The 60,948-nt window shown below is 35.0% G+C and overlaps 1 protein-coding gene across 1 annotated transcript; it reads right to left on the bottom strand.

The window, feature by feature from the left end:
• Nucleotides 1–28,411: 28,411 nt before the first annotated feature.
• On the bottom strand, nt 28,412–56,262 carry LOC141590939 (oleoyl-acyl carrier protein thioesterase, chloroplastic-like). The gene is made up of 7 exons (XM_074411445.1): nt 55,909–56,262; nt 36,090–36,227; nt 35,903–36,015; nt 34,631–34,726; nt 29,718–29,805; nt 29,526–29,594; nt 28,412–28,722 (listed from the first exon to the last, which is right to left on the bottom strand). Exons 1-7 carry the CDS (start codon nt 56,212–56,214, stop codon nt 28,441–28,443), a joined length of 1,092 nt encoding a protein of 363 aa, XP_074267546.1. The 5' UTR covers nt 56,215–56,262; the 3' UTR covers nt 28,412–28,440.
• Nucleotides 56,263–60,948: the final 4,686 nt, after the last annotated feature.

Raw genomic sequence — 60,948 nt, forward strand, 5'->3', positions numbered from 1 at the left:
AGCCGTCTCCCTCCCGTCAATCATCACCAGCGCCGGGATCTTTCCCGCAAAGTAGTCTCGAACGTAGGAGCTGGGCACCAAACCCGGCACTGTAACAGCCTTCGGCGACAAGTTCCAGCCGATCAATCTCCTCGCCTCGGCCGAGTCCACCCTCATGGCAGTCTCTGGCCACTCCACCTCCTTGGTCCCACACGGCAGACCATAAATCATGCCGTAGTCCTCCAGAGTGACTCCCACCTCACCGAAAGGCATGTGAAACGTGGAAGTCGTATCCCAGAATCGGTCCAAGAAAGCGCGGACCAGGCTAAGGTTAGCCCGCAGCTTCCTCTTCGCGATATCCCTCCAGGGCTTCACCAAAGGACCGAACGCTCCACGCTCGATCAAGGCCCGCTCCTCCGCCGACAGCCGCTCGTAGTGCTCCATCGCTGTCGTGTAACCCGAGAACGACCTGATGTTCCCGGCCTCCTATTATGATTGGAAACAAAGCTATCTTTAGTTTTGAATGAAAATCGAAAGAGATTTGAACGAATAAATGAAAGAGGATGAGTAATGAGTAGTGAATTCCTATTTACCAAGCTCTTCACCATCCTGTAGGACAGGTGACCTTCTGCAGCCCACAGCAGGTGCCTACTCTCCCAAGTCTCAGCCCACGCAGAAGCTCCTCTCAGCTGACGACCTCCTCGTCCAATGTTGGCCCGTCTCGGGGCCTCCTCCTCCTCAACAGCCTCCTCCTCATGGACCTCGTCCCCAGCAGCCATCACCGCGGCGGTGAAAGCCTGCTCTAAAGCCTCCTCGACAGTAGCAACGTCTATCTCCATGGGAGCTCTCCCAGAAGTAGAAGCCACATCACCTGCAACATTAAAGCAAATTTAGGCCGCGTCACGTGACGACAAGCCTTGGTTAAGGGATTTTCGAGCCTTCGAAGCCCTGAAATCGCTCTTTTCTCGCCATCCTTGGCCATGTTCTCACCAACCCGATCACTCATGTGGTAACTTGGGTCAAGTCAAGCCTAATTTGAAGCCTAGTTCCGGGTTCGAGTCGAAATTTCGGCAGCATTTCATTATAACAGCGATTATGCCCTAGGAAAGTGTCCTGAAAAAGCTGTCACAAACCAAAATTTCAAGATGGTAGAAAGTTTACCCATCATTCAAGGGTCCCAAATATAAAGTTTCATGGCAAATGGGCAATTCTAAGGCTATTTTCGAAGCAATTTACGGTTTAGCTGTGAAACCGTCTCAAATTTCACACAAAGGCTCAAAACTCAACGAAAATTCGAGACAAATACATGGTTATGTTCCTTATATCACCAATCATCCATTTCTAAAGTCAATTTCATAAGGCAAATGCATTTGGGGGAAAAGCCCCAAATTTTCGATCAATTGGGTCATAAACCCTAATTTTTCGATCCAAAATTCGACAAATATAGACGATTAATGCAAGAATGAGACACATACCTCGATTAGTCATGATTAATGCAAGCTTTTGGATCAAAACTTGGCGGAAATGATTGGTTTTTGAGAGAGAAATTGGAAGATTTGTATTTCGAAATAATGAAATGAACTTCTGATTATCGTGTTTTTTACGCAGAAGAAACACTTTGGGGAATAGACGCAGCAGGCGCTACGCCTCTTCCAAAAGACGCAGCTCTTGCTGCGCCTCTTCCTTGTGTTCCCTCCATACGAATTTTCAAAAATTCGGTATGAGTTCGTTATTTGTGGGCCCATCTTTGGTGCGCCTCTTCCCCGATGCTATTTTATCCTTTTGGTCCGTTTGACGATTTTCTTTCATTCCGGCCCGCATTTCCAAGCCAGCAGCAGACTGTTGCATATTATTTATTTCTTTCAAGACCTTTGCTTGTCGCAACGAGCATTTATTCCTTCACAGAATTCGACACGCCTTCATTATAACGAGAGTAAGCGGATACACTTTCCCTCTCATGACATGAAGAATAATTCCCAATCATGTCTCCAGCGAGAGTAAGCGGACGTACTGTCCCTCTCAAGACATGAAGATTAATATCTACCTAAGCGATTTCTCCTCGCAGTTCCCTTTGTGTCCTGTTACTCGCAATTATTTCTCGAAGACTACCCAGCGACCTTCTTTTTGCAGTTCCACTTTGTGTCCTGCTACTCACCTTATTTAGTCCTTACGCCTGATCTTCGCTCAATAGCTCCCATGTACCTCCGGAAGCATCTCGAGAAGAAGTCTCAGGTATGGTCTCTTCTTATGGTTGGCGAGCCTCCTTACGTAGTCTAACGGATTTTAAACGACCCTCCCCGATAGTCGACAGACTCTAAAATGTTCCCGACGACAGGTCCTTGGTTTAGACCCCTTGAGCCGCCTCGCGTCGCCATAGTCGTCAGGTTGTAATCTTCGATTGACCTGATGGCTATACTTTGACTTTCGCGTTGTCCAAGCCTCAGTCAAAGTGGGGGCTCTGTAGATACCTCATTTCTGCACCTCTCGCAAACCACCCGGTGATGATTGGGCCGCATGTTTGCTACGCGGAACGATTTGTGACAATTCGTAAGTTTATCGTCAAGTGATTGCTCAAATATTAATGTCTACCTCTTAGTTGTCATCTACGTGCCGATACGGTCGTTTTTGTGATAATTAGAGTACATTTGGAGTCGGGCCTAAAACCGTCTTCATTTTTTCGATAGCAGTTAAATCTCGAGTCAGAACGTTCTGGAATGTTCCGGATGTTTCTATTCCATATTTCACAATCTTTATCTTTTGGTAAACAATTTCCCGAAATATTCACATAAGATATTAAGGAAAACCAAATTATTTCCGTCCTACCATAACTTAAACACGGAAATCTTTCTTCCGCAGAAGGAAACCACTTGGGAACGACGCGCAGCAGTCTGCGCCTCTTCCAAGAGACGCAGTTGATGCTCTGCTGCGCCTCTTCCCAAGTCCTTTTCTGCGTATTTTTCGTATCTTTTTCATATCTTTCCGAGATTCACTTCCAAAGAGTCTCCGAAACCCTAATTCCTTCACGTGATTAGTATAAATAGGAGCCTTCGCTCCTCATATTTCTCACGCGAGTGTCCGCCCTTCTCTTCTCCCTTTGCATTCTAGACCTTTGTTCTTACTTTTTGGCGTCTACGTGCTTGAACATTCGACCACGTAAGCTCGGATCCTTCTGAGTACAAGCCTTGTTTGCATGACCGACCAATTTGACCAACTCCACAATCAATCAACTTAATTAATCTAATCGTTTTCCTCTTACGAGGGCACTTTCTTTGCATTCGCGTCGAGCATCACTAATCGATATCTTAGTCCTTCTCGTTTCGTCAACATGTAAGTCTGAGGGTGTATAATCCTTATTTACTTATTGTATTTTAATTATTGTATCATCAATTGTAAGGTTTATGTCGAAAATACCTCTTAAATCCGATTTCTAAAACCGTCTTTAAAACCTCTTTTTACGGATTTCCAGTAGATAACCGTCGAGAAAGGACGCAGCAACTGCTGCGCCTCTTCGAAGGAGCGCAGTACCTGCTGCGCCTCTTCGTGAGGCTGCCGCAGTTCCTGCTTCCTTTCTTCTTCGTTCGTCCTCTGTAATTCGTCAAATTCTTATTTGTTTTCGTTTGTTTGTTAATTCTTCGACACAATAGCATAATAATTCACATGTATATCATTAATCAGTATCATTAACATGTTTAATTCGCCATTAAAATCCGACTTAAATCCCTTATAATCCAATATTCGCGGGTTTTCATCATTAAATTCAATCCGGGTTGTAGAAACTCGATTTGTCCATATTGAGTTTCTGTAATTCACTTCTTTGATATATTTTCACCTGTTCATTGTCATATTCGCATATTTGTCATTAATTCGTCATGTTTAGTTTATCTCATTCACCCTTGTCACTAATTAATCGTTCATTAATTCGTTTAATTCTGTCTCATCCATGTTTTATTGTTTTATGACCCCTTAATCACATGTAAATAACCTATTAATCACTTTCATCCGAGTGAATAATTTAATCAATCATTAAATTTACCGACGAGTATTAACAACATGCAATTCCGGCTTCACAGCCAGAGTTCAGGTCAGGAACAGACGCAGCGTCTGCTGCGCCTGTTCCGGGTTGAATTCTGTCCCTGAACTCCATTTTTGCCTTGACTTAGTTTAATTAGCTTACGTATAATTAACTACTAATCGTATTGTCACCTTCTGTTTTATTCGTTAATTATTCATTCTTTTATTCTTTTTCTTAAATTGTCCGTTTTAAAGGTATTTTCGACTGGCTATATTCGCTTCTTCAGCCATATCTGGAGATGTGACGGTCTCAGCTGAAGAAGTGGAAACAGGAGATGAAGGTGGATCCTCCTCAAATAATGCGTTCTCGTAGTAACTGGACAGAGTTCTCAGCTCTTCCTCTGTCGGCAATACCCTAGATGATCGTCTCAACTCGCGCAAAGTCTTCTCAATCTCAGGATTGAACGGTAGTAATTCACCACCCTGTGACCTGCGCATAAGAAGAAACTACAAGTAGAATATGAGAATAGTTTAAGGAACAGATGTCCCTTAAACTAAGAAAAAGACTAAAATAAAAACAACTAATAATTTTAAACAATTGCCTCCCCGGCAACGGCGCCAAAATTTGATACCCGTCGTAAGGTGTCAAAAATAATATTTATAATTCTAACTACAACTATAGCTAGTGGCAGTCAGGGTCGAACCACAGAGAGGCGATGCAATTGTTAGTCGTATGATTTTAGTCTAAAGTCACAAATGAGTGGGGGTTTGTTTTGAGTTGTTCTATACTAACGGTAAAGAAATTAAAAGAAAACTAAAGAAATGTATAAAATCAAATATTAAAAGGGTGCTAAGATGGTCGGTTCACTGTAGTTTCGGCGGCAGCATACTAAGTAAGTCTAAAACAATCACGTGAGATGGGAAAATAAGAAGTCATCTCGGTCCATTATTCTTAACAGGTAGCATCTTTCGATCTAGCTACGGGTCCCTAATATCACTAATGCTGACTTTCGTCCTGAAAAGTGGTTTAAAAGTCTAAATTAAGTCATCTTTCGATCTCATTAATCTAGTCGTCTTAATTAGGTAGTCTATCTCCCTCCCCTATCTTTCGATCTTATCGGGTCGGTCAATTCCTAAGCATTCAACTAGTCGCGTGCACTCGATTCCTCAAATATAGAAATTAAATTAATTAAAACGAAGCACATCTCACGTGGCCAGTCGATCGACCAGGTAGGCCGGTCGATCGACCATGGCGCGATCTAGGTCCTCCTAATTCTAATGCCACCTAACCTACAGATCCCCTACATCCTAGCACAGGGTATTCAGCTACTCATGCTTACGATAAAAACAACAACAAGATTAACGAATAAAGATACTGAATTCATGGTTAAAATTACTAAATGAACAATTAACATAAAACGATAATTGGCTTTGGGAAACTACTCTAGCAATTCTAAACTATGAATGAAATAAAGCAATAAAACTGAATATTGGAACAGAGAATACCGTAAAAGGAATTGCAGAGTAAGGATCAAAACCGTATGCAAAAGTAAACTTTATTGATGAAAGAATAATCTAAACTAATGATTATTGAATTGTATGTAAAGAACTAGATGATAGAACTGGATTAAAGCTTGATTATTATTCTGAAAACCTAGGTTACGTTATATAGAATATATCGTAACACTTATTCCTAAACCTAATATATAATGGGCTTCTAACTTCTCATCCTTTTAATTTGCGTCAGAATTAACGGCTTGGTCGATCGACCATATAAGGCAGTCGATCGACTGGTCTGCGCTGAACAGTAGCTTCTGTAACTCGTGCTCTAGTCGATCGACCATAGGCATCAGTCGATCGACCACTATAGCTGGTAGTCCGCTTCTAATTCTTCATAAAGTTGTCTTTCAGGCCTCGAAATGCGCACCAAGTTCGTTTCTTGAGTCAATACTTCATGTCAAATGCAATGCCTTGTACTCGGGGATGGATTTAGCTTGATATCTACTCATTTCCGCATAAATCTGCAATACTACATAAAAATACGAAAGTAGACGAAATGGGGCAAATAGTAGCATAAACTACATAAATGAGCTCTGAAATGCGTGTAAAATAGGGTGTAAAACATCATATTTAAGACACGCATCAGTGACGACTTGTCGCATAAATTTTCAAAATTCATTTCAAAATTCAAATTTCAAATTTTAACTTCAAGTCATCTTGGTTAATTTTTGTTTTTCAATCAAATGCTTTTACGTGTTTGCGTTTATGTATATGTGCTACATGTTGCCTGTTTTCTACACTAACGATGCAGGAACTAGTGCGAAGCAAAAGGAGAATTGACAGCCGACATCGCTCCTCCGAAACACAACACAAAAAAGCCAAAAATCACAAAAGGAACCACAATCCAAAAACACATATATACAAACCGCCTCACGCAAAATACATCAACACACGTTTGATACGGACAACTGACCGTACAAACAGGATCCAGTACAGACATCTATCATACAGACACTGACCTAAAACAACCATCTATCATACAGACACTGGCCTAAGACGACGAACTGGGGGTTATCTGCCACCTACTGAGCTAAGCACTCTCTATCCTCTCAAACAGAAAAGAAAGGGAGCAACACAGGAAACAGAGGAGCAACAACGGAAGCAGAGGTGGTTACCATGATGGTAATACCTCGTTCCTGCTCCACGACAAAAAAGAAGACAGTGTCTGGCAGACTTTGGATGATAAGAAGGCCAAGAACCATGATGCGGCGCACCACCCCGGTGTTGACCTCCAATCATCAGCTGTCCTGTCTATGAGCCACAACGAAAAGGACAAGCCGGCTGCAACAGCCGCCTCCCCTCCTCCACGGAAGCATCCTCTACCACCACCTCAGCTCCAGCGGCCTACTCGGTCGCCTCTCCTCCTCCTGGATCATCCTCCTCTTCCAAGACCTCAACAACGGGTCCCATAGGTCCCAAATGGTCCCCTGCGATCAAGGATAAAAGAAAAATGTCAGCCGAAATTTTGGCATTATGACGGCGTAAATCGGACAAACCCAGAATAAACAAGCAACCTGCAAAGCAAAGCAAGGGCAACCACGCCCAAATCCAACCAAACAAAACAAAAACAATTCATAGAAAACGCACAAAAAAAAACGACTCGCCCTTCTTTTCAAGCAAAAGACGAGTCAAAACAACCACAACAAAAAAACGGCACCCCAAGACCCACACGAGGTCCGCCAACGAACCAAAATGCATTCCCAATGCAATGGGAAATTTTTCTACGGCTCAAAAAGGCAATTTATACGCCAATGTAAGCGCAAATCGGTCAAAAATCCAAAAACGACCGCAAAAAGGCAAACGTGATTTTATCACGGCTCAAGGTGACCTAAACTACCAATAAGGTCCATTTCAAGGCAAACTGACTCAATTTAAGCCCAAACAGGCACTTATTTGGTCAGACATAAGACCGTCACAAAAGACAAAAATTCCAATTTTGCCCACAATACCCAACAAAGGTCCACAACGGCAAATACGGTCTTTCCCGACTACAATACAACCTAATGGGACCCACTACCCAAACAAATAAACTTGGCATTACGAGATGAGACGGTTTCTCACCTCACTCACGTTTTTCGAGCATAGGGAGCGGGAACGGGGACCAAAATGCAAAATAAAAGCACCCATATACTCCTAAACGGGTTTCTAACCTAATGCAATCATTAATTTCACTCGAGACGGGCTCAATCAAAAACGCCCAAATCTATTTTCTAGGGTGAAATTTTCTCCCTAATTCAATTTAGCCAAAAGACCAACAAATTTAAATGGATTCAAGAGGAAATGCATACCTTGAGATGACATTGTTGATATTGGAACGAATGGAAGTGAGCAAAGGTCCTTCAATGGCGGATTTTTGTATCGAAGGTTGAAAATGACGAATGAATGACGAGCAGCCAAGCCTCGCGTCTTTTACAGAAAAATAGGGAAACCCCCTTGGTTGGCCAGGATGCTCGCGCCTAAACTAGGCCTCCTTGCTCTATTCAGCCCGAATTTTGGGCTTTGGCCCAATTTCCGTAATAAACTTCAAGTTTTCAATGACGGTATTAAGGACCGTCATTTTCTCAAATACAGAAAAAAAACAAATAGTGAAAATATAAATTCACTATTTTCCTTCAAAAATTTCAAACGAACGACGATCAAAACCGGCATTTTCCCTTCAAAAAAAAAACAACAAAATAATAGTGAAGATTCAAAATTCACTATTTCCTCAAAATTCAAACGACGGCAATCAAAACCGTCAATTTCAAAAATAATAGTGAAATCAAAATTCACTATTTTCCTTCAAAAAAAATTTCAAACATAATAGCGAAAATTCAAATCCGCTATTTCTCCAAATTTTAAACGACGGCACATAAACCGTCACTTCAAACATAATAGTGAAGATTCCAAATTCACTATTTCCTACACATGTCAACGGCGGCACATAAACCGTCACTTCAAACATAATAGTGAAGATTCCAAATTCACTATTTCCTTCAAATGTCAACGGCGGCACATAAACCGTCACTCCAAACGTGATAGCAAAATTCAAAATTTGTTATTTCCTTCAAAATTCGAACAGACTGCAATCAAAACCGCCACTTCAAATTCAAAAAAACAATGAATAGTGAAGATTCAAATTCACTATTCCTTCAAATGTCAACAGGGGGCTTCCTCGCGGAACCCGCTTATTTCGAAAACAGTAATAGTGAAAATTCAAAATTCACTATTTCCACGGCGGCATCACGAGTTCGCTACTTTCAAAACAAGCCCACTTGACGCGGCTATTCTCACGGTCGATCAACTGACCGGACCATGGCTGGCGAGCCTTACTACGCATCGCGGCTGGCGAGCCCTCCTCATATACGCCCCATGGCTGGCGAGCCTTACTACGCATCGCGGCTGGCGAGCCCTCCTTAGATATGCCCCTCCTCAGATACGCCCCATGGCTGGCGAGCCTTACTACGCATCGCGGCTGGCGAGCCCTCCTCAGATACGCGCCATGGCTGGCGAGCCTTACTACGCATCGCGGCTGGCAAGCCCTCCTCAAATACGCCCCATGGCTGGCGAGCCTTACAACGCATCGCGGCTGGCGAGCCCTCTTCAGATACGCCTCATGGCTGGCGAGCCTTACTACGCATCGCGGCTGGCGAGCCCTCCTCAGATACGCCCCATGGTTGGCGAGCCTTACAACGCATCGCGGCTGGCGAGCCCTCCTCAGATACGCCCCATGGTTGGCGAGCCTTACTACGCATCGCGGCTGGTGAGCCCTCCTCAGATACGCCCCATGGCTGGCGAGCCTTTCTACGCAGCGCGGCTGGCGAGCCCTCCTCAAGTACGCGCCATGGATGGCGAGCCTTACCACGCGTCGCGGCTGGAGAGCCCTCCTCACATACGCACCACAGCTGGCGAGCCTTTGTCCGCATACGCGCAAGGACATATCCGAAGATGCCGCAGGTATGACTCCTTCTTATGGCTGGCGAGCTTTTATACGTAGTCTAACGGACTTTAAACGACCCGCACGGATAGTCGACAGACTCTAAACTGTTCCCGACGACAGGTCCTTGGCTCGTACCCTCGAGTCGCCTTGGCGTCGCCCTTCCCGACGGCAGGTCCTTTGCCCGAATCCTTTCGAGCCGCCTCGACGTCGCGCGGGTCTCCAGGTTGTAATCTTCGATTGCCCTGGGGGATCTACTTTGACTTTTGCCCTGTCCAAGCCTCAGTCAAAGTGGGGGCTCTGTAGATACCCAGTATCTGCGGAGACTCTAACAAATACCCGATGATTATCGGACTATAACATTCTTTGGAATCGCGGCGTTTGATCGACAGTTTGTGTACAACTTTACGTCGGAAAAATTAAAACGATTTCGAAAATAAAACATTTCAAAACATTTCAAAAATACCTGGAGTGTTTAATGCACGACGACGGGGTCGTAATGACACTAACTAGTGTCAAAACCGACTCCGGACCAAAAACCGACTCGAAAATTCAAATCCCGACTCCAACAACGAGTCTAACCGAGTCAACCACAAAAAACAAACCATTTCAAACCTTCTATGCTAAGATTTCCCGGATTTATGAATGGTCAAGTACCAAACATATGACTACAAATCCTAGGATAGAACAAATCATGATTGCACTTGTGTGAAAGCATGCATAACATGAACCAAAACATGTTTTTATTTGTTTCATCATGTTTTATCATGTTTTTATTTGTTTCACGACTACAACATGCTAAAACATGCATAACATGAACCAAAACATGGAATGAACGAGCAAAAGCGATATTTGGCACGAGATGAAGCCCCTTGGTTCACGGCTTGCTTGCCCGCGCCTCAATGGGTTGTCCAGGTCAGAACTCAACCGTGTTTGTTCTCGTCATTTCCCTTTAATTCATTTTCGTATTTGCAATCGGTTTTTACTATTTCAAATATTTTCGAACCTTTTATTTCATTTTATTTGTTTTAACCATAAAACATTTTTCACCCTTGGTTCCTCATACCATGACGGTTAAATCCGTGTTTCGGTGATAGTATTTGGTTCATAACATTTAAAAGGTATTTTAAAGCCTTTTATCTCATTTTCGGGAGGTATTTTAAAGCCTTTCATCATTTCTTTACATTTTCAAAACAAGCATATTAGTCACCAACACAAAGTCATCCTTGATTCTACATACCATGCCGGATTTTAACCCGGGTACGATGATGAGTATCGACTAATTACATTCAAATGAACTTAAAACAATTAGTTCATAGTTATTTTCAAAATTATTCATGTCAAGTTTACCAAAGTCGAACCCGACACCGAATATCATCAAAATAATGATGATTATTCGAGTCTCGTTCCTCAAATCAACGAATGCGGTCTAAACGACTCTTTCAAACCAAATCGGGTCAAATACCCATTTTTCAATACGTTTTATAAACGTTTCTCAAAAGGTCAGAACATGGCATACAACCGTAGGTTGACCCGCGCCTAAAACAGGCCTTTCAATTCTCATTTTCAAAACCAGGGGAGGCCCTTTACATCGCCGGCTGGCTCGCGCCTCATGTAGCCGTCTGGTATAGGGCCTGTTCCCTTTCCAGCATTAGTTTAGGACGATCCCGACTCCGGTTTGCCCGGATATAGGACGGATCAGATGACTATTTGCTTATTCAAAATCATATTTGGAAAATGGTTTACTAAGACAAATGGATCACGTTATGCACCATAAACCTAATACAGTAAATGGATGTTTAATTCCCGTCTTGCATGCAAATCAACCATAAATCCAACTCGACATCTTATACTTGATACTTGGATTAAATCAACCGACTTAGAAAGCTCTCACATGTTAGGTTTAAATTATTAGATACGCATTCATGCATTTAAACCGTTTTATCAACTTTTGCATTCAACCAACCAAGATCGATCAGTAGAGGCCGCTACCGCGGGTGGGATTGGGTGTCTGATTAAATGGCTTCCCAATACGTACCTTCACCTCTTACTCAGAAACTTTGGATAGTGGACGACCTTATCCAGGGCGTACGAGAGTCAATCTAGAGATAGGATGCTAAAGAGGTACGATTTCCTTATCTTTAGTACCTATGTCAAACGCTGCTTTGTGCTTCGATTTGACCGAGGTATAAAGTTGATTTCGAACGGGTTCCAAGCATCCCACAAATGCTTGGTGGCGACTCCGAACATCTCTAATCGTTTCGAGACCCTTACCGAGACGAAACCGACCGATCTAAAACGATCTGATCGAAAGCATTTTTATGCCGCCGAGCGTGGCTTTCAAAAGACCGTTGTATGTCCACAGATCGGCTGGGCCTGCAGGTGGCTACGTCCACAGGGGGGATTGAAGGTATCACTGAAAGGACATTGATTTTGAATGGTGTGTTAGAGTTTGTTGATTCTGGTTATGCTTTGATTCTTGTTACAACACAGTTATTGTCTTAAAACTGTTGTTCAATGGTCTTCCTAATTTGTTATTGTGTCCACAAGTACTCATGGTGTCCAAGGTTTAACCGCCTGCTCACCTGTGGTGGATTCGAACCCTTAGCTGTCTGTGTTGGGCCGTCACTGATTGTGATCCTTTAGTTTGTTCGACTTTTTTTGTATGCGATCCTTTTGTTTGCTCTCCTATTACCATTGCCTCAACTTCCTCGGTGTACGTTTACATCTGGTTACTATTGCAGTACCAGCGCGGGTTCCGGATTACCCGTTTTGTATTTGTCACTCGGCTAGGATTGCCAACCTGCCAATCGTGCTGGCTGTTGCAAAACCCAGGTACCGCTTCTGTTCATTTCTTACTCTTCTCTTTCCGTTTTATTGTCTACTACATGTCTCTAAGCTTCCTTAGATTCCTTTTACAGCTAATTTCTTACTCTGATACGTGAGTTGCCTATTGTACTCTGATTATAAAAGTTGATATTGAGTAGCGGATTCCTTTGAAGGAAAAATCTCCATAGCATCATTACTCGTTTCTTCTGTCATTTTAAATATATACCGTCTTTAACAGCTTAATCACACTGCTTTTAGTTCATTATCAGGTGTTTTCTCTCATCGTTGAGAAGTACAACTATGAATACCAGCAGAAGTTGTTGATCAGGGTCTTGTGTATGCTTCCCCTTGGGCTGTTATAGTGTGTGGTTACTTGGTTTTCATCTCGCTTCCCCAAGGATAAGTTGAACTCTATTATCAATGGCATTGATCAATGTAGCATCCTTGATAGACCCTTTGCCTCACTTTTACACGGATGGGTTCGTTGTGGTTATTTCGGCAAAAGCAGTACCGAAAATCTGCAAGAGATGTTCAATAGAACAATACCAATCATAGCTGAGCTCAGAAGAGAAGAGAGAGAGAGAGATCCCTGTGAAAACCTAAAGCAGGCTAACCTTAGTATTGTTGGTATCTCTAGGATGTTTCCTTCACGGGCGACAAATCCGCTTGGTTCAATTTCCAGTTATCCAACTGAAGCTGTTTCTAATAATTTCCAGGAGCCAAGGCCAATGGACCACATTTATTAATTTCACAAAGCCATAATCACAAGGCCAACTGAGACTCGAAGAGTAAAAGGAAGAAATAAGGTTGGTTTACATTTTTTTTCTTTAAGTTCCCTTCTTTTCATTTCTTCTCTTCCTGGAATTGCTCAAAACCTGGGATAAACCATAAGGACCTCCTATTGCAGCACGAAATCTGTAATCATCGTTAATTTGATACTTAGTATAATAGTATAGAATTATAGATGACCATTCAACCTCTTAATCAGTCTCGTAATCACTAGGTTTTGGCTAGAAAGGCCTATTTGGTTGGGTGAATTTTGTATAGCATCTGGTCATCAGAAAACATTCTCATTTTCCTAAAAGGCTCAGTTGGTCTCATTTTGGATCCGTTTCTTACAATTAAGAGAATCCTCTCCCTTAAATGGTCTCGAAGGGAAAAATCTTGTTAATCAATATAATCTAGACTAAATTTACCCACAAGGAAAAAGTAAAAAACAAAACAAAACAAAAATAAAGACACTTACAAATATTAATCCGGTTTCACAAAACGATGTCTTGGGTATACCGTAACTCAGTACCGGTGCTGAATACTCGTTATTTTGCAACATAATAAGCATTGTTGCCTTAATTTTATTGCATTATATTTAGACGGGTTAACTTTGTTGTGATTGCAGTTTTCGTGAAATACGGTTCTCAGGGTATAAAGTGACGACAGCCCTTACTCGGAATTCCTCCGGCAATTTCTGGTCTGTGGTAGGGTACGGCCATGGGGGCGTTTTGGGATGTGTGTGTGATGTACTTTACGACTCGGAATTTGTTCACTCAGGTACCGTTTGCTAGCATCTGTCTTCTTTACTCTGCTTTGTAATTCATTTTGTCGCACATTCTGTGCTCTTTATTTAACTAGAGCAAGTGTTTAAATACGAGTGACTGGTAGCTCGTCCTTTGGTAGAATAGAACCATGTTTCATTTGTTTGCAACTTCACTTCGGGAGTATAGCGATTTGCTATCTCATTAAATATGAACGTGGTAAAGTTGTAGGCCCCTTATTTGAGTAATATGGCAGGCAAACTATTGGTGTCCTGAGCCTTGTCGTTAAAACAAAGTGCACTCCTTTCTCAATTATTTGTATATCTTTTTTTTATTATTTGTGAAAGGTATTTTAGTCAAAGCTAAACAAATGATTGGGATGAAGGGAGACTCTCCATAGTTAATAGACATGTTTAGACAAATCGTTACTTGCCCTAAGCTTTTTGGGGATGTTTTCAAAGCTTTCTAGGTAGCTTAGATATTCTTTGACTTCTTTGTAGATAGCTCTATTGGACTTTGCTTTTCATTGTCGTTGCATTCCCTTTTCTCCGTTTGTATTATATTAGTATTCTATAATTTTGCTCTTGTTACCTGATTTTGTATATATTACACCATTCCGTATAATCACATATGGGTTGGTGATTACTTTTAAATTCCAATTTGTATTCTGCGATTTTAAATTTTTTTGATTCATCCTCGTTTGATTCGAAGAGTCACCTATTTAACATTGCCCTTGTGTGCGATTGGTTATGAAATAGTGCCTCCAGGCCCTTCACTAATATGTCCCTGGCCACCATGTGTTTCCAATTTCACTCTATTTTATATTTACTTCTATCTACTCCGTATATCGTTGACGATCACTACTCGCTTGTGAAGCTTTCATTTCCTGCTTTTCTCTCGTGATGGTTGGTTCTCTTCCACTTTTTTACCTTTACTATATTTTTGGTCGGGTGCCCTGTCAATTGTTGTGTTGGTCGATTCAATTTATCGATTGGTCAATTCAATCATCGATTCCCCATACATGTTGGTTGAAATGTGGGTAAGTGAGAAGTGCCTTAAGAACTGTTCATAAATGAGCATAAAGATGTGCCTACTTATCCTATTTGCTTTACTACCAATTTTTCCTAACCCAAACTTTCATGTTCCAAGTTTTCACTTTTCACACAAAAATTCATTAGTCTTGTACCTTGTTCTCATCTTGTACCTTGTTCTCATTAGATGGGTGCCCGGTTGATTCTTGGTCATTCATGGGAACCTTTGCAAGACTGAGCTGACGGGCGATGGAAACTGCGTGACGACGGTGACAGTGGTGGATGAGGATAGGTAATGGCTAAAAGTGGTAAGCAACAACTGAAAATTGTGTTTTTTTAGTCAGTTTGATTGAAATTTGTCTTCTTTTATATTGAAGTTGGTGGTTGTTTTCTGCAGATTTAGCTTGCTTGATTCCCTTGTTTTCTTTATTAACTTCATTTCTGGCATACGTGTCAATAAATATATTCCAGTAATAAAGCAATTTCACTCGCCAAATTACAATATATCATTTGTACCCTGATCGGTTAAAAGTTCTGGTAGGTGTGTAAGACAATGATTCATTCTCTTTAGAAGTTCCAATGGATCGGTTTGTTTTAGCTCATGGGAATTCAATATCGATTGATTATTCTGGTTGTATATAAGGGAAGATGCGGTGTCCTATCTTTTGTACTAAATTTAACATGATGATCATTGATCTTTCATTGGTTAATTGGTCGATTTGTTATGTTCTTTTATCTACTTTTTTATTTGATTGCTTATCTTACTTCGTTCTAAATCTCTCAAATTGATATGTGATAAGTTAAAATGAATGAAGAATATGTTTTTATCAGTTGTCACATAATATTTTTCAAGAAAGAGAAAGCGACAATTGAAGTCTCAACCAGGTTGTTACAACTATAATTGTAATAAACGGCACAAGTTAGAGAGAAATGACCATTTTGACTTGAATAATGTATGAATACAAAACCCAAACTCTGTCCTTTTAAATTATCTGTCACTTTCTTTAATACCATTCCTTTTGATCTATGTTTTGAAAATGAACTTGATGCTCATTATTTATTATGGGTAGTTTATATGGTTTGTGGCGATTGTAATAGTTAGAATTCTGAAACGGTCTGTGCTTGTTTGGATGTGGTAGTTCATTTTATTAATGAAAGTTCTGTATTTGTGCTTATATTTAAGGGATTTATCTTTTGCAGGGTGTTCATGGCCACAGCTAAATTTGGTTGACTATTTATTAGGTTTTTAGACAGATTAACTGTATGCTGATAGTATTGTGTCTTTAAGTTTGTATATTTTAGTCGAATCTTCACTTATTAAGCTCGCGCAACGACTTTCAAGAAGATTGTAGCCAGCGTCCATATTATAGAACGGGATAGTTGTGTGGCATTACTTGGTCGGGGTCTGCCTCATTGGTACTGAATGTTGAGCATTGTCCTTGCGTGAGATCTGTTTTCATTCAAGTTGTCATTTTTTTTAAGTATTTCCAATCTTTTTCCCCCTTATTGATTATTATTTTGGTCTTTGATTTCTGGCTTTGTTGTTTCCTGGAGCTAGAGTTGTGATCATGATTAATTCTGCAAAAAAAGGTGAGCGTTTTAGCGGCCCGTTTATCGCTATTTTCCAGGGTTTGATGTTTGTTGATTATAGGTTGATTTTTTCTCGTTATTTTATTTGTGTTTGTTGTTGTTGTTGTTGTTGTTGTTGTTGTTGTTGTTGTTGTTGTTGTTGTTGTTGTTGTTGTTGTTGTTGTTGTTGTTGTTGTTGTTGTTGTTGTTGTTGTTGCTATTATTATTCTGAGGTTTTCTTGGATTGGATTTGTACTTATTTTGTGTGAGTGGCTATTTTTCTTCAGTTGGTGTTTGTTTCAGTGGGAGTGGGGTTTACTAGAATTTTCTGTTTAGTTTATGCTTCTATTGCTTGCTAAATATATAGTTGTCCGTCTTTTAGGCAGCAGCATGGGAGATAGTTTGGGTGTTTCAGGAAAACTACAGCGTTTTCAATATAGAACGGAGTAGTTGTTTGCCAATAATAATATAATTGGTCGGAGTCTGCCTCCTTGGTAATGAGTGTTAGCCTTATTATATCCTTATAGTGCGAGCCAACAATTTCTTGGTAATGAGTTGTTTGCCAAACATTAATGATTTATTCTCTTAGTTTCTCAACATTTGCTTTGGTAGATATCAGCCAACAATTTCTTTATGCAATTCATTGTAAATCTTACTTAGCTTTGTCGTTTTATTAGTAGTTTATATACCCAGAAACAAATGTCCTACTCCATCGCGCAATTTCCACGTTCCATTTCAGGTTTGTTATGACTCTTTGATCTTTTCATTTTCTTAGTGTATGAGGAGTGATCTCCCCCGCAAATTTCACTTGACCAGTTTCTATTTCCTCATACTCATTCCCCATTTCAGTTGCAATAAACTTCATCAATTCATTCACCTGTCTCAAAATTTTAAATTTCATTTTAGTCTTCGGTTGCTTTTTACTATTGTTCAAGCTTTCTACTAATACGATCGCTACTTATGTTTCGATTCCGGTTTTGAAGGCGACTGCAACCGGTCCCTGTGATGTCGGAAACAGTCATAGACAGACGAAGATGCTTGGAGTGCATTGATAGACATTCGTAATTTCTGCGAGGTATATACCAAAGCATTTACCTTTGTTTACTTCCTGCTTCTCCGCCTTGTTCTCGTTCTTTCATCTACAATTTCATCTTCTCCACAAACAAATAACTTTTCATCTTGTCAACTATTTTTCGTTTTCCCCATATTTTGAACCCCTCTTTACAATCTTTCTATTTCAGTTCCATCCTGCTCTCATTTCCTTCCCCTTTTTCATTGTATTTATTCATAATTTGTTCCTTCGATTATAGCTTTTATTTATTGTTTATTTATTTATTCATTCGAGATTGCTTTTAGTGATTTATTAGTTTATCTTGTGTGATTCTTTCAATTGTTTTGGGACTTTTTGGTTGTGATTAGGTTTTTTGTTGTTGAAGGTTACGGAAATCTGATAGAAGGTTAGGCTCTACATTTACCTTTCAATTTCATTTTCAACCTCAAATTACCATCTCAATTACTCCTTTATAATTAATTTTATTTTTTCTGGTTTCATTTCCGTGATTAGCTCTTATTTGGTTAATTTATGAATTTAACTTTAATAATTATTATTTAGTTTAAAATGTGTGCTTGCGTACTTTTTCTGGGTAGCATTTCACTAGATTTAGTTTGCGTGGGCTTGAGATTTGTTAATTTGACGCTAAAGTTTGACCGTGTTTTGTTGATGGCTCAAACATATTTTTTGACTATTGTTGATGCATTATTTCATGTTGCAAACTCTGTAGAGGCAACTTACCTTATGGGATAGAAGAGCTACCTATATGGAGCCTTACTTCTGGGTTTTGATGTGTCAACTTTCAAATTTGAAACTAAAACTTCCATATATATATTTTATCATTTTCCAGATTTTATTGTTCTTCATTTTCTTTACGCTACTTTGGAAACAATGTTAGTCATTCTCTAAATATTTTGGAAACAATGTCTTGTTCTTTTAGGAAAATGAGTTTGTGCCGAGGGCTTGGCACCGCCGTGCTCACCTGGAAATTTACTGATTTATTATTAGTGGTAGAATAGCAATACTGACATGCCGGAAAGACCGGTGTCTACTGAGAGTGTAACAGTTTCCTGACACTCCCAAGGTCCCAAGGGAGCAAAGAGTGGAGATATCAACTTGGAATTTGATATTAGTTAGATTTATTCATTTTGTGTTGTTCATCATGAACTTTCAGAATTTGCAACATTTATGCATTTCCAATATATGTATATTATCATCTGAGCCTCACTATAAATACATTTGACTTATATGTAGGAACGAGTGGGATACCTTGACTACATCGAGAACAAATTAAGGACTACTAAGTTGTACGTTCAGGTCATGCCAATCATGCCTATCACTGCTCTTTCACGAACTCAAGAGCTAAAGTGGGTGTTCAAACAATTATCTCTATTCTAAACACAAAATAGTCATGGGCTATCTTGTCAAATTTTGGTACACTTCTATAACCGGTGCACACTTTCAACCCAAAGTATAAGAAGGAAATGTTTCAGAGTTAGGTAGCCCAGAAACAGTTGTACGGAAAGCTGGATTGGAAGTAAAACAAGCAGCTATCTTCTGGATGTAGCGGATAGTTAGTAACATATGACTACTAGACAAACCTTACATTTTGTGTATAAGTAGCTATCTTTTCTACAACTTATAGGCATTCCTCACTTTGTCCCATCTTAATCATAGCTAGCCTGTATCATTGTGCCTTTATTATGACTTTTCGGCTACGCTCAAAATTCGTGACAGTTGTATAACTGTGCGTTCTAACCCCTAAGACGTCCTATATTAATTTGACCACCCACAATAGTGGAGTAAAGCTGCCAATATGTCTGTTAAATGGTTGAGACCAAATTAGCGAAGTATTAACATTCTATTCTATACGCCAATGCTTGGTACCTCAACAAGATTCATGTTGGTCTTCTATAAACAATAAACCAAATTGGGGCTCCGCGCCCGGGAGGGAGGGCAACAACAACTAGTATATATATATATATATATATATATATATATATATATATATATATATATATATATATATATATATATATATATATATATATATATATATATATATATAGAATCAGGATCTCGTGCGAACTAAATTACGGTACGAATCGTACGAACTCCCCTCACTATTAGTCTATTAGATGAAATAAGATCAAAAGCTCATAATAGAGCCCGTATTACTCCTATATCTTATCTCCCTCCAAAGTCCAAAACCCAAACTGCACTTACCTCCCTCATCCTTATGCACCACCACCAGGTTAACGCCGGAGCTCCGACAACAACCTCTCCGGCGAGCCACCACCCGAACTGTATGTAAGCCCACCTCTTGTCCTTGAACCTGAAAATATATTAAACCATAAGAACCTTCGGAAAACTCACTTCCCAGCTCATGATGTTTTGCAAAGAGCAACAATAAACATTAACATATCAAACATTTGAGAACCCAGATTGTCAATGATACAACTCCTGCAATTAAGGGTTGGCTAGCACGGATTGTCAATGGTAAAATGCTCTATCAACTTTGAAAAAAAGTCTTTATTAAATCAAAATATCCAACACTTGTAACCACACTCCAACCACCCATCCTCTCTGACGCCTCAACACTACTCTCTCTCTGACGGCAACCCCACCACTACCCTCGGTGCCGGCTGGTGCACTATCAAAATATGCCAAAACAAGAAAACAAAAAAGCAAACCCACTTGATCAATCTGTTTCGTCGCAGGCGACGACATACCCTCGATAGCCTTAAATCAAATCCTCATAATAACTCTTAGGCACAATAGATTTTTTTTCTTTGCAGCACCCGACAACTCAAACCAAATCTTAGGCCTTAAAATAGGAGAAATTCCCTTCCGAATTAATCTCTTCAAAGCAATAGCATTTGTTAATGCTGATAATTTCAGACCTTTTTTTAACAGAAAGACGCAATCTTTTTTATTATTACCTAGATACACATATTACTTACTCCAGATACATATATTATACATTCAGAAACACTTGTCGATTTGTGTATCTTATAGTAGTATTATGTGTACCTGGAGCATAATTGTGTGTATCCACCCATCACCGCCTAACCCACCACCATAGTGGTAGGCAACTTCCCTTGTAACCACCGACAATATCAACGCCCACCTCAGACGGGTTCACTCTATCTTCTTTACCATTATGATGAATTGGTGGAGTTAGTTATAAGCAATATAATGTTTTTTAGATACATACCTCTAGCTTGCTAGATACATTCCTTTAAGTTGCTAGATACATACTTCTGACTAGTAATGAGTAAGGAGTATGTTGGCCATTGTTCACAGGTTAAACCTCATTTTCTCTTCATACAACTTATACGTATTTAAGAGTTCAGAAAATATGCTAATAAGAAACCTCATTTCCTTATAACTTCGGTTAAATGCGTGTTAAAAGTTTTTACGCAGTGCCAAAATAGTTATAACAAGCTACCAAGCACTAACAAACGATTAAAATGACGGCATAAGAAGATGGAGGGGGATGAGACTAGTAGCTAATTACATTAGTCATACAGATGAATTATTTTTCACTATAAACACTTTTATCATCCATGATAACCTTTCGCTTGCATTGCTGAACATTCAACTTCAGAGATAAATGGTTTTACTAAATACAGAGTATATGCAAAAAGAAGTATAGGACTTCCCAATATATGGACGAGAATTTTGAAAAATAAGCACCCGAACAGATGAAGAGAGTAAATGGGGCGTGGCGTGTAGGGCGTTTTATGGTGATGGCCATCAAATATGATGGTTGGCAAATAGAAAACAACGAAGTAAAAGAAGTGGGGGTGGTGATTGGCTGGGTTTAGGATGATGGTTTGTCTGTTGGGGGTAAACTGATATTTTTTGTTAATGGAGGAACATTTGGGATTTTGAACTTTGAAGGCCTTGTTTTGATGGGATAAGAGGGAAAGGGAAGGCGAGGGATTTGGTTTGGTGGGATTTATTTTTTTCCCTTCAAAACGAATCAAAATCACTCCAACAATGTAGTAAAGATTTAAGAGTTCAGAAAATATGCTAATACGAAACCTCATTTCCTTTTAGCTTCAGTTAAACAACAAAGCTCTTCAATTACGCCATCATTCACGTATCCACCCACTACGAACTAACCATACCTACCACTGCCCAACCCATCATCACCCTCATAACCACCACGTTAAGGCCACTGTCGCCGGCAAATACTCCGGTGACCAGAGACGAAATGCTAATCATTTTTGTCACTTTCACGTTGTTTACGCCTCTCGCCACTTTTTCGACCAGCATCGACATACATCCGTCACCAATCACTACTGTTTTTCAATTAACAAGCATTTAAAACTTCAAATAAGAAATTCTAATTAGTAAGCGGCGCCGATCAATCGATTTCATCCTTTAGAAACCTTTATCGAACGATGTCAACCGATGCTTCATCCTTCAGAAACCTTAATCACCTTCTCTTTCCACCGTTGAATCGATCGGACCGCCTCAACAAAACCACCAACATCTTCACCTTTGACTATCTCGATACGGGCGATGATGAGGAATATGCTGGAAGGAAAAAGGAGGGATGAATAAGAAGGGCGTCGGCGATGATTGCCTCGGAGCTACGCCGGCGAGATCTATGTCGGTGCTCCGATGGTAACGGTGGTAGAGGTTGTTGTACGGAGTTTGGTGTAGAAGGAGAGATTTGAAAGTTTAGTGCGTGGGGTAATAATGGTGTGTATGGCTAGGATCTGAAAGAACAACATAATAGTAATCTGACGGCGTATAGAGTACTTCGTACGGTTCGTACCGTAAATCAGTTTGTACCTGAACCCGCCCCTATATATATAGAGAGAGAGAGTAAAGTTCATATAAGTCCCTCATATATTTTGAGTCTCTAAGTCCTCACTACATCTCTTGGATGTTCCAATATTGATGGTTGAGATTAAAAGCAAAAAACACACTTAACACTAATTAGTTTCTTATACACTAATTAATTCTACTTTCTCTCTCTAGCTTTAATTATACATTCACTAATTGATTATTCTACCCAAATAACACTATCTTTTGTCTCTTATATTTTCAAGTTTTTACAAAAAAAAAATTGAGAGAGAGTTTATACAAATTTTATGACACTTTTACTGTTTCAAAAGTGTAATTCTAACAAAAAAAGTGTAATTTTAACAAAAAGAAAGCGGTTTTGGCGGATATTATTTTGATATTTCAAATTTTGAAGAAAGTTTACGACAAATTTTGCGTTTTACGACAAATTTGAAATTTTGAAGCAATTTTACGTCAATTTTTGAGATATTATTTTTTTTTTCAAATTTTAACACAACTCATTGTAAATTGAGTGATTTATAAGTGTAACTTTAGTCTTTTAGAAGTGTAACTTTAGTCCATTTAAGTGTAATTTTAGTCCAGAAGTGTAACTTTAGTCCATTAAATTGTAATTTTAGTCAACTAAAGTGTAATTTTAGTCCATTAAATTATAATTTTAGTCCATTGAGAGTATATCTCTAGTCCATATTCAATGTATAATTTTAATCCATTGAGAGTGTAACTTTAGTCCTTTGATAGTGTAACTTTAGTCCATTGAGAGTATAACTTTAGTCCTTGAGTTAGTACCCTTAATAGAGATAAGTGTAACTTTTAAAGAAAAAAGTGTAATTTTAATAGGTAAAAGTGTAATTTTAATGGAGAAAAGTGTAACTTTAATAATAGAGAAAAATGTAATTTTAACAGAAAAAAGTGTAATTTTAATAGAAAAAGTGTAATTTTAATAGATAAAAGTGTAATTTTAATGGAGAAAAGTGTAACTTTAATAATAGAGACAAATGTAACTTTGACAGAAAAAAAGTGTAATTTTAGTAGAAAAAAGTGTAATTTTAATGGAAAAAAGTATAATTTTTAATAGAAAAAGAGTAATTTTAGTGCAGAAAAGTGTAACTTTAATAATATAGAAAAATGTAACTTTAACAGAAAAAATATAACCGTAATAGAAAAAAATGTAACTTTAATAGGAAAAAGTGTAACTTTAATGGAAAAAAGTGTAACTTTAATACCACCACGAACAACTATAAGAAACCGAAAAAAATAAATGTGACTAAAATAATATAAGATCTAAAATTTAGAAAATAATGAAAAAAACACCAACAATCAGATCTAAAATATCCAAAATTTTATAAAATAAAAATAATTAAATCTGAAATTAAAGAAAAAACCCAAAACACAACAAAATAGATTTGAATTTTTTTTAAAACACCCCACAAAAACCATTAATCTTCGGATCTCTTTAAAAAAAAACAACATATCAGATCCATCAACCGACATCACCTCCCTAATTAAACACCCAAAAAATCAAAAAAAATTTAAAAAGTAACAACATATGAGGCAGATCTGAGAGAAAACGATAAAAGAACAATGAAAACAATCGAAAGGTTGGTGTTTGAGGCAAGAGAAAAGGAATAGGCGACGTTGGTTGTGCGGGGGTGGATGACGGGTTAGGGATGACGGTGATGGGGTAGGGGTGGTCAGAAAGTGACGGCAATGGTGGAGGGAGGTTTTTGTGGTCGGTGGCAGATCTGGGGAGTTGTTGTAGTGGTGGGAGAGGTGGCAGATCGGGTTGTGTGTTGTCGGGTTGTGCCGCGTGTTGTTGTTGTCGGGTTGTGCAGGGTTGTTGTAGGTGACGGGTTAGGGTGGTTTTATTTTTCCTAGGGTGGGTGACGGGTTAGGATGGTGGCGGTTGTGGGTGGTTGGCTGTTGTAATGGTGATGGCGGGTGGGGTGGTGAGTGAGGAGATTTGAAATTTTTATAGATTGGGATTTTTGATTTTATTGGATTTTAGAGGGAGGGAGTGAATGATATTATGTGAGATGGGAGAGAAACAAATGAGAGAAAAATGATATATAGTAAATTATGATGGATTAGTGATTAATTAGCAAGGGTAGAGAAAGAGTGATTAAATTAGTTTATTAACCCCTTTTTTTCTTCTTCTAATCTCAGCCTTTCATTTTCCTCATCCGATGAGGACTTATGGACTCACCCTTAGATGGTGGACTCATATGATCTTAATACTATATATATATATATATATATATATATATATATATATATATATATATATATATATATATATATATATATATATATATATATATATATATATATATATAGAGAGAGAGAGAGAGAGAGAGAGAGAGAGTGAGCATCCCATGAGTCTATCATCTTAGATGAGTCTAGCATATCAATAAGAACCATTGGATCAACAAGATCCAACAGCCCTCATTCTTCCACGTCACCCTCTATCAATCTGCAAAATTATAAAACTAAACACTTCCTCTTTCACGTCTCATTATTGTCATAAATTTTATCTCTCTACAAGTATTATCTCCCTCTCTCTCTCTCTAAATACCATAGTCATCAATTATTCAACAAAAAAACAGACGATCTAATTCCTTCAACCGCCTCTTTTTCCAAAAAACATTAAAAATCAAACGAAATTTTTATTAAAATCAAGCGAAGATCTTCAAAAAAGTTTAGTTAAGATTATATTAGATCGGTTTATCGCATAAAGATGAGGTATAAATCGCTCTCAATTTTCGTTATATTTTTACAAAAATTTCGTTGTGATTTATGTTATTTCAGGTTGTTGTTATTGTTGTTGTTGTTGTTGATTGTTATTGTTGTTGTGGTTGTTGTTGATTTTATTGATGATATGAAGAAATTATTAATTGATTTAGGGTTAATGTTTTGCTCAAACTGATTAATTGATTTTTCGCCAAAAAATTAGGTTTAATTTGCATGTTGCTTTTGTTGATCTTGAATTATATAAATAAACTGTCAATTGATTGTATATATATTCACTTTTTCGAACATAGAAATTGAGAAATTAATTCTAGTTTTTGTTTTCTTAGTTATTAAATTCTGTGATACTTCATGTTCTAATTTTCGCCTAAAAATTAGGGTTAACGATTTATAAAAAGCGAGTAATTAATGTACGCTTTTGTGTTTGCGTGGTATTGATTCTTTGTAATAGCGTTCTATCGTAATATTACTCTTGCATGAGCTAATCGTAACGATTTCATAAAATCCTCAACTCTTATTCTTTGTAATAGCGTTCAGTAACATTACTCTTGCATGATTAAACCGAACTTGAAATACTGTTACAACATTGTATATTTGATGTTATTGGTTTTTTCTCATTAAATTTGATGGTATAACAATTGTCATAAACTCACAAATAATGTTACTGTAATATTGTTACTGTAAAATTATGAATAATGATGGACCACAAGCTTCGCATAAGTTTTAGTTATTAATAATCGAATATTTTGCTTTTAATGTCAGAATATTTGAAGAAGAAAGTTTGAGAAATCAACCAATACAAAAAAGGCGCGCAAAGAGAAGATATATACAAAATGGAGTAAGACTCTGGCTAATCGGTCATGAAGATAGGTGTGAAGAAGGCAACGTTAATGAAGTTGAAATCCTAGTTGAGGCTGTTAACATTATTGTCATATTTTGATGTGTGATTATGATGTATACTTCTTGTAAACTTTTCACATTAATACGATGTGATATTGCAAATCATTTTAGCGGATCAACTGGGCTAGTCTGTTTTCACTTGATTTTTTATTATTGAAGTAATTAAAGTTTGGTCTTTTAACACTGTATACGTATTATTTTTATGAATGAATGATGTTACAGTAACACAATTACTGTATCAATATTACAGTAACATTGTCACTTTTAAAATACGAAACATACAACTTTTTCATTACATTTTAGAACTACTTTATACACCGTTTGATATAATACACAAACTAAATAATAATTATTGTAACATTGTTGTCATGTTAGTTTAATGAATTAATGTTTTTTTCTGATAACATTGTTACAGTAATATTGATATACCATTGAAAAATTAAATATAACGAAGATGTTACAGTAACACTGTAACTTTGATTAATGACCGATGTTACTGTAACACTATTGTTGTGACGTGGCAGAATAAGGATTGGTTGTATTGGAATTAGGAGGAACGTACAAAGTTATCTAATAAACTAATAAAGCAATAAAGTGGTGTTGACCATACAACAAATAACACAACAATGGTAAAAGTGTCCACTATCATTCCAACTTCAATAACATTGCTTTCTTCATGCCTATCTCCATGATTGATTATTCAACGTCTTACTTTTTTTTGTATATATTGTATCCTTGTGCGCTTTTTTTTGTGTTGGTTGATTTCTCAAACCTTCTTCTTTCTTCAATTCATCTGACAACCAAAACAAAACATTCGACAATTACTAAAACCATATGCGAAAGTCGGTGGTCCATTATTAACGATAATTTCACAGTAACAATATTACAGTAACATCATTACAGTAACATCATTACAGTAACATCATTGCGAGTTTATGACAATGTTAAACCATCATATTTAATTGAAAAAAATCACATAACATCAAATATACAATGTTGTAAGGATATTTTAAGTTCAATTTACATCATGCGATTTTAATGTTCTTTATGTAACGCTATTACGAGAATGAGTTTCGTTGATTATTTTACGAAAACTAATTGAATCCTCACATTTACCGCAATTTCACGAAAACAAATCCAGGTATGAATTTAATAATGTGAAAACCTTAATTTTTTTTACAAACACTTATAACACAAATAATAAACGGTAAATAATATAAAATGATGTTATACCACAAAATAATCCATAAAATCGCAAATTAACACATAAATCAATTACAACAAAGCATGAGAAAATGAAAGATTGTTAGTTTCACCATGACATAGCCCTAACGTTTCAGAAATAGTTTGAATACAACATATAATCGACATTAATAGTATGAACAATCAACAATAACAATTTTTAAATTAACTAGAAAGCGTAGAACTAACCTGGAAATCGATTGAAGGTAATCGAACGAAAAATGCGATTTCAGCTGAAAGATCTAAATCGGAGTTTGATTAAGTTGTTTAAATCGATTGAATAGATTCAATCCCGAATTGCTAGAATCATGAATTAACTGAATTGATTAAACTAATAAAATTGCTTATTGCTTGAGTTTCTAAAATTGATGAGATTAATTAAACATGAATTGTTGAAAATTGGAAACCTAGAATTTGGGGATCTGTAGAAGAAGACGATTTAGAGAGAGATGGGAGGAAGAGAGATAAAGTGATATTGGGTTATGATCTTTGTTAGGTTAGATTTTTAAGTTTATATAGTATGAGCTAGGATTAATCTCAGCCATTCATTTGTTTAAAATCGAATGGTGGAGAATCGTGAGACGGACTCACCTAAGATACCTAGACTCACTCGATCTAGTTTTATATATATATATATATATATATATATATATATATATATATATATATATATATATATATATATATATATATATATATATATATCGCTCAAATGAGGCTTTTCATGCCTTTTTATAATATTATTATATAGACGTGACGCTCAAATTAGGATTTTCATGCATTTTTATGTTATTATATAGATATAGATATAGATTATATAGAGAATCTGCACTCTTATATATTTTTTTTGTTCTTTTTAATGAATGAAATTGAGAAAACTTCTCTAAGAGCTCTTGGGGAGAAAAACAAAGGAGAGCTAAGTCTCTAATTGAAAAGGGCTATAAAATGTGAGGATGTAAGAGAGAATTTGTTGTTTCAAATTTTTTATGTAAGTGTAAACAAAAAAAGTGAGCCAAAAAGTTAAAATGTAGAAAATATTTATTATTGTTAACGTAAAATTACTTTGTACTCTTCATTAAGAGAGCCTAAATGGAGAACAAAGTAGGTCATATACATCTTTATTTAATTATCGTACATGATCTAACATATACGTACTACATTTAATCATTGCACAGCCATGAAAACTATATAAATATGAAATTATTATCAGTTACGTAAGTATATCAAGCAAGAAGACAATCCATCTCTCCACTATTTCTGAGGTTTCCTTCTCCATTCAGAGCACCCTCGGTTAGTTTCACACCCATTAGAAGACAATTTTAATAAATGCAAAAACTGAACACCATAATCATCATCGTTTCTTGTTGTTGAATATGCTCCGTTTTTTCCTTTAAGAGGTGGGATTGATAGACTTTTATCAGTTGTTTCTGCGCTTGTCAGAGAATCTACAACATCATCTTGTTGACACTCTTGCCTATAATCCAAGGTTATGCTTTGTAACTCGTAGTTGTCAATTATTTCTTGAGGCACACTCTGGTGAAACAAAAATCATGTAATCAATAATCAATTAGCTTCATTGATGCATTAGCTCGAATCCTTTTTAGATAAAGCATACATGTAAAGGAAATTTTCGTGCGCTTGCATGATTCTGAGTTTGATCGGCCTATCATAAAATTGAGTTGAACGCTCACCTATGTATCACAACTTCAGATACATTGGAGTACAAATGAGTATAATTTAAAATGGCAATTGCATTATCATAATATATTTAACTTTTTTTGGGTTTCAGTGTGTCATGAATATAATAAAACATGTTACTAAAATTTTTTATTAGACAGAGAAGTGATAATGGTTGACACAATTACCATAGGTGTGACTTTCACTACTATTGGTCATCTGAAAATACCTCATTCATCCCATAATAATCTTTTTAATTTGACTTACACAGCCCCCAATACACCATTTTAACTCGGTTTTCTTAAATCGTATTAATTCATTTTCATACAAAAATATATTTACGAAAGAACTTTTTACAATGAATGTAAATATGTTATTATAATGTTTTAGGTTTTAGGTTTTATAATTTTAACTTTTTAATGGTCAAAGTTATTAACATTTGACCTCAAAAGTCAATTAAGAAGATAATAACGAAATGGAGAGAGTAAAATTTTTGAATTAGGGTAAGTTTTTAGAGTATACTAAGTTGTATGCCCTTCTTATATATCGTGACGTCTCATCTCAAATAGCGTAACTATACTACATATCTTGTTAACATGTCTAATGTACTCTTACAAGTGACAATTATGTAAGAGGAAAAGAAATAACTAAGTACTTACCTCTAAAACCCATCTTAAATAGGTGACATTATTTACATGTCGGTTCATATCTATGTCGTCTCTTCTGGGCTGTTATATACATTTGGAAGCAAAATGAGGGTCGCGTCAATAATAATGAAACTTACTAGAGTAAGAAAAGCAAAATAGAAAACAAACGTACTAATAGCATAAGAATGTTAAAAAAAACCTTACCATTAGCCCCGATTTTGAATGGTGACCAGGACCTGCCAACTTCGGGATCTTTCTCATGATTTTGTTGTTTTCTTCGGGAGAAGATAATCTACACAAATTCTCACATAAAGCAGATGATGGTTCTTTATCATCAAATCAAAACAGTAACAAGCTAAATTGTAATGCTTTTGGATTTTGGAATGGTTTACATGGAAGAAAGCGGAGAGAATATTTTGTGATGGACATGTTTGATTTTAACTGATTTAGAATGCCCAGAATTACATGGTATTTATAGGTTATAAATTGACAATTCATTAATTTTCATACATTTCTCATCATTGTACTTTGATTTGAGGAAAAAAATAAAACAACAAATTAATCAAGAGATTTAAGTAACTACATAAATTGTGTATCTTAATGAAAATATTTTTTTACACAAAATTAATGATATTGTTTTATGATTTTTTTAATAACATGTCTTTTAGATACGACTTATTTTACAAAGAATGATTTTTTTATCACAAAAACCTAAAGAAAAGTCTTAAATAAGGGTATGTAAAAAATGGAAAGTAGGTAGGAGATTATATCAAAAATAGAGGATGTGTTTTAGGTGGGAAAATTTGGAGTTTTTCTTATTCTTTTAGTATATATAGAGGATTGATCGTTCTAGAACTTACCTTAAATAAGTTCATGAACATGAATTTATTACTTAATTGTGGAAAAGTCTAAATATCTCAAAAACAGTAAATCGAAAATCTTTCTTCGATCTTGATAGCCCAAGTTCCCGTATAAGCCAAAGTTTTTATGAGCTAGAAATATGACTGATGTCTAAGACTCCGAGTTCTGGAAGGTGTTTTGTTGTGTTATTTCCTACCTAGAGTGTGAATGTTGTGAGTTAGTCTAAGGCTCTGAGTTTAGATCATATATCCCACTTTTGTGTCTCATCTTGGGTTCACTACCTTAATATCTTGACACATCACACCGCCAATAATAAAAATGGTAATGATTATATATACCAAAGTGATTATATGTCATTAGAAAAAGTAATGGGATATAAGATGAGACACAAAACGGGACAGAGAATTTGTACCGGTAAGATTCTTCCTATACAGGAAAATGTAGTGCATCCAAATGAATAGAGGAAATACTATTTTTCTAGTACAAATTCTCATTTGTGCCGGCACTATTCCGTCACAAGCTTGTCACCTTTCACACGGAGCAAGTGCAAGGGGGGGAGGGGGGGGGGGTGTTGTGAGAGGTCACAACTTTGTGACCGTCACAAGCAAGACCGTCTGTTTTTATAGTGTGTGTTTTTTTTTGTTATAGTGTTTGTTTTGCAAAGTGATAGTCGGTTGATGCAATTATTGGCGCAATTTTTGTTACGATTTATCAACGAATATCTTTATGTTTTTCCAACACAAGGCTATGTACATCTGAATGGCCCAAGATTATTGGGTTGTAACTTGTACCAATCAAACTTTGTAGATAAAAGAACTAAAAAAGGTTCCATATCAATCAAATTAATTATTCTATATAAATATAATCATAACAAAAAAGCTAAAACAATGCAACTTGATATTTAGTTAGTCTCCCTTAAGACGAAAGTATCCGTTTTATAGTTAAAACAGGTTAAGGATAAGACTATTTATATAGACGAGACACTTTTATTATTTCCTAGATATTTGTTTTTTTCTCTCATGTACGAAATTCAGTAATACTTGACTCGTTTGATCTATTACCCGGATACCTCTGTTTTAAACAAGAATTTATGCTTGATCTTAAAAGTATTGTGTAGTAAATTAAGATGGTTCATCCACTTATATCCACGTCTAATGTTCAAAAATAGAAGTAAAAAAATGAAATTCTTATGTGATTTTTATTATAGACTCCTTAGAAAAAACTTCTATCTTTTATGATTCATGGCGTACATCCGACCCCCTTTCTAACACCACGAGCAAAAGCCTTTGAGGTTGTTGTTATTACAATATGTATTTAGTCTCTTACTTCTGATAAGTATTATTTTGATATCAGTTTAATTCCTATTTATATCTTTATTTGACTTTGATTTGGTGTGCCTAAATCGTCAAATAGCTCATTTATTAGTTTAATTACTTGTTAGTAGTTTAATTATAATTATTATGAATAATTTTATATTAAATACTGCTTTTGTTACTTTAATTTCTGTAGGCATCGGTTCAAAAAATATGGATTTAACAAGATGCAATAACAAACTGTGTGCATGAAACTTACTTCATGATGAAGTACAAAGACAAGGGCTAATTTTTCTAGAACAAAATGGGTCGTGTGTCACGCTTTAAATTGGGTCATTTTGTCATTCCTACAAGTTTAGCTTGCATTTGGGCCAACTTTTCAAAGAAAAAAGGACCTCAATCTCATAGACATCAACTTAGTCAATAATGGGCCATTTTATCATACATAATGCATGGCCCATAAAGCTAATTAGATGAGAATTTTAGTCTAGCTTTTAATTAGTTGGAAATCTCAATCGTTATTCGGCATCGGCAAAGTACTTCGAATCGTCGACAAATTCAATGAATTTCTAAATTACCTCTCCGGCCCTCCTACCTAAATATTTCAATTAAACTATCGACAAATAATTTAATCGACAATCGAAACTAATAAGTTCAAATAACTAACAACTTAATCGAATCAACAAGTTACTAATCAAAACTACGTTAAACTTATCGAATTAGGATAAATAAATAAAAAAAACGACAATCAGCTAACAACTTCCGATTAGTTCTGGCTCCAATCAAATAGCAAAAACAAACAATCAAATAATTAATGCCAACTAATAGAAACAACTACGTTATTCTTGAATCGAGCACAAATGACGGACATCACCAAACCAGGAAACTATGTCTTGATTGAAGCAGGAGAATGCCCCAAACCCAGGCCTCACCTCCGAAGCTAGACATGAATGTGGAACCACTACGTCTCGGCCTAGGCTAGGACGAGGGTGATCAACGTCTGAACCTAGGTGGGGGAGCGGTGACTCCACGTCTGTGCCTAGGATTGGACGTGGTGACTCCACGCCTGGCCCTAGGTGGGGACATGGTGGTTCCACGTCCGTCGACGACCTCCTCCGAAAATTATTGATGCTTCAAATGAAGGTTTGTAATTTGGCCGAAAAATGAAGCGATTTTCGAAGTGCACGTGTGTTCGATTTGGTTGCTAATGATGGCAAGAAATTTATCAAACTTTAGGTGATGAGCGATGTATCTCCGCTACTAAGAGGGCTGATTTTCTGCAAATTTGGTGGCTTGTTTAGTGATTTTGTGCTCTTACAATTTTCGTTAATCTTCGTTTGGCTCAACTACAGGATGATTTCAAATAAGGTTTGCTTGTTTGGATTGAATTTTTCTTTGCCGCCATTTACATTCCAATTTAGTTAATTATTTTGGGAAATTTTTTAAAGTGTAACTGGAAATCGATTTTAGTAGTTGAATTTGTTATTTCAATATTTTAAGTTTGTTGTCAGGATGAAAATCGATTTTTGAAAGTTTTAAGTTAATTTTATACTCCGTAAAAGAAAGAGGTTAGAGAGATGTTGAGTGATAATTATGCGAGAGGAAAACTTGTCCATTTAGTTAATTTTGTCAACGATTTGAAGTAATGTGCCGAGGATATTTGGCAGAACCTATAAATTGATAGAAAGGGCAGTATGTCTTCGTTTTATACGAGATCAGTAGAAGAGAACAAGATGCCTTATTTTTTTTACGGGGAATACACAGCAGTAGACAATATACAGTAGTGAGTAACAGTAGTTTTAGAAGACAAAACCCATTTTTCTCTCCTTTTTATTTTCTCGTCTTTTTATTTTCTCGTCTTTTATTAGCTTAGGTTTAGATTTTAATTAATTATTTAAATCTCAAGATCTAATATTTATGTATTCCACTTTTTTCACTACTTGAATCTAATCATTCGGTTTAAGTATGGTATAGTTTTCCCACTTTTCTTTTTATTTTCGTTTTTTTTCTTGTTCTATTATTTAGATAGTTTTAATGCTTTGTTTATTTTAAGATCAAGTCTTTATTACTTTAATTATGTTTAGTACATTGTTTAATGTAATAGATAACTTAGTGTTAATTTGTTCAAGTGTGAGTAGTTAACTTGTTAGGGGTTGGGGTATTGCATATAAAGATTGAGACTTTGTTATATGAATTGGTTTATTCACTTGTGTTTTAAGTCAATTTCATGCTAAATTATTAAAATGGTCTCTTAATAATAGCTTGAAAGAGTGTTATTTAACTAGACCTTAATTTGCATTTTGTTACCTAACTTAGTGAGTCAACGTTTATTCTTTATCAAAGTTTGTGTCTTTGAATTGGGATTTGGTCTTAATTCTATAATTGCAAACCCTGTGTGGTCTTCGATTGCTAGGTCACTCTAATGACGATTAAGTCGTTTTATTCTTCTTTGTCTTATATCCAACATTAGAAATCCGCGGCTTTGACTCGTTTCACATAGGTTGGATTAGTATCTAATAACGCGAAAAGCGTATTAGTGACTAATTGGGACTTGTACTAATTACTTGCGAGAGCATTAATGTTTTTTGCCATCCCTTATTTACGTGATTCACTTGTCTTAATTTTCTTACCTTTTACCTTGACTTTTGACCCGAGACTTTATTGCATGCCCTCCGTAAATCCCCTAACTCCTCTAGTTTATTAATATTTGTTCCTATTTCTCTACTTAGTTATTTGACAAAAACTAGAATTAAAACGAGACTTATAGCCTAACCTCACCGTCCTTGTGATTCTACCTCCAATACCCTATAACATAGTTGAGTTACAAATATAGTTTGATAGGCTTACACGACAAAGACCTTACCAACTTCGTATAATATAAGGGCGTAATACTTATGTACAACGAAAAGAGAAAAAATACAAAAAGATGATGAAAGGACTAACCGAAGTTCTTTTGGATAAAGTATTACTAATTCGTCGGTGATCTGAGGACCGACTCGCGCAAGTTTTCTGGTGTCCGTGTTTAACATCACAAATTTGCTGCAATGAGATATGACATGTATAAGTTTAAGTACTAAAGGTCAGCAATGTTGTAAATTTTGAGGCTAAAGAATCATTGCAGAAAGTATGAAAGCTGCATTTATTTTGCACCTCTAATATTATTTTATTTTTCTTAAAAAAAAGTAGAAATGTATGTAAACCTACATGATATCTAGTTAAAGCAAATATTCCATTATATTCACAGGAATTAAACTACTTGAAGTGAAGATGCAACTCTGGAGTCAAAAGTCAGGAGTCCTCGATAGACTATCGAGTGATATAATGAAGTACTTCTACTATATTCCTGTTTGTACAACCATGAACTAATAGGACTACCATGACTAGTCAAATGTTTCTCTATAAACCAAAATACGGGGAGTGGAGTTTAAAGTGAAGTAAGTTCAGCATTTAAATCATAACCAACAGGGGAAAAAGGTATGTGAACTTGACATGTTTAAGCAATAAGGATGAATTCATGTTTGGGTCGTGGAAATGAAGGATGGAAGGTGAATTTGATACAAGTAAATAAGCAATAATGGATTCAAAATATTTTGTTTATGAAATCTCGGTGAAAATTTTTAAGCGATCAAATATGAATTTTAGGTACAAAGTATTTATCACAATGTTTGTGATCAAAATTTCATTTCTAATGTCGCGAGGCCGCAAGTGGTTGATCATGAATTTACCAGTGTATCAGAGTATGTAAGGCGCCATTATAATCCAGATCACCGATATTTTTCATGATTTTTCTACACAAATAGGATTATACATCCAATTTTACCATAAGCATTGTACAACCAAGGTATAAGAATCTGAGCTTATATGTATTTTTTCTGAGCTAAATCACAATTCATGTTTTTAATGTGTAAATGGATGAGTTCAATACTTTCTAATAAAACTCATATTATTTAACATAAAGCTCGAATACTTGATCACAAAGCTCGATTTTACGCTGCAACATATACTTTGGTTGTATAATGCATGAATTGATTTTTCTACGATGGACTTGAAATGAATGACATTAGATGATATCGCGGAACTCGAGCATTAAAATATTGAACCCATCAATTTTAAAAGAATGTTATAGCAAAATTACTGACTATATTAGAAATTCTTAATAATGTAGCGGCTGTCGAACGACAAATAATTTAGATGTGGAAGTGGGATGAAGGCTACCTAGTAGCTTTTCCAATCACTTCACCATTAGCACAGTCTTTGATAATGTAATCACGTCTTGTCTTTATTTTACCTTCTGGTTGGATCCATGTTTCTATCTCAATCACATCGGACTGCTTCAAATACCGGTTATTTTGTAGACACGAAAAACAAACAAAAAATAGATACTTTTGAAGAGAAACAAAACAAACCAATTAGGATATCTATACATCTCAATATGCACTCGTGTAACCACCCAAATGAGGCGAAGTTTTCTCATGGCCGGAGTTGTTGCAAAACCCTCCTTGGAGAATCCAAGGGCTTGAGCATGGTTGCATTTAATTTCCTACACAGAAAAAGATCACTCACTTGTGTTATTAGTTACCTCTATAATATTTTCTTGGGTGAAAATGTATGTATATATATCATAAAAAAAGTTACAATATTTAAAAGTATTTCTCAGCCACCAATTGACTACATATTGCCTCTTTCACCAAATAGATCATCGCCATCTAACTTCTTTGAAGGTAAGACCGTCGAAAGTTAGGACTTTAATGGTCTATAAGACATTATTTAGTTGGAGGTATTCAGAGAGAAAAGAAAATGACAAATTACATTTGTTTGAAAAGCTAAGGTTGGAGCCCTTGGAGGGAAATGAAGGTTGTGTTGGTGGTGGTGTCATTCTCTCTCTCTCTCTCTCATGAAATGAGGACAGGGATTTTGTGTTTTATATCAGTAAGGAGGATTGGCGACTAATCCCTTGCGGTCGCCAAATTGCGCGACAGTTTTCGGTCGCATTTGCTTAATTTTAGTCGCCCGATTTAATTTTCATACGAAAAGTTGCAGTCTCCAAATTGGAGACTGATTTCATTCGCCCGTTTATTTATATCAGTCATCACGGTGAAGATCGGTCTAGGCGATAGCCATTTATAGTCGCCCGATATCAGAATTCTTGTGGTGATTTTCATTTTTATAAGCCAAATTCACCTAAGTAGTAAAAAAAATGGAATATTATACATGGTACCCTTATGTTTTTCTAAATTCTATGTTATACCCCTCTTTTTAAGCTAAAAATCTTTGGCCATCTCTAATTCTTAGCTACGAACTCCAAAGACAACAATTTTTTCTTTCAAATTAAAGATCTCGTAAAGACGATCAATTTGGGAAAAAATCGATACGTTACGAACTCGTAACCATGAGATATATTCTTGCTTGTGTACTATTGTTGATTGGCTGTGATTGAATTAGGATTTAATTATGCTGATCAGATTATCGCGAATTGTGATTGATATGAACCGTAGACGAACGTGCGCCGTATGACTTGGTTATACTTGAAATTGGGAGTCAATGCGGGTCGTAATTGGCTCTGACGCCGTTGATCGCGTTTGCCTCTATAACAACCAGACTCGCCACCTTCGTAACACAACCCCAATAAGATAGGATGCGCACCTTTGGGCCATTATTTTGTCCTCACTTAAGCCCAAAAGTACAAGGGCTTGTTACTGAATGGTGAGTGGAATCATTTATAAACATATTACAAGTGTCTTATTTTTCCAATGTGGGATAACTTAATCTAAAAACCACATGACGTGCTACAAACTCCTCCACTAACAGAACACAACGTTCTCGTTGTGCCATAAGGTTGACCGCAGCTAAGCCCAAAATCCTTCCCCGCTAGGTGGGTGACCCGGGTACTCCTGACCACAGGCTCACCACTCGGTCACAGGGTTGCTCTGAAACCATTTCTAACTACCTGACCCACCACCATCGTAACACAACCCTAATAAGATGAGATGTGCACCTTTGGGCCATTATTTTGTCTTCACTTAACCTCAAAAGTACAAGGCCTTGTTACTAAGTGGTGGGTAGAATCATTTATAAACATATCAGAAGCCTCTTTTTTTTCCGATGTGGGACAACTTAATCCCATATCCTCTTGGGGTGTTACAACCGCCCCAGTGTAGGGATGTGCACATTTTATGTTCCGAGGGAGAGGCAATGTGATCGTAGCACGCATGATGTCGTGTGATTATAGCACGCATGAGACATACCATGTGATTTTAGCACGTATGATATACCGTGTGACTGTAGCACGTATGATGTGTCCTGTGATAGTAGCACGCACGAGATGTCTTGTGGGTGAAGCACGCATATAGATTGATATCGCGACTAACACGCTTGTCGAGTGATGTGATTGTGGTTGTGTTGGTGTAATACCCCGTAATTTGATAAGTATTTATAGGAATAATTTATGTAATTTGAATAATTAATTAAAAACATTTATATTAATAATTGCAAATAGACGGTAATTAAGAATAAAATAATGGATGAGTTGGGAAGATGAATTGGGCCGAGTAATAGGCATGTTATATGGTAATATATATATATATATATATATATATATATATATATATATATATATATATATATATATTAATAATTAAAAGATTATCCACTTTATTTTTACATCAAAAATTATTATTTATGATACTTTTCTAAATTAATTTTTGATAATGTGGACGCTCTCAAATTGCTCGAAAAAAACTCTCTTATATATATCATAAATAATAATTTTTGATGTAAAAATAAAGTGGATAATTTTTTAATTATTATAATATATATATATATATTTCCTAAATTATATTCAAGTGATATTTCCAATTTTTATATGAAACTTTTATATTTCACTCGGAAAAAAAGTATCGTTAAAAAAATTATTAAAATAATATAATTAGCTTCGTGGTAAAAATTATTAAAATAATATTATTTGTACATATTAAAACTTCTTTGTATGTAAAATTGTGTAATTTTTAGCATGTTTTGTCCCACATTGGAAAATAACGTAGGTGTGGTGAATATACTACATATATAAATAGTAGAATTGTCCCACATCGAAAAATTAGTATAAGGTGATGTGATCCTATGATTATAAATAGGAGGCATATTTGGAACTTATGTATCCACCCAAAATTTTTTGAGTCTCATAAATATTGTTTTAAAGAGCTCTTAAGATTTTCTATCATTTTCTACGATATGATATAAAAAATAAAGTGGAAATCGTTGGGAACTACCCGGGAAAGAGTTAAGAACATGAACAAGAAAATAAAAAAAAGACAAAACTAAAGGTTTTACTAATGGTAGTCTCCTGACACAGTACAAAACTAAAGATTTTACTAATGGTTGTCTTATGAAAGTAGTAATAGAGCGTTAATGAGTCGTTATATGTACGATGTAGAGATCCTTATCTAATGATCGAGACTAAGTGGTTTTACATTCAAAGAAATATAATATGTATACAATAGTGGTTTTTTTTAAGAAGAGACATGTACTTCTTGGTATGTTATATATTTCACATTGAAATATAATGTAGGTATGATGAACATACTACGTCTAAATAACTAAATTATGTATCTCACATCGAAAGAATAGTATACGGTAGGGTGATTCTATAAATATAAATAAGAGGCATCCTTAAAACTTAGATATTAAAACCCAAAATTTTTTGATATAAAAGATATGTACTTTTTAGTATGTTATATGTCCCACATTGAAAAATAATGTAAGTGTGGTGAGTATATTATGTATAAATAATAGAACTGTCTAATATATATACATTTTCTATATTATATTAAAGTGATGTTTATAATTTTGATATAAAACTTTATATTTCATTTGACAAAAAAGTATCGTATGAAAATTATATAATTAGATTGTGACAAAAAAAAAATGCTATCATTAGAGTGTAGATTGTATTGTATTTTCTCATTATTAAATCGGTTTGATGTCAAAGTAGGTGCGAAAAAAATGGTGTACGTATTATGTTATTTGTCCTTTATTGAAAAGTAATGTAGGTTTGTCCTATATTGAAAAAGGTAATTGTAGAATTATCCCACATTGAAAAGTAATGTAAGTGTGGTAAATATACCATGTATAAATATTAGAATTGTCTCATATCGGAAGATTATCATAAGGCATGGTGATCTTATAATTATAAATAGAAGTCATAACCCAAAATCTTTTGATTCTCTTAAGTATTGTCAAAGAGAGCTCTTAAAAGAGTTTGTATTACAATAATGATTTATAACCTAAGTTAATCTTTGGAAAATCTTTTAGTTATTATAATATATATTCTGTATTTCTTATTTTATATTCAAGTGTTGTTTCTAATTTTTATATAAAAACTTTTACATTTCATTTGGCAAAATAATGTCGTTAAAAAAATTATGAAAATAATATTATTAGATTCATGGTAAGAAATGTTATCATTAGAGTATATATAGATTTCATATAATTTGCACATATTAAAGATGGTGTATTTCATAGTATGTTATATGTCCCACATTGAAAAATAATATAGGTGTAACAAATATGCTACATATAAAAAATAGAATTTTCCCACATCGAAATATAGCATAAGGTGGGTGATTCTATGATTATAAATAGGGGCATCTTTGGAACTTAGGCATCAACCCAAAATCTTTTGAGTCTCTTAAGTATTGTCTTGGAGAGCTCTTAAAAGTTTATATCATTATATTTTCTACCTATAGATTTTATATGTCCCACATTGAAAAATAATATAGGTGTGTAAATATACTACGTTTAAATAATATAATTTGAATTGTGTTAAAAAAAGGGTTATTTAATAAAAATACTCTAAACTATAGAGGCCCTTCTCAAAATACTCCAAATTGTGTTTAAACCATCATTATACCCAACTATTTCATCTATTGTCTTGTACTAGAATTGCCCATTTATTAACCTATACTAGCAGGTAAACTCAAGTGTGAGTCCCACTTCTTCTTCCCCAAGCCACCATTGTTCTTCCTCCCAAATCCGAATATCCCCAAATCCACCCATTACTTCTAAAAGCGCCAGCCACCCTCCATCATCTTCCCCTAATTTACCAATCGCCATTAAAACACCACAATTCTTCTTACCAAATTAAGGTATTGAATCAAAATAACCAAATTAAAATTCTGACCATACTCAAGATCTACGAAATCATTTAATCATCAAAATTAAGGAATTAAGTACATAAACTCAAATGTACAAAAATACGGAGAAACTTTGTCGCATTAAATTCTCATCACCACCGCTACATCACCTATCAAAACAGCACCACCACCACTTCTCTACATTCTCAAGCATAACAGCCACATCCAATTCTTAGCTCGCTGGTAAAATCTGGGCAATTCCTTTGATGGTAAAATCTGGACAAAATCATTTGAGAAGAACAAGCAAATCTTGCATTTTTTATGTTCAAATCTGGGTAAAGTTTTAAACCCAAAGATTTCAACACTTTATTTGGGTTTTGTTAGACCGAAGGAATATTATGGAAACTTTGTTGGATTTTTTCGAATTTCTAAATGAAGAAATAAGGGATCTGAAAAAATAAAACAGATGTGGGGGGTTATCGGTGAGATGAAGGTTAATCTGGGCTTTCAATTTGGGAATGAAAAATAAAATAAGGAATTGGGATTTAAGGGGGCCATGCTGATGTCGTTAACATGGTCATTCGCAAATTGTCCGTAGTTTAGATAAAGCATTGGTGACTGAGGGTATGGTGGATGGTAGCAGTGGTTGTAGGGGGTGATGATTTGAGACTAATTGAGAGGGCAACGGGTAAGTTTGCAAGGAGAGGATGGGAGTGACCTGCTAAAGAGGTAGTCGGTCACCTGAGTGTATTATGATATAATGGGTCAATAGTATGGTTTATTGTGAGTTAAATTGAAGCTTAGAGTATTTTGAGAAGGACTCCAATAGTATAGAGTATTATTATTAAATAACCCTTAAAAAACTTATATCATTAAAGTATATGTTCATATCATTTGCACATATTTTAATTATGATAAAAATAAAAAGAAAACAAACGTATGAATATTAATAGATAATATAGTATTTGCTTATTATTAAATCGTGTTGGATGTCGAATTAGGTTCAAAAAATATGGTGTACTTTTAAATATGTTATTCGTCTCACATTGAAAAATAATGTAAGTGTGATAAATATATACTAAGTATAAATAGTTGAATTGTCCCACATCAGAAGATTATCATAAGGTAGGGTGATCCCATGATTATAAATAGGATTTATCCTTGGAACTTAGGTATCACTCCAAATATATTGAACCTCTCAAAGTATACTTATTATATAAGAGACTTTAAACATAATCTTGAATTAAATGTTAAATTTTTAAAGTTGTACTATTTTTTTAGGTGGGAGAAAGAGCGATAAAATGGTCAATATTATAACGGAATTTTTTCATGGTGCCCTCGAATTTTGGTAGATTACACATAATACCCCTAATTTTAAGTTTCTACATATAATACCCTTGTGTTTACTTTTTTCATAACGTCGTTACTCCTATGAGTAACTAGATGAGTAATTGAGCATGTCATGCTATTTGTGTTTTGTTATTTAGGTATTAAATGTTAGTTTATTAAATAAAATATTGATTTAGGAATTAGATGATGAAGTGTTTGTGTAATAGATAACAAAATAAAAAGGCGTCACAAGTCATAGGAGTAATGACGTTATGACGGAAGTTGTCAAATGGTATTCTGGGAAAGAAAAAGGTGAACAGGGTACTATTTACATAAACTTAAAATTAGGGATACCATGTGTAATCTATCAAAGTTCAAGGTTACCATGAGAAATTTCCAATATTATAATGATATAGTTAATTAAATTTTCATTTAAAAGAGAGAGATATCTGTACCAATAAAACATTAAACGGGGTATTATTTTTTAATTGTTATTTTATTGTCACGCCATCAAACTTAACGTCCATTTAACAGCCTTTACATTAGGGGGTACCATGGGCAAAAAAAATGGAATCTCAAGGGTACCATAGACAGATTCTTAAAAGTAGGGGTAACATGGAAAATCTGACAAAATTAAGGCAAATATTAATAGAGAGTACTTGATCATACTATTAAATTTAAATATCTAGTAGATATAATGAGTAGCAATTGTCCGTATTCAGTATTCGGGATCTGGTTGGATGTCGAACTAAGTGCAAAAAAGATGGTGTAATTCTGAGTAGGTTATTTGTCCCACATTGAAAAACAATGCAGGTTTGATGAATATATACTATGTATAAATAGTAGAATTGTCCCACATAAGAAAAATAATCCAAGTTTGGTGAATATACTACTTATAAATACTAGAATTGTCCCACATCGAAAGATTAGTATAAGGTGAGGTGATTATATGATTATAAATAAGAGTTAACCCATGTATATATTAATCTTTTTTTTTAAAAAAAAAGATATTTTAATAATATGTAAACAAATCATTAGACATAGAATGTAAACATTAAACTCTTATAACGTTTTTTTTTTTTGCATTATAAATAAGTTAATTACCCCGTAGCAATGCACGGGCATTCAAACTAGTAGTACTAGTATCTTTTATAATAGTAATAATAATAGTAATTACAATAATAATTGCATTTTCTAATAATAGTAGTAATATGATAATTATATAGTTTCCTAATTGCTTCCTTATACCCTATGACCTACCTAATACCTATATAAATAGACCTTCTCCATCATAAAACACAAATAATTCACATAAGAGAAGGACGAAATAATTCACATAAGAGAAAAGAGAAGGAAGAACTAGCTAGGAGATCGTCACAAGGTAATTTTCTAATCGTCTCATAACATACTCACCTTAAGACTAATATAACTCGTTAAATAGACAACCGTTGACTGACTCGAGACCATGACCTTGACCGTGGGACACCAGAGGTTGACCGGACCTACCATTGACCACCGTTGACCGGTGGGAAGGGGGCTGTTATTAGGGTTTCGAAGGGTGGTTATGGGTTAGAAGTACACGTTGAACACAGGTTTTGGACCCTTTAATGTGCACGCCTTGACCTTGGGTTGGTAGGGTGGTTCCGGGGTGATGAGTCGACCACCATGGGTAGTCATAGGTGGTCGGAAGTGCTTTTTTACGCGATAGGGCATAGTTATTGCTAAACACGTTGGAACTATTTTATACACAATTGCTTTGACTCGTTGGACTCGAACTGGGGTTGGTTGGGTTCGTGGTGATTAGTCGGTCCTATTGGTGATGTTAGGGTGGTCGGAGGTGGTTGTTTGTGTGGGTGGTTGACGGGTTATCGAGTTGATGTTTGAATTTGTGGGTGTCGTGAGTTGCTGCTAGGGCGTGTCATTGGGGGCCGTGCCATGGTAGCATTACTGGTGTCGGTGTGGGGTGGTGTAGGAGGAGGTGGTAGCTCGTGGTGGTCGTAGTATGGCGGATTATTTACGTGAGTTGTTGTTGGTGTTTGTTGTTGTTGGAATTTTTTTCTAAAATAGGGCTGAGAACAAAAGAAATTAACGAAATAAGGCCAACTTCAAACTAATTACCCAAAATGGGTCCACGTAGGATCGGAATATCTGAAACTTTGCTTCGGAATAAGTCGCTCAGCGGGGTAGCGGTTTGATATAAAGTCGCTCAGCTCCAAAGCGATTTTATAGAAACTATAATATTTTTGGGGAAAAAAAAAATTGAAGTAGCGCGGATCGAACCCGGGGTTTCCGCAAAATTACAACGTCTAATCTCACCAATAAACCAAGAGATATTCTTTGAATAATTACAGCGCTTAAACGTATTGAATTTCTTAACCGAATCCCAAGACGCATTTAGTTTAGAATATTTGTTTTAAATGCGTAATTTCAGCATAGCATTTGCTTTGCACTGATGGTCATGGTCTGAAGATTGGTGGTCTAAACATGCGAGTTCGATTCCCGACCGCTACAATGTCATTTTTTTTTATTTTGCAAAATTGTTATAGTCGCTATGGGGCTGAGCGACTTAAGGTCAAATCGCTCACCCGCTCAACGACTTATTTCCGAAGCAAATTATAATACATCCCGATCCTACGTGGACCCATTTTGGGTAATTAGTTTGAAGTTGGCCCTATTTTGTTAATTTCTTTTGCTTTCAACCCTATTTTAGAAAAAAATTCTTGTTGTTGTTGTTGATGATTGAGTCGTGGGTGGCAGAAACGAAAGTATGGTGGCCGTGACTGGGTTGTTGGTGGTTCTGGGTACGGTGAGGGCTTGGTCTGGTGGTGGTAGTAGTGGCGGATGTTGGTGGTGGTTGTGATTAGTGGTGTAAACCGTGAGTTATTTAAGTTGCGTCGGTTTCATATATTTTTCATGCCGGGTTAGGGCAGTTGTGTGGGCTCGTATGGAAGTTGATCGGTGTTGGTCTGGGCTGGTGATACCGTGGCAGGAAGGTGAGCATGGTGGTGTTGAGGGCTGAATGTCGGGAGGGAGTGGGGTGTATGTCGTGAGGGAGTGGTGTGTTTGTGTGAGGGAGTGTTTGTCCGGGCCGGGCCGGATCAGCCCGTGCTGATGGCCAGCTCTAGTTGTACGTGGTGTTTTGTGATTTGTAGATGATCGGATTGGTTTATTTTGAGACGGGTTTACAAATATTAAGTCACATGATAATATAAATATAATGATTAATGAATAATGGATAATTAATTATATAAATAATAAATTGTTTATAATTAGTTTAACTATTTTATATAATTCGATTGTTAGTAATTGTATACGATTATTATATTTGTTAGGTGACGGTTTTATTGAAGAGTGTTACTAGTTGATTAGCTCGAATTGTGTAATTGGATATTGATTGTCAGGTAGGATAAATAGTCACATGATAAGCTGGCTCTGATTATAAAATCGCTTGGTTGAATTTCTCAAATTTTTACCCTCATTTGTTTTGACTACCATTTATTTTTATTAATCACTTTATTTATTTCCGCTGTGAGTTGTATTTAATTTTATATTAAGTTTTAGTTTGGTTAAGTTGTAATAAACATGTAATCGCTAAATTTTATTTAAAATACTTTGGTTGTTGTACTTTGCTATTCACTACCTCGGGAAAACCGAGATGGTAACAGTCCTATTTATTTGAGAATGTATTGCTAAAGGCTCCTAAATAAATGGAGGTGTTACAAAGTGGTATCAGAGCAAAACGATGCTCGGGCCTAACCAATGAATAATAATGAATTTAGGATGTGTCTAATAAAATGAACCTCAGGTAGAAACTGTTAGGTGTCCCTCTTAGTGCGGTTAAGAAACTGGCCTTAATTCGTACCATGGCCCTCTCAGTTTTTAACCGGGTACCTTGAGAGAAAATTTTGAGTGGGGTAATTAAAATGAAGTCGTGTTAAATTATTTTAGGAGTCAATGGGATGCCTTAAAATGTATATTGTTGGCCTTGTTGCAGGCGCGGATTGAGGTAAGTATTGTATGGAGTTGTGTGAGGCCTTGGGCCGTGAGATGTAGTAGTGTATTGGCATTATCTTTGCAATTGGGTGATCATATGAATCGTGTGATGGATGGAGTTATCAGTTAGTTTATATATATATATATATATATATATATATATATATATATATATATATATATATATATATATATATATATATATATATATATATATATATATATATATATATAGGGTCGGGATCCGGTGAGAACCACTAACATAATGAGAACCGTGAGAACCCTCACTAAATCATCATCAAATCTTGTTCTGAAAGTTTTGATAGATCATTTATCTTTTGTTTAGTTTATTCAAACACATTTTTAGTCTAGGTAAACAATTTTTTTTTTATTAACAAAATATAAACTTAGTGTACGAAAGTACAACTACGTATACTAAAATAGCTATAGATGCACGAAAACGAATAATAGGTGCATGAAAATTGTTACATGCATGAAAATGATTACTAGGTGCATGGAAATAGCAGGCTCTAGGTGCACGAAAACGAGTTCTAGGTGCATGAAAATTGTTAGATACATGGAAATGAGTAGTAGTTCCATGAAAATTAATAAAATATTTCTCGTCTCGATTTTCGTAAATAATTTATACTTTTTGGACCAAGAAATATGTTATCTACCCATAAAATTCTATGCCGAATCCAAATATGTCAGTATTTTTTACAAAAAATATCCATAAGGTGGAGTTCTCACGGTTCTCATTATGTAGGTGGTTCTCACTGGATCCCAAATCTAATTTTAGTTCAGGAAAGTGTAATTTTAGTCCAGGAAAGTATAATTTCAGTCCACTGAGAATGTAATTTTAGTCCATTGAGAGTGTAACATTAGTCCAATGAGAATATGACCAAGTCCATTGAGAGTGTAACATTAGTCCAATAGAAGTAAGTGTAATTCTAATGGAGAAAAGTGTAATTTTAACAGAAAAAAGTGTAATTTTAATGGAGAAAAGTGTAATTTTAACAGAAAAAGTGTAATTTTAACAACAAAAAAAGTGTAATTTTAACAACAAAAAGTGCAATTTTAATGGAAAAAGTGTAATTTTAACAGAAAAATGTGTAATTTTCATGGAGAAAAGTGTAATTTTAACAGAAAAAAGTGTAATTTTAATGGAGAAAAGTGTAATTTTAACAGAAAAAAGTGTAATTCTAACAACAACAAAAGGTGTAATTTTAACAGAAAAAAGTGCAATTTTAATGGAGAAAAGTATAATTTTAACAGAAAAAGGTGTAATTTTAATGGAGAAAAGTGTAATTTTAACAGAAGAAAGTGTAATTTTAATAGAAAAAAGTGTAATTTTAACAGGAAATTTGTAAGAAAATCTGAACTTTAATAGTGAAAATTTTAACTTTAATAACTCAAAAGAGGAAGGTAAAAAAAAACCCGTCTACACCCACCACCACCCTACGGCTAGACCTGGCAAAATCAACCCGACCCGATTGACCCGATCCGAAAAGGATGACCCGAGACCCGAAATCGACCCGAATTGCTGAACCCGAATGACACCCGAAGCCCGAAGTGACCCGACCCGACCCGAAAATGACCCGAGCTTTCATGGACCCGTAACAGACCCGACCCGAAATGACCAATCCGAAACCACTCAACCCGAAAATGACCCGACAAAATATAACTTTAATTGACTCTAATAGACTTGAAATGTCTCTCTTCTCTTAATCTTTGACCCGAAAATGGCCTGACCCGAATTAACCCGACCCGCTTGACCCGAAACACACCCGACCAACAAACCCGAAATAGACCCGTAACCCGAAATGAACTGACCCGATCCGAACTAACCCGAAAATTTGAGAAACCCGAAATGACCCGACCCAAACTGGCCCGACCCGAACCCGACCCGGTTGACCCGTTTGCCAGGTCTACCTACGGCCTACACATGCAACAAACTCAAAAAAAAAAATATCGGATCTGAAACGTCAAATCGCGAGACTAAATATGACAAGAAAAAAAACGAAAACTGAAAAAAAAAAAAAAATTCAAAAAAAAAAATATATAACTGATCGTGAAAGCAAGGAGAAGAAAGAACAAAGAAAACAAAACAATAACTATAACATTACCCACCCCACACCCCACTACCCCAGGCCACTAAGTTAAAAAAAAAAATGACAGATCTGAAAACGAAAAAGGTGGGACAAGAAGGGAAACTAAAAACAAAAAAACAAGAAAAGAACAATAACACCACCAGTCGGACTTCTAGAAGAAAGACGGTGAAGGATTGGAACGGAGGCGAGTTGAAGAGGGTGGCGGAAAGGGAGGCTTCGGTGGTGGAGATAAGGTGGGTTAGTTTTTCGAAGACGGCCATAAGGTGGGGTGACAGAGGTGGTAGAAGGGGCGAGTCGGAATCGGGTGTAGAGTGCGGTGGTGGGTGGTTGGTTTGGGTTTGGGTTCATGGTTGGTTGTGTCAGTGGTGCGAGGTGGAAGGGAGCGGTGTGGTGGGTGCATGGGGTTGGTGTCGGGCTGGTGGGTGCGTGGGGGCGCAGGTGCGGTGACAGAGGTGGTAGAAGGGGACAGATCTGGTGGGCCGTCGGGTGGTGGGTTGTGGGTGGTAGTGTCGGGTAGGATAGTGATGGTGGGAGTGAGAGTGGGTGGTGGAAGATTTAGGGTTTTTATTTATTTTGATTTTGAATTAATTTGGTTTTTAGAGAGAGGGTAGAGAAATGAATTGTGTGAATGAGAGAGAAGTAGGTGGAAAAATAAATGTTATATAGTAGATTAATAATTGATTAGTGTAGATTAGTAAAGTAGAGAGGGGGAGTGTTTAATTATGCATTAATCCTCCTTTTTTTTGCTTCCAATCTCAACCCTTCATCTTTTCCATCCAAAGGCTCACAATGAGACTTATGGACTCACATGTAAGATGTGGACTTAGATGAACCTTATACTATATATATATATATATATATATATATATATATATATATATATATATATATATATATATATATATATATATATATATATATATATATATAGAATTAGCATCAAATGAGACCACCTTCTTAAGGTGAGGCCATGAGTCCTAGTCCTAGCCATTAGATTATAACAAAATCTATGGCCAAGATTAATTCTGAAAATAAATTACCTATATAAAGCCCAAAGAACCCTAATTCTATTCATTACCACCTCCCACTTCCCTCTCTTCCTCTCTTTCTCTCTTCATCCATCTATCTACCTCCCACAACCACCGCCATGTCTCTCTACCTCGTAAAACCACCGTCACTCTGCCGCGCACCCCCTGTCACGCCTTTCTTATTGCGTTCTCCCCGCTCCTGCCACACCCGCTGCCTCGCCGCCTCTGCCTCCAACGCTGCCGCCTCCCTCCTCTGCCGCCTTCCTCATTTCTCTGTGTTTTTTTTAAGATCTGGTGGTTGCAGGTGGGGTCGTGGTGAGTGTTGGGGTGTTGTCGTTGCCGGCTGTGCGCGACCTCCTCGTTTCTCCTTTTTTTTTTCAGATTTGATGGGTGGTGGACCGTGGTGGTAGTGGTAGTGGTGGTGGTCGTTTTTTTTTTCTGATTCAGTTTAACTTTTTTTTTCCTGATTTTTCGTCAATTGCGTTGGTGCTGGTGGTTGTGGGTGCGGGTGCGGGTTAGATGGTGGCGGCAGAAGTTGGCCTCATTTTTTCTCTCTTCATTTGGTGTTTGTTGGACCGTGGGTGGTGTTGTTGGCGGGTGGGGTGTGGGTTATGGGTGATTTGTCGGTTTTTTGATTTAGTTAACTCAGATCTACACTTTTTTATTTATTTGGTAAGATCTACACTTTTTTTTTTATGTTTTGGTGGTTGCAGGGAAGGGCGTCATCGGATTTGGTGATTGTTGTGTTGGTAATGGCTGTGGTGTGACAGTTTGGGTGACAAAGGCGGTGGTTGCCTTTTTTAGTTAAAGGCGGGGTGGTTAAGATTAGAGTTTCAACGATATGGACTGAAATTACATGGATAAGGACTAAAATTACACTTCTAACGGACTAAATTTATGTAAATTCAAATTAATATATCCAAAATCACCCTATTTAGTATAAAATTTCACATTCACGGGTTAAAGTTTCAATCCTAAAAGAATAACGTTTCATGGACAAGGAAAAATTACAAATGGCCAAAAAAAAATAAAGTTTCAATTTTTAGCATTAAAGTTTCACTCGTACAACATTAAAGTTACATTCATAAATTAGTGAAATTAAATAAATATTAATCATTAAAGTTTTACTTTAAAACATTAAAGTTTTGCTCGTATATCATTAAAGTTATAGTCAAAAATTAGTTAAATTAAATAAATACAAGTCTCAACTACATTATTTCACAAAATTGATTTTTTATATTAAAAAATGGGCTAAAAAAATTAAAGTTACATTTTTTTACATTAAAGTTTCAGTCGTAGAACATTAAAATTATATTTAAAAATTATTTAAATTAAATAAATACAAGTCCCAATTAAATGATTTCATAAAATCAAATTTTTATTTTAAAAAATGGGTTAGAAAAATTAAAATTACATTTTTTCCATTAAAGTTTCAGTCGTAGAACACTAAAATTATATTCAAAAATACAAAAATTTAATTTTTATATATAAAATAAATATAAAAAATTAAAGTTACATATGAAAATAATAAAGTTACATTCACAGATTAAAGTTTTACTTTTAAAACATTAAAGTTTCAATTTAAATATTGCTTAAAAGATTCAAATCTCAACCATCAATCTTAGAAGATCAATGACTTAGATTAGGACTTAGGGACTCACCATTTTAGGTGGACTCATTTGAACTTGACTCTCTCTCTCTCTCTCTCTCTCTCTCTCTCTCTCTCTATATATATATATATATATATATATATATATATATATATATATATATATATATATATATATATATATATATATATAGAGAGAGAGAGAGAGAGAGAGAAGAGAAGAGATCAACTAAGGCCAACATATGTATTTGAGTCCATAAGTTCTATTAAAAGCCATTGGATGGTGAAAATGGATGGCCAAGATCAACCTCCAAAAAGTGTGTTTATGGACTAATATCACTCATTCTCTCCTCCTTCACTAATCCTTCTAATTAATCACTAATTCACTATAACTTCTTTTTCTCTCATCCACTTCTCTCACATATCACACAACTCATCTCCTCTCTCAAACCCCAAAAAATAAAAACCCAAAAAATCCAAATAAATAAAAAACCCCAAAAACCCAAATAAATAAATAAAACCCAAAAAAGCCAAATAAATCAAAAAACCCAAAAAATCCAAATAAATCATTCATTCCTCTCTTCCTCATTCACCACCACCCACCACTATCCCACCCGACACCACCCAACGCCCACCCCCACCGCCCACCACCGTCGGTAAATTCTATAAACTCGTTTTTTAATTTATTTATTTTTCAAATTTTGCGTCTCGGTTATTTTTGTCACTTTTTTTTTTTTTTTTTTTTCAGATTTTGTGTTAAATTTGTTGTTTGGGGTCGGTTTATTTTATTTGTTAATTTTTGTTGGTTTTTGTTGTTACTTATTCTTTTCAAATATCTTCTTGTTATACGTTTTTTTGGTGATATACAAATTTCGGGTTTTAAATATCGTTTTTTTTGGTGATATACTTTTTTATTTTTACAAATGTCGTTTCTTTAAAATTCGTCTTGTTATATAAATTATTAGATCTAAAAAGAAGATATTTGAAACTTTAGTCTTTATTCACTGACATTATGTATAACTTTAATTTACATTATGTACAACTTCAATGATATTGTGTGCAACTTCACCGATATTATGTATAACTTCAATGAACATTATGTATAACTTCACTGATATTATGTATAACTTCACTGACATTATGTATAACTCCAGTGACATTATGTATAACTTTAACTTACATTATGTACAACAATGACATTGTGTTAGTTTCAAATCTTAATTACATTTAGACAAAAGTTATACTATCATGGATTAAAGTTCACGATTTTTTGATTTGAAGTTATAAAAAAAGGACTAAAATTATAATATTATGGACTAAAGTCACACAATTTTGGACTAAAGTTATCTTATTATGGACTAAAGTTCACGATTTTGGACTAAAGTTATACAAAAAAAAAAGTTATACAAAAGACTAAAGTTATACAAAAATGGATTAAAGTTATCAAAAATGGACTAAAGTTATACAAAAAGGACTAAAGTTATGAAAATGGACTAAAGTTATAAAAATTTAGTCCAATTTTTTGTATAACTTTAGTCCAAATTTGAATTGATACAAAATCTTGTTTGTATAAATTTAGTCCATATTTGTATAACTTTAGTCAATTTTTGTATAACTTTAGTCTTTATTTGTATAACTTTAGTCCATATTTGTATAACTTTAGTCTGTTTTTGTATAACTTTAGTTCATTTTTGTATAACTTTAGTCTTTTTTTGTATAACTTTTAGTCATTTTCGATAAATTAGTTGGAATTTATATAATTTTATGTAACTTTAGTCCAATTTTTTGTATAACTTTAATCCATATTTGTATAACTTTAGTCAATTTTTTTATAACTTTAATCCTTATTTGTATAACTTTAGTCCATATTTGTATAACTTTAGTCCATATTAGTATAACTGTAGTCCATTTTTTTATAACTTTAGTCCTTATTTGTATAACTTTAGTCAATTTTTGTATTACTTTAGTCCATATTTGTATAACTTTAAAGTTTAAAGGGTATAACTTTAGTCCATATTTGTATAACTTTAAACTTTAATGTTAAAAATGTATAACTTTAGTCGTAAATAGTCCACCATAATAACAACAAAACGTTAATCTAACAAAAAAACCCGTAAATCTAAGAAAAAACCAAATATAAAAAAAAAACCAAATAACAATGATCACTGAAATTGCACATAAGGGCATTGAAGTTGTACACAATGACCACTGAAGTTGTACGAAATCTGAAATAACAAAAAAAGAACCGAAATCTAAAAAAATAAAAAACGAAAACTAAAATAAAAAAAAGGAAGCAATATTTTGTTAGTCCAAATCGTATAATACAAATCGTATAATACAAAACAAATAACAATAACAACCGTATAATACAACAATATTTTGTTAGTCCAAATCGTATAATACAAAACAAATAACAATAACAACCAAATAACAAAAAAAAATAATAATAAAGAAAAATCAAACTTTTCGAAATCTAACAAAAACAAAACCAACAATATTGAAAAAAGTAGATCTGAAAAAAAAAATCCAAAAAAAAAATCAAACTTAAAAAAAAAAAATAAAAAAACCGAAATCCACAAAAGGAAAGAGGTGGAGATCTGGAAAAAAAAAAACACGCCATAAACCAATAGATATGAAATCAAATTCTAAAAAAAATAATAATCTTAAATTAAAAAAAAAAGAAACGACATAAACAAAAGGAAAGAGGTGGAGATCTGAAAAAAAAAAAAAAAAAAAAAAAAAAAACCAAACAACACAAGCAACCAACCACGGTGGTGCAGAGGTGTCGGGGACGGAAGTAGTGGGTGTAGCTGCGTGATTCTGACGGAGAGGGGTGTGCGAAAGGGAAAATGAGGTGGGTGTGGGGTCGTTTTCTGGGTAGGCCGGTTGTGGGGTCGAGGTTTGGTGGCGGACAGGCCGTCATTTTCTGGGTAGGCCGGTTGTGGATGAGGAGCGTGCGGTTGAGGGCGTCGGGTTTGGTGGTGGGCAGACCGTCGTTTTCTGGGTAGGCCGGTTGTGAGGAACAATAAAGGTGGCGGTGGTTTCGTGGTTTGTGGTGGCCGGTCGTGTGTGGTGTCGGAGGTGGTGGCGTGTGGTCGGTGGTGTCGGGATTTGGGTTATTTTTTGAGGTTTTTTGCTTGTGGTGGCTGGTGGATGTGAGGGAGATAGGTGATGATTTTTGTTTTTGATTTGATTTTTGTTTTGTTTGTTTTTTTGGGTTTTTTTTTTGGTTTTTTGATTTGGTTTTATTTTGTTTTCAGAGAAAGGGAGAAAAATGAGAGAGAATGAGAGAAGTGAGAGAGGATGAGTGAATGAGGAAATGAGTTGGGAGATTAGAATGGTGGAAGAGTTATACAAAATTAGGAGGAGTTATACAGAATTAGGGAGGGAGATTAGGGAGGTTCGTTTGTGGACTTGGATGAGATGTAATCTCATCCCTCCATCCTTCCATCCTAGGTCCTTATAAGGACTTAGGTGACTCATAAGATGTAAGGCGCTATGAGCTTAACCCTCTCTCTCTCTCTCTCTCTCTCTCTCTCTCTCTCTATATATATATATATATATATATATATATATATATATATATATATATATATATATATATATATATATATATATATATCTATCTGAGAATGCAAATGTGATAGTATTAATTGGATGTTTCACATATTAGAGTGTGAGTAATATGTGTAGTAGGAAATAACATGTCTAGTGATATGCTGATATGTGTTACCCCAAAGCCATGTTTATCTCGTCATGTTTAGCACTAGTTCTTTTGTTTTAGTAAATAGGTTACGGGGACGTAACCTTCATTTTAAGGTTGGTAGGATTATAAAATCGCTTGGTTGAATTTCTCAGATTTTTACTCTCATTTGTATTGACTACCATTTATTTTTAATAATCACTTTATTTATTTCCGCTGCGAGTTGTATTTAGTTTTATATTAAGTTTTAGTTTGGTTAAGTTATAATAAACATGTAATCGCTAAATTTTATTTAAAGTACTTTGGTTGTTGTATTTTGCTATTCACTACCTCGGGAAACCGAGATGGTAACAGTCCTGTTTATTTGGGAATTTCTTGCTCAAGATTCCTAAATAAATGGGGGTGTTACAGTTGGTGGTTGCCTATGTTTGCTAGTGTGGTTGTTACTGTATTGTGTTATGTATTGATTATTTCTACTAGACCATAGGTTGACGTGTGTGTTTCTGTTGTGTTAAATCTTTTCCAACTACCTGCGTTTATCGATTTGATATATTCGGAAAATGGTGAGTAGTGGTGATTATATGGATGATTGATGCTATGGTTGCTGGCTGGGAGGTTGGGGCGTGGCTTAGCATGTGAGAGGGGATCGTTTACTGGGCCTGATTATAAATTTGTTAGTTTGGGATATTCGTTCACTGTATAGTTTCATCCGTTGTATTTTTCAATTTATAAGACGGTTGTATAAATGTTAATGAAGTCTTAGATAGCTCTTTAATCATTGTTATGATATGTCTTGTCTCGGAAAACCGAGATGGTAACGACCATATTTACAGGAAGGTCTAGTTAAAGGCTCATGAACAAATGGGAGTGTTACAAAGTTAAATATAGTTAAGTTAAATTCAAACTCCTATAAGTTCGGTTGAGAAAAGTTCAAATTTCTATAAATTTAGTTGGATCATATATATATATATATATATGTGTGTATATATATATATATATATATATATATATATATATATATATATATGTGTATATATATATATATATATATATATATATATATATAAGTTTAATTCGGAAAAGTTTAGATCCTATATGTTCAGTTTAGTTTAGATTCAATAATTTTAAAAAAGTTCTACTCCTATAAGTTCAATTCAGGTGTTAAGTTCAGTTCACATCCTACAAGTTTAGTTTAAAATTAAGTCCAAAAAAACCTGCCTAATTCATTCACGACAAATAGCAATTGGGAAGAAATAACCCGACTTGAATACGGACATAACCACATGATATAAAACAATAAAAAGAAAGCAAATGAATAACCTGCAAGAGATTAGCAATGGTTGCAATGGTAGCAGTTTTATTAATCCCAACCTCATAACACCTTATTATAAAACACTCGTTATATGACAACTTATCTTCACTCAAGCTCCCTAACCTCAACCTATCCACCAAACCGTATTTGTTTGAATCTCTTATTTTAAGTGACATTGATAAATCCCGCCGTTTCGAGCATAAAATCGAAACATTTCGAGGATATTTTAATTTTATGTCACGTTTTTGAGTTACCCAGAAACTACATTGCGTTAAAGAGTGAATCTTTACATTGCATGATCTTGTAAACAACATATTTCTATTTTGAGCTTTTTTTTTCTGGCTTTGGGGGAATATGAGAAATTTGAATGTTTTTTATACTATTTTGGAATTATTTTTGTGGATTTTATAAAATTTTGGTTCGATGAGATCGATGTGGTCGGATGTGAAATAAATCAGTGACGGTAAAAAAGTCAAAAATTTGGGATTCATTAAGATAATTGAAGAAAATGTGATTAAACCCATTATTGTCAATGCAGTTTGCAAATTGTTGGTATATTTTTAAGACTCCAAAAGTCCATTTTTTTCTCCATTCAATTAATTACAACTAGTGACTTAGACATGTTATTTTCTTTTTCATCTTATTTAAGTTTAGTTTGCAAAACTGAGTAGAGTAAATGCAACCTCCTAAAATAGAAAAAAAAAATGACTGAGACGGAGACGACATTACCGATTCCTCAATCAACGGAAGGAACGAATCTTCTACCCTACTCTTCTTGGAGGTCTTTGAAATAAACCCTACTTTCCCCATTTTGCTTTGTATATTCTTGACATTATTGAATTCTTTACGATGAAATTTCAGGAACTGTTGGTGGAGTAATTGGGACAATGTCAAAGCATTGCAAAGTTCATGGCGTCGCGAAATATGTAAGCTGCTTAAAGTGCTTATGCTACTAGTTTCGCCATTGTTTGTGGGGTTTACTCTGGTAATGTTTTGCTTCGTTTTCATTTTTCATCAATCTGTTGACTGCACTTCTTTCTACTTGTGAAGTATTAGTCATTTTAGCACTTCTTTCTACGTATGCTATAAAATAACTTATTGAGAGATCGTCTCTCCAAAGTTTTAGTGCTCTTTGTATTGCTAATGCAATACTCCATTCTCTTGAGATTTAAAACAATTATTAATAAAGACAAATAATAATATGTTATTCTTATTATCAAATTATATTATATATTATTAATATTATTATTATTATTATTATTATGGTGCAATGATTAATTCACAATCTATCGTGAAGGATTTTATGATTTTTATCAAATTATCAAATAAGAAAATCACTTGCACTTGCACCTGGTCCTTTGTCCCTTACGATTAGAATTATGAGCCATAGTCAATTAATGCTCCATGTTCTCAAGTACATATCATAATACTTACTGGTTCATGTACTATGATCATTTTTAGTTATTTCCTTTTGTAAGATGCTCCTTAAACTGAAACTCCTCTGTATTTGTATTTTTCTTCCTGACTTGCAGGAGTATGTGAATTTGTAAGAGTAACTCGAAAATCTGAACACGGCGGCGATCTTATCAACTCTGCTCTTGGATGGTTTTGAAGTGGTGCTGTTCTTTGCCACCTTCAAGGTCGGTCCTATGGTTTAAATGAGATCGAGTGAACAGAAGTGTTGCTGATTATAAGAAAATGTGATAACAACTTGATTCTGTGAATACCCTGAGCCTGAGTAAAGCGTAATCAATTACACTATTTTACATATCAACCTCTCCATTTCTCCCCTTTTTGTTTCTCATGAATGGGAATATTGAACGCTCATTACATTGTTAATTCCATTACTCGAATTAATTCAGATTTTGTTTTCCTTTATACAGAGATGGTATTCATGAACTCATATGCTCTGGTACAGAGTGGAAGCATTTATTCATGTTACCCTAACTCTGATGCACTAGAATGCCTAATTAAAAATAAAATAAAATCAGCATTTATAATTTTAACAAATATGTTAAAATTAACTACTGTTTTTTAATTTTAATTTTTAGAAACCTAAAAATTTGTTTTCAATTCTTTTATCAAAATTTGAAGGAAGTGTTTTTTTTTTTCATTCTCTATTTTTTTTTAAAATATAATAAATAATACCATCTACTCCCTTCATCCCATTTTTATGGTCCCTTTTCCTCCAAAAATTCATCCCGTAATTATTTTCCCATTTCTAGATTTATTAAGGAAAAAGGGTAAACCCCCTATATTGCTCCTAGATAAATAAGTAAGCTACCACCTTCTTCATCCCAATGATATGTCCCCATTCTCTTTAATTTCAAGGATAGGAATGGTATTTCATCATCATTTCTTAAATTATTCTAAAATGGAAAGGGGGATAATAAATGTGGGATAGAGGAGTATCATTTTTTTTAATGTGTGTTATAATAAGCGAAGCGAAAGAAAAAATAAATAAAAAAATAAAAGATAAACGCATGATTTACGTGGTTCACTAACGGTGTGTTAGCTACGTCCACAGGGCAGAAGGGAGAGAGTTTTATTGATATGTGAGGAGTTTTTCAGATTACAGATTCAGACGGTATGATAAGCATAACTGCTAGGTAGAGGATTAGAGAGTTATACGAAGCGGCGGTTAACAGAATCAAGGCACAAACCCAACAATGTGGTTATAGTTTTATTTACAAAAACTCAATGTTTTATATGGAAAACTACGGTGCAAAACATGAGTGTAAAAACTGGAATAATTATTGATAACTTCAGGTCATTTTAGGAAGATTGTAACTTCGGATTAGAAATGGCAATCGACCAAACTTTGGATTATTATCGACAATTTTTGTTTTAATTTTCTTTTTACATATTACGATCAAAGTTTAAAAAACTATGACCTTTAAAAAAATGGGACACTTGAAGTTGAATGGAGGTAATATGAGACTATGATATTTGTTTTGATCGTGTGGCAATTTGTTTATCGTCTTTCTATATTTTGAGACTATTTTTGAGTCGGTGATATTCTCAATCAATAAGCCAGGCTTAGGATGGAGATATTCGTTTTACCTCTAAAACGAATCCGATTACTACCACATGGTCATAGTATGGACACAATTTTTGGCATTCTACTCAACTTGTCTTGTTCTCTAGTATTTATTTGATTCGTTTCTTGTTTAAAACAGATACTAGTTTTAATGCCCGTGCAAAAGCACGGGCCCGTAGAAAGAATTGCTTTTTAAAATTTGACTATTGATTATAGTGTGAATCATTGTATATTTTTTCTTGTTTTATTTATTAAATAAGTTTTATATTGGTCCCTCCATTTTGGTTAATAATAACATAATTTGAAGTTTTTTGACATTATTTTTGTCACATATTCTGCAGTGCTTGCTTTATTGCTCTAAATTATGCTACTTCCCAACTTATTGCATTAGAAGATGGAGAACCTCGATATAATGAACTTTTTATTAGAGAATTTAATGGTTGGATTGGGATAGGATAACAAAGAGGCATAATAGTTAGATGATCAAGGGGATTTCAAAGTGTACTTTTACAATGTATGCCCGCGTGTTTAATTTATGAATTTAAATTGCCACTTAAATCATAGTACAAATAGATATAAGACTCGCTATAAGTGTAGAAGGAGATCATTGCTTAGTAGCTCAAAACATTACCATTTTTGTCCATAGGTATAAAGAAACAAAAACAAAAAATATGAGTAATTGTGTTTTTATCCACACAATAAATAAGACCCGTTTTTATCTACACAAAATCTTTGTAAGGTCTTAAGGTGAGTCACTCACCCTCAGATTTTTCTACACTATAACTTCAGATGCTTCTTCATACCTGGTTAATCTTAGTCTTACACATATACTTTAAGTAAATGAAGAGAGATAAAAAAAAGTAGAGTAAATGCATATCTTAATTCTTGTGCATATAGACAAAACGTCATATAATCAAAATTGGAGGAAGTAATAAGTATGTAAAAAATGAAAAGACTCTGAAAATGGGAACACATTTTTCAATCAAAAATAGAGGGAGTATTTTTACGACAACAAAATTAATAATATGATTCGTAATTGTTATCAAAGTACTTATCCATTAAAATTAAAAGTAGAACAACTGCTTATAGAATCATATGGAGATGAATCAAAATTCACAATGCTCCAAATAATAATGGTTGTCCACTTTAAATTTTTTTGAATGTCTACAAGATGATGTATGAGTAATTAGTAATGTTTATGTTTAATAATGTTCATAATATTTAATTTAAATGATTTATTTGTTTTGTGTTTTGTATGTTTATAGGAAAATAAAGAACTCGGTTTTTCTTAGGCTAATTTTACTTACCAATACATAAAAATTGCTACCTCATTAATGATACAATAAACCTTGTAATTAAGAATCTGAACACAAATGTGAGGGATAATGGTCGTTTTAATTGCAAAATGAAATCGAATTCAACATTCTTATTCAATCAACCTTAGCAAAAGTTGCCATCTATTAATCGTTGACAAAATAACAAAACCAAAGTCACTAAACAAAAGGAGGGCCAAATGGATTGACGATGGCAATACTCGGGATATGCAGGAGGTATATAACATTTTATTTTATTTTTGGGTAGAAATTAAAGTCCACTTACAATAAAAATGGACTATCTTAACAAACAACATGTAAACTTGTCATATGTCTTATCATCATGTATCTCATATATGCAAAATCATAAAAACTCCATAAGAGACATGTAAATGAATAATTATTTCTTAAACAATAGAATGCCAAAATATCAAAAAAGTTACTCGTACATTTTATTTGCTTTTGGGTAGAAAAGTCCACATACTATATAAATGGACTCTCTAAACAAACATCCTGTAAACTCGTCGTTTGTCTTATCATCATGTATCTCATATTTGCAAAGTCATAAAAACTTCATAAGAGACATGTAAATGAATAATTATTTATTTAACAATAGAATGCCAAAATATCAAAAGTCAAAGCATTTTTATTGATAAACGTATATTCATCGACCTAAATTAACATATAATAATGCA

The sequence above is a fragment of the Silene latifolia genome, chromosome 7 (assembly GCF_048544455.1).
Source record: "Silene latifolia isolate original U9 population chromosome 7, ASM4854445v1, whole genome shotgun sequence".
NCBI lineage: Eukaryota > Viridiplantae > Streptophyta > Magnoliopsida > Caryophyllales > Caryophyllaceae > Silene > Silene latifolia.

Coding starts and splice junctions, on each gene's coding strand:
- LOC141590939 (XM_074411445.1), bottom strand. CDS start 56,214: ATGTTGTTTACAAGATCATGCAATGTAAAGATTCACTCTTTAACGCAA. Junction 34,727..35,902: donor GTGATTGGAAAAGCTACTAG/GTAGCCTTCATC, acceptor ATCTCATTGCAG/CAAATTTGTGATGTTAAACA. Junction 28,723..29,525: donor ATTTAAGATGGGTTTTAGAG/GTAAGTACTTAG, acceptor TTGTTTCACCAG/AGTGTGCCTCAAGAAATAAT.